General features: G+C 33.3%; 3 protein-coding genes and 5 pseudogenes across 6 annotated transcripts; 6 read left to right on the top strand and 2 right to left on the bottom strand.

Annotated features, from left to right (window-relative positions):
- Window positions 1–843: 843 nt before the first annotated feature.
- LOC120137698 lies at window positions 844–2,792 on the top strand (annotated as a pseudogene).
- A 2,383-nt stretch (window positions 2,793–5,175) lies between these two features.
- On the bottom strand, window positions 5,176–7,775 carry LOC120137970 (annotated as a pseudogene).
- Window positions 7,776–18,816: 11,041 nt separating this feature from the next.
- On the top strand, window positions 18,817–21,961 carry LOC120137793 (AP2-like ethylene-responsive transcription factor AIL6). The gene is made up of 9 exons (XM_039153454.1): window positions 18,817–18,958; window positions 19,119–19,590; window positions 19,766–19,848; window positions 20,689–20,697; window positions 20,802–20,890; window positions 21,028–21,101; window positions 21,196–21,246; window positions 21,335–21,411; window positions 21,504–21,961. Exons 1-9 carry the CDS (start codon window positions 18,817–18,819, stop codon window positions 21,959–21,961), a joined length of 1,455 nt encoding a protein of 484 aa, XP_039009385.1.
- A 1,972-nt stretch (window positions 21,962–23,933) lies between these two features.
- On the top strand, window positions 23,934–26,700 carry LOC120137732 (annotated as a pseudogene).
- Window positions 26,701–31,620: 4,920 nt separating this feature from the next.
- On the top strand, window positions 31,621–34,628 carry LOC120137855 (auxin-responsive protein IAA9-like). 3 transcript variants are annotated; one of them, XM_039153503.1, is made up of 6 exons: window positions 31,621–31,723; window positions 32,558–33,213; window positions 33,323–33,549; window positions 33,677–33,818; window positions 34,033–34,094; window positions 34,338–34,628. In XM_039153503.1, exons 2-6 carry the CDS (start codon window positions 32,594–32,596, stop codon window positions 34,373–34,375), a joined length of 1,089 nt encoding a protein of 362 aa, XP_039009434.1. In that variant the 5' UTR covers window positions 31,621–31,723; window positions 32,558–32,593; the 3' UTR covers window positions 34,376–34,628. The 3 variants fall into 3 exon arrangements, with proteins under 3 accessions (XP_039009434.1, XP_039009433.1, XP_039009435.1); XM_039153502.1 differs by having other exon boundaries at window positions 31,627–31,776; XM_039153504.1 differs by having other exon boundaries at window positions 31,627–31,776; window positions 32,565–33,213.
- A 1,035-nt stretch (window positions 34,629–35,663) lies between these two features.
- On the top strand, window positions 35,664–43,368 carry LOC120137794 (annotated as a pseudogene).
- On the top strand, window positions 41,579–50,115 carry LOC120137667 (probable 2-oxoglutarate-dependent dioxygenase At3g50210). 2 transcript variants are annotated; one of them, XM_039153367.1, is made up of 13 exons: window positions 41,579–41,583; window positions 46,263–46,330; window positions 46,689–46,804; window positions 47,230–47,348; window positions 47,449–47,512; window positions 48,150–48,217; window positions 48,589–48,647; window positions 48,739–48,904; window positions 49,015–49,034; window positions 49,119–49,165; window positions 49,545–49,625; window positions 49,714–49,803; window positions 49,889–50,115. In XM_039153367.1, the coding sequence occupies exons 2-13, from the start codon at window positions 46,297–46,299 to the stop codon at window positions 50,015–50,017; spliced, it is 993 nt and encodes a 330-aa protein (XP_039009298.1). In that variant the 5' UTR covers window positions 41,579–41,583; window positions 46,263–46,296; the 3' UTR covers window positions 50,018–50,115. The 2 variants fall into 2 exon arrangements, with proteins under 2 accessions (XP_039009298.1, XP_039009296.1); XM_039153365.1 differs by lacking the exon at window positions 41,579–41,583 and having other exon boundaries at window positions 46,195–46,330.
- A 682-nt stretch (window positions 50,116–50,797) lies between these two features.
- Window positions 50,798–52,750, bottom strand: LOC120137975 (annotated as a pseudogene).
- Window positions 52,751–55,010: the final 2,260 nt, after the last annotated feature.

Below are 55,010 nucleotides of genomic sequence, written 5' to 3' on the forward strand. Positions count from 1 at the left end.
ACACTGGGGTTTTCTTCATTTCCTTTCCCTGCACCCAAAGCCTCACCTTCATTGATTTGTGTTCAACCTCTTTATCTACAGCTGAGGTATTCTTTTTTTCAATTTGACGGCCGAAATTCTCCATTTTTTGTTTTATGTATTTTGTTGGATATTTGAATGTTTAAAAAAAAAAATCTTTTTCCAGTTTTATCTATGTATTTTGTGGATATCTGGATTTTTTTGTTTCGAGAATGTAGATTGTTGGCCTTAAAATATTTATATAGCAAAGGATGGAAAAAAGAAGATAAAATCAGGGATTTTTTTCAGAGGTGTTGAGAAAGCAAGGGATTTAGTTTGGGATATTGTGAAAAGTTCAATGCAAATTAAATAGGCGAATTTCATGCTTAAATAATTGATAATTGGAACTGAATGTTCATCTTCTTTATCATGTTCGTTCTTTTATCAATTGCTATGACATTAGGGTTCTTTAGAGTCCTGAATAGTTGAGTAGCTGATTTCAGACCTGGTGCAAAGAAGTAAACATGAATTGGGGATTATCTTCTATTTGAATTCTTATAACATCTCCAGAAATATGGCATTCCACCGCCATTGGGTAGTCAAGCTCTGGATTAATGTTCCTAATCCTATCGATGTTCCGGTTCCTTGATAAGGTAGCGCATGGACGCTAGACTTATCTTGAGATGTTGAAAGTATTTAATGTTTTACTCCTGCCTAGGGTAGTCTGTGTTGGTTCCGATATTCCATGAAAATTTTCTTTATGTTTATATTGCTAATTCTTTATGTTTGTTTATTCAAGAATTGCAATTGGTTCATTGCATTGTCTTGAACTACCGGTGACTTTGGGCATCTATGGCCGGAATTGAGCAACACGAGGCAAGTGATTGTGCTTCATCTCTGATAGATCAGCTTTATAAGGCGGTTCATGAACTTGAAGCTTTCAAGGATGATTCAGAGAACAAGTTCATTGGACAGAAATCGAACCATATTTCCACTATCCAGGCGAAGTTAAAGAAGAAATCGGAGGAGCTAGAAACTAAGGAAGGAATACGAGGTGAAGGAAGCTGAATCTCTTGCATTGATTGTTGAGAAGGAGGCAATTGTTGCTGCTAAGGAACAAGATTACTTAGACCGTGTCCAGGAGCTGAAAGATGCTGCTGTTGCTATCATTGCTGAGGCACGTGCAAATTCCAGTCAACGATTGCATATTCTCTTGATGCTGGGGAAAACGAAGACACCAAGGTAAGCAGTTCTGTTGGTGATAAAAACTCCCCTGATGAGGACTTTCCTTGTAAAACAAGTGAAATACTGAAACATGGCTGCCATTGTTAAGCCATGTCCAGAGCTGACAAACTTTAGTGAGCAAATGAATGCAAAAGGACTTCGGAATTTCATAACAGCGAATCTGAAATTTTCTTAATGACATTGTCGGGAACTTCCCCTTGCACTTGAAAGTGCAGCGAACCAGCCCGTTTGGTGCTGAATTCACTGGAGGGGTTTTACCCTCCGGATGAAACAACTCAAACGGTGGATAAGACGGAGGCCTCCCTTCAGGGCATGCGCAAGTCCTGTGTCGTCTTATTAGAAGCCATGGCTAGCTTTTTGGCCAAATTTGACCCCGACAATACTCACCTTTTGAACCCTGAAATCAAGCTGCTAGCCAAGGCAATTGCTGATGAGTGGAAACCTAAGTTGTCTAATGCAGGCAGTGGGGCTGCCATTGACAATTCATTGGAAGTTGAAGCATTTTTGCAGCTCCTTGCTGCTTTTAAGATCGCTTCGGAGTTTGAGAAAGAACAACTCTGCAAGCTTGTTTTGTAGTTGCTCACGCCGGCAGGCACCTGAGCTTGCTGTTCCCTTGGATTAACACCGAAAATGCCAGGTCGGGTATGGAGGCAGGACCATTGTTCCATACGATGAATCTGAAGTCAACACTAATGTATTTGTGTCTTCCTGATGGCTATACCACTGTTTTCTGTTGATTTGCTAAACCAAGTCTTACTATGGCAGGTCTTGTTGAGTTTTGATTAACAGCGGGAGACAAGTCGATGCAGTACGATTATTCATGCATTCCAGCTTACCGAAAGGTTTCCTCCTGTGCCCCTCCTGAAGATGTTCTTGAAAGATTTGCGGAGAAACTCACAAGGAAGGGTGGGGGCTCTCGTGGTGCTGATGGTTCACAGGTAATGTATGCTTATACCGAATGATGATCCGTTACTATGATTTATCTCTACAGTAAAATACCAACCGGTGATTTCTTCATATACAGGATGACATAAATGCACGAGAACTTGCTGCCTTGAAAGCCGTAGTAAGATGTGTTCAGGACTATGGTCTAGAATCAGATTACTCCTTGATCCCTCCAGAAAAGGTTGGCTCAACTCGAGAAAGCAAAAGCAGACTCTAAGAAAAGAGGGGGAGATTCCAGTAAATATCACCCACGGAAGAAATCAAGACCCAACAGTGGATTTCGAGGATTTCGGGGACCTCCAGGTAGGCAAGCTCCACCGGTTTACAGCCAAAGAACTGCCTTTACAGGGATGCCGGAAAGGTATCTCATGCCGGTCCAAACCCCTGCAGTTATCAAGTCCCGAACCAACCGTCCTACACCCCTCAAGCCAATGAAAGATTACTACTATACTCAAGATGACAAAATTCGGACGTCATACAATGCAGCTACATCTAACTATGGAAGCTACAGTGGCGGCGGATTGCAACCATCACAGCAGCCATTTATTTTTTTTTGTTGTTTATTAAAGTTCACCATAGATGCATGATCAGTTCATCAAAGATTTTTTCCCCCGATGTGAATTGTGATGCTAACTGATAATATTAAATTTTAAATTAACAGGTTTTTATTAGTTTCTACTATACTCATCTTTTTTTTCCGTTTAAATCTTAAATTAACAGATTTTTATTAGTTTCTAATATCTCATAAGCAACATTTCGGACCTGCAATTTTGTATCAAAAATATAACACTAAATAAAGCTGAGGAGCAAGAAAAAGGCATTTCATTTTCAATCTAAAGGAAGTTGGAATTCCTCGGCCGCTTCTGGCTCAAGTACGCGAGGCTTATTAAACACGCCGATTTCCTCGGCACCACCTTAGCGCTTCGCCCATAAAGCCTTCTCGAAAGCTTGAAAATCACTAAGGCCCCCATTGTCACCGACGGCACAAAACAACATCGGGATTTACTTAATCTTAGCTTTGCATTATGTTTGGTTCTCCCTACCCGCCAATAAATCTGATTCTGTCTTATTGATCTTTGCTTCAAGGTCCCCAATCTCCATCTTAAAATCAAAATTGTTCCTTCGACCAACCATCGCAGCTCTTTGGCAACATGTAGAAGTCTCAATTCCTCATCACCGTGAACAGATTCAACGTCTTCATCGCAGCTTTTACAAATGAGACAAAACTACTCTTATCCAACCAAAAATTGAAACACGGAAAGGCTTACGTCCCCAATTACCGTATCCTCTTCAAGTATTACTGCATTATGGTCGAAAAGAGAGTTCGCCAACAATTTCTGTACTGTCGCAGGAAACATCAGAAATCATTAGAAACTAAAAACGATCAAGCCTTACAAATGTCGCATTATCCCTGTTATTCGACCAGTAAACGATCCACCCGCCAACGGTAGATCCACTAAACCATACTGCTGTAGAAATTCCTAAAATAACCTATAACCCTGTAATTGATGGACGCTCCAATTTTCTCCTCCGAGTGAATGAACGCTTTGAAGTCTCCCCACACACCACGAAATTGAAAGATTGGCAATTGAATTTAACAGCTCACTGAGAACTCCTCTTTCCTCCCCATCAGCTGACAGACCGTAAACATCTAGAACCGCATGTCGAGTTCTTGCTGGGAATGAACCGACTAAGGCAATGAACCTTCTGCTCACAATCCTCGAGGATACTACAAAAAAATTAGGGTCCCAAAGGCACATAAGACCATCAGCTGAACCATCCGCCGGGCTAAAAACCCAATCCAGATTCCCTTAACCCCATAACGTTCTACACATCGACACGTTCACTTCAGCCATTTCGTTTCCTGAAAGAAAACATTTTTGCCTTTGACTTTGTAATTAAGGTTTTCACCGCTCTTACTCTCCCTCCTTCCAAAGCCTCTGACATCCAGTGATTAAAGATAGATTCATTGGAGACCGAGAATAAAACCTGAAAAATCTCCTCTGCTTGCCGTCATTCAGACCGCCTACTTCGACTTCCAGAGCTCTAACTTTTTCTGACATCGCCCATTTGCCACAGCTACTCACCTCCCAGACCGCATCGCTTACCTCACCTCCCAGACTGAATCGACTTCCTCTCCAATTTCATCGTCGGCCCAACCACCCTTTGGTTATGACTCGGGCAGTCCGATGTTCTAAAGATTCTCTAATATGCCTCCTCATCTCCTTTCTAATCACTGCAGGGCGAAGCGCTCCCTTCCTTACGTAACCAGCACCAAATTGAACTACCATAAATTGACGAGCGATGGTTTAAGCTATCAGATACGATCTCCCAAGACCCTAGCTTTGTCTTAGTTCAATACCAATAGCCGAAGATAAGTTTTCTCCATAAGGCCTACTTGGTTTCGAGCCCACCCAGGCAAGCAATAATTTACCCCATCTTCTTTCAGGTCCACTGTTGCCATAGAGTTGTCAGGCCTAAAGTCAAAGTATTTGATCCTCGAGCCCACTCCAATAGGGAAATTGTCCACACAATCTCTGGTACTATAACATGACCTCTAATTTAATATCCACATGCAATCCTAAATGGTTACTATAAAATTAATTTAATAATTTGATAAAATATATCATTATAACTTTTAATAACCGAAAAACAATTATTACTTCGTAAAATTAATTTAAGATCTTTTTAACCTAGGATTTGCATATGCCCAATAAGGAAAGTTGGTACACGTATTTACTTGCTGATCAATTTCTAGGATTTGCATGACCAATAAGGAAAGTTGGTCCACATATTTACTTGCTGATCAATTTAATTAATATTCAATTCGTTAAAGCAGAGAATATTTTTTTCCTTAATTTATAAATAATGCATGTTGACTAAAAATCAATTTAAAATTCATATCTAATTAAAATATCATAAAAATATGATCAAACATGCCATGCGTTTTGCTGAGGATTATATAACTTTTAAATGATGGTAAATATTTCATACACAACCCTTTCAACTTTCCTAACTCTAAGGATTATATAAACATTTAAATACAATAAATGCATCCAAATGAGTCTGGATTGATTGCTTTACAAAGGAACCCCGAGTGTACCCGTTTACTGAGTGCGCATCCTGAAACATTCGGCTGCCCTCACTTGAGAGAAGTAAGGATGGGCCTGCAGCATGAAATTAAATTGTATCACATGCCAAGCAATGGGGGTTCATTACTACGTTACTCGAACTCAGCTGTACGCATCGGACACCAGAATGATCGGATTTTTTTAAAGCCTTTTCATGTATTGGGAGAGTCCTTGAAAATCATATACCCAATTCCATTATTCGGACGAGTGTTAGCACGTATAGACCTACCATGGCTTCTTTCGCAGTTAGCCTGTCCTGATGGTCGTACCGAAGCAACTTATCAAGCAAATCGATAGCCTGAAAGTCAAAGAGCTCAAAGAATGAAAGTTACTATTAACATTTAGTTTACTGTAACGGAACTTATAGTATTCAACTTCCTAATAGTATGCTTCTAGAAGAAAAATAACCTCTGGAGAAACAAGATGCTGATTATCTGCATTAATAAATTTGGACCAAGGTTTGCAGCTGTGCCTGAGAAACAACATACCAAATACGTTGAGAAAAATCCTGCACTATGTTGCTTGACTCTTCAATTTTTTTCAAAAAACCCATATCAAGCATGTATTCGGATATAGGTATTGGGATATGACCCTCCAAGAACCCTCCAAGTATATATAAAAACTTCGAAACAATTAAGCAACCCATGCCAGACACATACCCGTACCAGACACTCACGCTGGAGACCGAGTAACATTGAACCTACATATTGGACATATTAATTCTTAATATACCTTCCAACAAGAGCATCAAGTTCAAGATCCAGCTCTAAATGGTTTGTTCAGATATGCATTTACCCGTCAGTTCCTAGCACCTGAAGTTACATTAATGACAGTCGAAAGCTTAGTAGCATCAGCATAAACTGGCAAAACTTTGTTAAGAAAGCCGTAAAGTACACCCCCTTATCCCTTATCCCTTATCAAGTAATGACTATGAAGAAGGAATAAATAATTAAATCTAAACCTGCATGGATAATGCTGCATCTACAAAGAATAGCAATAAACAGCACTAGCTGAAAAGGTGTGCAGAGTAGATCACAAAAACAAGATGGATAAATAAGTTGGACGGGTACAATACATTATCTAGATTAATACGTTACTGGTAAAGTCGATTTAACAAGACAAATGATTAGGAAAATAAATATTCAGCAACAATAACATCTGCCAATCTGCAGGAGCATATTACCTTGGCAATTTTAACTAGATCCTGGTTGTCATGGCCGTAGAAGAATGGTTCCTTCTGGAATATCTACTCAATCAAGATCGTAATTACACTATTAGGCACCCAATATAGAAGTTTCAAGTCAAAGCTTAATGCATTTAAACTAGAATAAGAATATTTCTCACCATTGCTGCGAACATACAACCAATGCTCCACAGGTCCAAGGAATAATCATAGTCCTGCAAATCTACCAGAAGCTCAGGCCCCTTATAGTACCTGAGAAGGAGGGAAATTAAACTTCTCAGAATTGAATCTATATTGTATCTGACACAGTAAACCGAAGGAAAACACTTGGAACTGTATTAAGATTCAAAAAAATGCAAATCTGTTTATTTGTGTTGTTCTTAAAAGATTATAGGTCTTTCCTCCTTTCTAAAAGGTTCTTGTATCAAAGAATAGCATAATCTAAAGGACCTGAACTCTGGAGCTTCTTCTCATCCTCGAATGGTTGAAAGTAATAGCACTTGTCTATAAAAAATATAATAACAATAATAAAGCAGCAGTACTATTCAGGCATCCAGCTAGTTCTTTAAAAATAAATAAACGTGGTACTATCTAATTTCTCACAGATTGTCTTGGTTAATGAGTTTTGTACTACATTTTGCATCGATACGAATGTAATGCAAAGCAAATTCAGATAGGAAAGCCACTTCAAGGTATAGCACAGCAAGCATACATGTAATTCAACACAAATAATTTCTTAATTTTTTAGAAAAGGACAATATCTAATGCTAGTCTGTTTCAATGTCACCATTAAATAAGCAATCTTGAAAATTAAAAAAGTATACAGGGGGAAAGTTGGTCATATGATTCATGATGTTTAATGTCTTCAAAGCATTACCTGGAACCCACACGGACACTATACTCTTTCCCAGGATGGTAAAACTCCGCAAGTCCCCAATCTATCAAGCGAAGTTTGCACAACTCATGATCTATCATGACATTGTGAGGCTTGACATCTCTATGCATTATTCCTTGCGAATGGCAGTAATCTAACGCCTACAAAGCAAAGAAATATCTCCTTATCATTCTTTAATGCAAACATGCAAGTCAAGAACCCTCCAACAAGCAATCACTAAATAATATCATGATGGAGCAAAATTCAATACATTGAAAGTTAGGATGAGGAACATAATGTTACCTTGAGAAGTTCATATATAGTAGCGAATGTCATAGTCTGTCAAAGTTGGGTAGAGAACTTTGAAATCTGTACTGTTGACATACTCAAATATCAAGCTTAATGTTTTTTGAGCGCGGATCTCTCACGATATCAAGAAGTTTAACAATATTTGGACCACCACATAGATTCTGAAGGATTTAATCTCTCTCTTTATCTGCCAATAATAGCAATAATAATAAATAAGCTTATTTCTATAATGTATAGCCAATGATCTCCAATAAAATCCCATGTTGACATATTTGGGCAAAGGTACAAGGATTATTACACTAAGTACATATATTTCTCTTTTTTAAAAGAAATTTAACATACTCATGTCAAAGACATGCTCGTATCCAACATTCACATCCAAATCCAAGTAAAATAGTCTAATTGATATTATGCCTTAAGATTTTCTCATATAAATTTACTCGAACCCTGATCAATTTGACAGATAACAAAAGTACTAACCTTCTTTTTCCTGACAGGCTTGAGGATCTTGATAATACAACGCTCATTGTTGTTGACATTTATGCCCTCAAAAACCTCACTGTATTTTCCCCTTCCAACTTTTCGAACAACGTCATAATCATCTTGATCACTAAAAGAGAAACACGAAAAAGAAAGGGGGAGGGGGGAAGGAATTTACACCAATCATGAACTGAATCAAACAACAAAAAGATTCGGATTATACGTAAAATGTTACACAAATTATCAGAGGAAACACGATTAGTAAGATTCAAAGATCTCGTTAACTTAATTCCACAAATCCTGAATAGGCATTACTCGACGAAACCTAATGTAACTTTCAACTAAGACAATCAAAGGGAAAATCCAATAATCAAGGAACTTTTCGATGAATTAATTTAAAAGTTACCCCCATTGAACTCTGAGGGACTCGTAATCCCAGTAAACAATGATATGATTGTAATCATATACTTGTTTTTTTACCCGATTTATTAAATAAATACATTATCATTATTATTCCAGCTTTCTTTATTGTGTATATAAACGAACTATATTATGATAAAGTCCAAAGATAATATGATTATTTTTAAAAACATTTAATCGAATATTATTTTGGGCTTAGACAATAATAATGTATTAAAATTAAGTATAGTTGATTGATGACAAAGTATTGTCATTTACATAGATATATTAAAATCAACACGTATGTTTTAGAGAACAACATACTTAGATTGACCTATTATGAGTATATTTCTTGAAATAGTATGTGATAGTCACAATATTACTTATAGTGATAACTAAAAATACGATCTTCGGGCTTGAGATTATCATCATCTCAACATTGTGAGTAGTATATTTTGATGAAGTCAAGCGTCTATTATAACTCATTGTATTATAAAGATTGGTTTTGGATATACCATAATCTATGTAGTGGGATGTAGTTAATCAATATATAATTGCTCCTCCTCCGTAATAGGAACAATATCATTGGTTACTTAATTGGGCGAGACTCGAAATATATGATTGTACTCAAATAAGTTGATATAAGATATCATCCTTATTCGTTTATCATAATCTACTCAAAATATAAAAAAAAATATTAGACGAATTATAAGTGTGATTATTCCATAACTTGCTTATATTCAAAATATAAAAGACAAAGAACATACATGAAAGATTAATTACATAAATGTTATATTAAATTCATAACTTTATTTAGATAGTAATGATGTATTATTATATGAATTTTAAAGTTCTAGCTACAAGTTCTTCCGTACCAAGAAAAAAAATTACATAGATCAAGATAAATAAAGAGGGGTTGGTGGGTGTGATTTTCTTTTTCAAAAAATCAAAATTTTATATATTTTAAATATTTTTAAAAAATTCTAAAATTTTATATAATTAAATATTATTTTTATATTTTATATTGATAATTTGTTTTCATCTTTTAAATTTTTTAAATTTGTCTTTTAATACAAATTATGGTTATGTCCCGGACATAGATAGTGTTGAGTAGCCAATTATAGCCATTATATATAGAATGAAAATGCCAATCAGCAGCACAAGATGTTTCAATAATTAGAAACACTGGCTTTTTATCAGTCGTGCTGTAAAGCTTTCTTCTTTACTTGATTTTGTCTCTCAGAATGTGTTACAGTCTTAGCATCCAATGATTTCGCTTCCATAATTCACTGTCTTTTTCACTGTTCTGGAAACGACACTCTTGATGCAGCCATTGGAAGAGCTTAAGCAGCGACATTAACCCTTTCCTGCCTATTTAGCTCTTGATCAAATGGATCGATCCCTTAATAGTCTTGTACTTGTCGTTTTTCTCTCCTTATGTCTTGGTTTCTGCTTGTTTCCTGGTACAGCATCAGCTAATCTAAGAAAAAATTACTACCGCAAAACTTGTCCCAATGTAGAGAACATTGTTAGAGATGCTGTCACCAAGAATTTCCGACAAACTTTCGTCACGGATCCGGCGAAGGTCCGGTTCTTCTTCCATGATTGCTTTGTGCAGGTACATTGAAAGAACTCCCTCGTGTCCATATTGGCTAAATTTGTTCAACCTTTCTTGTACTAATGTTAGCTGCATTTTCTTTTCGTTTTTTTTCTTTTTCAATAGGGTTGTGATGCCTCGGCGTCGTCCGGTGGCAACAAGGCCGAAAAGGATCACCCTGATAACCTGTCGTTAGCCGGAGACGGATTCGACACCGTGATCAAAGCCAAAGAAGCTGGGGATGTGGTCCCGCTTTGCAGAAACAAGGTCTCTTGTGCTGATATATTGGCAATGGCTACCCGAGATGCTATTGCACTGGTTTGTCCCCTTTCTTTCAATTTAGGAAGGTACATCCAAAAGGAGAGAAATCAAATTCTGTTCTTGTATTTTTATTCTCATAATCATAACATGAATTTCTTATTATTCTCATGAGCATTTTTATTCTACTATTGTAAAACATTAATTAATTTTAAATTAATCTTTGATAAATCTTTAGCGCTCCCCAACATTAAAATAGGACAAAATCTGACAATAATTCAAGTGGATAAATTATTAAGTCTAATAGGACATTCTAAAATTTATTTTGGAATTTACGACAATAGAGGTAAACTCATCACTTTAAAGTGATGAGTTTTAAGAAAATATATTTTTTATTAGAATTCGTTACATGCACTTGACAAATTTTAAAATATATATATATAATTTTTTATTAGAATTTGTTAATAGGGAGTGACAAAGTTTCAATAAAAAAAATATATTTATTGAAAATCGCCTTTTCTACGAGTTTTTAATCACCGTCACAATTATCGTAAATTGCTAATTAATTTCTGGATGTTATATAAATCCAACAATTATTCCACGAGGATTATTGAGCTAATTTTACCTTAAATTATTATCTTTAAACTTTTCCGCGACAATAAAAATACCCTTCCACTGCATCAGAATTCTTCTTTTCAGCGAAAAAATATTTTCTCTAATAATAATTTTCATTAGATTAAGTAACGATGACAAAATCTGAACCTCCCAGTAGATTTTAAATCAACTTATTTTCTCGAATGAAATACATTTTTTATTAGTTTGGGATGATTATAAGGAGAATTGTCTCGAACATGTTTTCGTACATAGCAAAACTAAAGAATAGATTTTTTATAGAACGAAAATATATTCCATCACTTGAAAAAATAATTTAATATTATACTAATAAATCATATAAAATGATTAATTAGGAGACTCAATTATAAATGTAAAATGTGAGATTAAAAAAATTAGGTGCTTCAATTATAAATATAGAAAGTAAAATTAAAAAATTGATATTGAAAAATAAGGGGCCTCAATAATTTTTTTATTAACCTAAGATAAATACAAGGCGATATTTGTTCAAAGATAACTCCCAACCATTTGACATTGAACGCTCACACCCTTGGCATTCTTAGTGCTCGAACTCTGGACATCTAAAAATAACAACAATTCATTTATCATTGAAATTACTTAGTTCGTGCTGAGGCCTAAGATATAAATGTAAAAAGTGATATTGAAAAAAAATTATGAGATTCAATTATAAAGAGACAAAAAAAAGTTAAAAAGTTAAGGATTTCAATTATAAAAATAAAAAAAAAATTGAAAATTTTGAGGCCCTTTTAAAAGTTAAGGACCTGAGCAGTTGTTGAGGGTATTTATCCTAATAGTCAGCTCTTATTATAAGGTAACATATTCTCAGATTTTTATTAATTATATAATACGCACCCTTCATATACATTTATTTTAACCTGATGACCTTCTAGAATAACAACACTTTTTTTATCACACATGTAGTTTAATGAGTTTACAAGATAATTTTTTAAATAAATATAAAGTAATTATGATAATTGTGTGTCTCGTCTTGTTTTATTTCATCATATAGAATTACCATTTTACTTTTATACGTGTAATTATTAAAGGACAAAATTATAAAAAGGTGTTATACAAACAACCTAAGTTAATTTATGTTTCGTATTTATTTACATTTAAAATTTTAAAAAATATAAATTATTAATAAGAGTTAAATAAAGGCAGGACGAAAATAAATATATTTAACATCTATAAAATAGAGTATGTGATAAAATAGAATATTCCAATTGTGTAATAGATTTGATAACATTTCACTTCACTTCATTGTTATCCCCAAAACTAAGTTTTAACATCGCCATTTGCAAACAACAATAAACTGGGGATGGGTATGGGTATGGGTATGGGTATGGGACTCGAACCTTACGGTTCCAACTCGATTGGGTCGAGTTTTTTTTTAATTCGGGTTAGGTCAGGTCTGGTTTTTCAAAGGTGGTGTTTGGATCGGTTTGGGTTTAGGGTGAAAATGCATGACCCGACCTGACCAAAAAAAATATAATTTTACCTTATATATTTAAGAATAATTACAATAATACCCATCTCTATATATATTTTTCAATTAAATCAATGTTTTTATTTAATGAAAATACTATTTTATTATTATTTCGGGTCTGTCGTTCGGGTCGTATTCAGGTTTTATGTCAGAAAGTCGGGTCGGGTGAATGATGTAAATTTTTTTGACTGGGTCGGGTTGGCCGAAACCTGACCCAATCCCAACCCTTGTCCACCTTAAATAAACCCCACCATAAGCATAAGACTAAAATCATGCATAAGATACAAATGAATCATCCCCCAACCCAAACATAAAACCACGTTCAAATTCAAATGAATATGTTGTTTAATAAAAAAAAATAGAAAATAACCTCAGTGACTAATAATGTCTTATAATATACGATTTTAATCAATTTTTTTTGATTTGACAAAATGACCAACTAAATCGTAATGCGATCGATAATTCGCAACGCGATCTCCGGTATCGTAAATCAGTTTCCAGATTCGCAACGATAGTCGAAGTTCGCGTTACGATTTATTCCAAATTCGTTGCGATAGTCCAAAATCGCAACGACTGGTGGTATTGCATTTGTTTTTTAAGAATTTTCTCTAAAAAAATATTATTCGCGCGGACGTGTCGAAAACACGTATTACCACGACCACGACCACGACCACCAGACGGACGACGGCGGCGCGCGAGAGTCTCACTTGTTCTCTATCACTCAACAAAGAAGTGGGAAAGTCAAGCCTTAAATACCATTCTCAATAGTGTTTCCAATACTATATGGGATTGAGCATTACCAACACTTGTTCTCAATACTATGTGGGATTGAGCCTTAAATAGTGATATTATTTTTGAATGTTTTGCTTAAAATTACAATAATCGCGATTGATTGTAGATTGACTTTTAATTATGATATATTTAATCGTATAATACTAATGCAATTTGTTGCTGATTCAGTTGTTTTAATGTGCATGATTGTTAATTATTTCCTGAATAATCACATTGTATTGGAAACAAGTGTGAATCCGAATAGAGAATAAGAGATTTAAGTATTTGAATCTAAGCAGATCCGTTTTTACAGCTTAGTTACAGCTATGTTGCTATCTCACCGCTGAATTTTTTTAAAGGAGAAGAGAGGTTAAAAAACATGGAAGTGAAGACATTAATGGTTATTATTATCATTATCGTATATATTGTCGGGGAAGGCTGAGGATGCACGTGCGTCGCCGAATCATCAACCAATATATCGGTATTATAAAAAGATGCCGCGCACGTGCTTTTCAGTCAATGGTCAAAAGTAGCAGTTAGGCCAGTTTTTGGAATTTATAAAAATATTAACACGAGATTAAACAAATAACACGCATGTTTAAAGAATATTATCATTAATTGAATTTTTAATTAAAAATAAGTGATCAAATTATACCTTTGGTTTGTTTTAAGTACCTAAAATATTTTGATCAAAATATTTGTTTAACATTTATTTTGTTACCATTGAAATTGTTTAAAGTTATTATGTTTTCATTCACCGTCTTCTCTAAAAAAAACTAGATTTCTTTCATTAGTGTGTCGCTCATCTATTTTCTTTTTTAGTTTTGTTAATCGGTAGCGACATCAATTTTAATATTAATTGTTGACTGTCGGTACTCTTTATTGTCTTTTTTATATATATTATATTATATTATATTTTTATTTTATTTTATTTTATTTTTTATTTTCAAAAAGTATGCATGTGTTGCATGTTTTCATCTGTTTTTATGACACAGTTTCTTATGTTTTTTTTTACATTTTTCGGTTCTTTGGCCGTTTTTTTGTTATTATTTTTTCTAATGGTTGATTTGACATCGTCACGACTGATCAAGATGATGTTTATTCTGATATCTTGTTGATCTTCCATGCTTTGGACCCTCGGATTGGATTTGGATATCCAATTTGCGTTCGTGGATAACTTTCCACATCGCTCGAGTCTGATTTACGATTTGTCGGTGCTCTTTCAATAGCTTGATCCCTTTTTGTGATTCGTTTTCCGATACGATCAGATCTGTTTGTATCTATCTTTGTTCGAATTTCTTGGTTAAAATTAATATTTCCTTGTATGATACTTATGTGATCTTAAGTTGGTAGTTTTGTTTCAATTATTATAGAAAATTTCCTAATTATTTACTTAATTTAATATTGTAATTTTAAATCTTTATTATAATTTGAGATATTTCCTATTTTAAAAAAAATTAATTTCTTCTTTTAAAAAAATTGATTGAAGTTTCATTTCATTATCATTTAGAGATGTTCGGTCAAATCATTAAAAAATTATCATCAATAATAGTTTAATACATGACATTAGTTTCTGATTAATATCAATTTTCCAAAATAAAAAGTATTAAATTTCTAAGAAAATCATAAATTTTATAATTTCTGAAACTCAAATTTCTAAATATCCTTAAACAATAGAAGATTAGACGATGAGTGGAGGTTTGGACAGTTCAGTTTTGGTTCCGGCGGTGGTGTAGCCTCACAACAACTACAAACAAACAAGCATAGTTTCATAAAAAATCGATCTCGTGCAACATGATTATCGACTAAGTGATGCGATCGTTTTATTTCAAGCGACGATGTGTAACGATAAAGGAGTGACCGATTAGTGAGAATCCAATGATAAAGAGTGACCGATATTGGTTGATTCAACGGTGACATGTGGCATTAGAGATTTAGGGTTACGGATTTTGAGTAATTTAGAGATTTTATGGATTTATAAAATTAATGATTTTAATTTTTCTAGAAAAATAAAAAGATGTGACATGGCTAACTTTGATTGGATAGCAATTTTTTTAATTGTCAAATATCTTAAATAATAACAAAATAATCGGTACACATATTTTAATAAAAAAAACTTTAAACATTTAAAATAAATAAAATTTAAAAATTAAACATTTTAGATCCATATAACCTATGAATGAAATGAATAATTGTGTATCTATCATTACAGCAAATATAGACAAGCACATGCGTAGAAGCTAATAGTAATATTATCCAATATCGATAATCATGGAATCTTATATCTCTTCCATTTTAGATGTGATTACGAAAAAATAATTTAAAATAATATGTATTTGTACGACGCTCTAATATTATATTTTTATTAATAAGTTGGTTACAATTAGTAATATATATTCTAAAGACTTTTAATTATTTGATAATGAAAGTTCAAATATTTTTATCTATGTACTCAAACTTGAGAATTTTTAAAATAATAATTATTTCTTTAACCATTAAAATAGTTTGATTCGTGTAACGTTTAGGATTATAATAATTAACAGGCCTAAGGATCACTTTTTCCCCATAGTAGATCTGAATTATCATTTTCGCCACTATAGTGTTTTTGTATAAATTTAACTCTCGAAGTTGCTTAATTGCATCAATGTTTAAAGTATTTACTATTATTTAGGGTTTATGAGTTAGTTTTAGAGGTTAAGGTTTAGGGTATTAAGTTAATGTTTAGTGTATAGAATGATGTAATTAAATAATTTTAAAGACTTAATTGATGCGAAAATATAATAATGATGAAAATGATAAATTATATTTATTATAAGGATAAAGGTGAGCTCATTAGAACAAAGACCATAAAATATTTGACCTTTCATTAAATAACTTGTGTGATATATACATACATAATTGGATCTTTATGCGTATCCAGTGGTACGTATGACGTAATATGCCGTTCAAGAGTGCATGGACCAAAGTCAGCAAAAGACGCCCCAAATATAAAGATTTGATCCCAATAACTCAAAACCAGTTGCATGCCATGTCCCCACTACATCTATCTACAACCAGTTTCACTTATAATATAATTTTTTATATTAGATGAATATTATTAAAATTTCATGATGAATATAGTTAATAAAATAATAAATAATTAAAAAGATTTCATAATGGACACTAGACCTAATATAATTGTAGATCTGCACATAATTAGGAAATTTTCCAATAATCGTTGAAATAAACTGGCAACTTAAGATCATATAAGGACATATAAGAAAAGATTAAATCTAACCAAGAAACTCGAGAAAAGATAGATACAAATAGATCTGATATCATTTACAAACGAACCACAAAAGGGGATCAAACTATTGAAAGACCACCGATAAACCGCAAATCAGACTCGAGTGACGTGAAAAACTATCCACGAATACAAATCGGGTATCCAAATCCAATCCAATGGTCCAAAGTAGAGAAGATCACAATATATCAGATAAGAGTCATCTTAATCAGTAATGGCGATGTCAAAACGACCATTAGAAAAAAATATATAAATAAAAAATGCCAAAAAAACCAAAAAAAGTCCTAAAAACATAAGAAAATGTGTCATAAATACAGATGAAAATGCACAACACAAGCAGATTTATTAAAAATAAAAAAATAAAAGAAAATAAAGATACGATATAGAAAAGAAAAAGATCAGCAACTAACGTTAAAGTTGATGCCGTAATTGATAAACAAGAACGAAAAAATAAGAAGATATGAGCGGCACATCAATAAGAGAAAAAATAAATTTGAGGACTTTTGATATTCCGAATCAATTTTAAAGTAAAAATCAACAAGAAGACAATATTTATGTATTATATCTCTAGCTTCTTTTTTGAATTAAATTTATCAGTGTTTATTTTTAAAAGAATTAAAAGTATTAAAATTTAATATATCAGTGTTAAAAACAAAGGTCAACATATTTTTCCTTCAGACGAATAATGAATGAGATTCAACTGCATAGGTAGGAAAGTTACATGCATGTAGAACAAATGTGTAAAACCGAGGGGAAAACATCAATAAAGTTCACTGTTCAATTAATAACCTTTTTACTTATTACTATTAATTTCATTAAAAAAATTATAAAAACTAGTAATCTAATGCAACAAAAAGTAAAAAAATAACAAATCATTTTAGTAGATTTAATTTTCATATAATTATGGCAGTATAATACTTATACTCAAATATTAATATGAATTCGGCAAATAGGCTAATATTATAATACTTTTAATAAGAATTTTCAATTAAAAAATGCCTAGTTGAAGTTATTTTATTTATTTTATTTTTGTTGATATAATATTTTATTTATTTTCTTTTTGTTGATAGAATATTTTATTTATTTTCTCTCTCTCTCTCTCTCTCTCTATATATATATATATTGAAAGATAGTTGACAAGGACTGAGGCTCGTATTAATCCGTGCAAAGGTACGTCTATGAATAAGAGTGATCTCTATATTATATCGCATTGTTAACGGGAACGAAGGTATTATTACATATTTATGGGCTACTTACCATTATAATAAGGGTTTGCACCGTAGAATTCTCCTTACAACCGCGGATTAAATATCTTTGTATTGTGTAATAAGACTTATGTTCGATGTCCAAATTATTATCAGATCAATGACCAATGATATATATGTGAACTATCCAATCATCCTAATTTTTAGGGGATGTCTATTGTGATTTTCTAATGCATAATATAAAAATAAATGTTTAAATTAAGTTTTGAAAAACGTTTTTGTGTTTAAAGATTTTTTTATTAAAAAAAGTAATTAGTGTTTTAATCATTATATTTTTAAGTGTTCATACGTTAACCGTCGTTATACTTTTAAGTGTCTAAAGAATTTATTTTGTACTTTAAAATTTTATAAATTAAAGTTCACCCTTAAATTTAAATTCGTCACTTGACATAAAATTCTTCTTCACTATGATACAAAATAATATTATTTTTATAATCATAAATAAAAATAATTGTATATTATAAATAATAAATCTTCAGTTAAATAATTTTTATTTGGTATTATTTAAGTAAAATTTCCTATATTTGCTCTATTTTTCAGTAGTTCTATCGTTTTAGATTAAGCCGCTGGATAACTTTTCTCTTTGTCTAGCTTCCTTTAAAAACCCCAACGCCAACTTTATTTTACCTCACTTTCCCTCTCACCAAACAGATTTTTTTCCTCCGAACTTTTATTTTCCTTCTTTAAGAAGACAATGGATTCCTCAAAGAAATCCAAGATGAGATTGCATGCATTTAACATCTTTTTCATTTACTAAGCTTCGGTATTGTCGTAGTTGTTTATCTGGATGGAAACGGTTTTAAGTAACGGTTAATATTAAAAAGAATGCATCATCACTTTTCTGTTAAAGGTTTCTGAGCTAGCTTTTGTTTGTTTCCTCGAAATATAGTTTTGGTGTCTAGTGTAAGTTCAGAAAAGAAGAGAAAATGGTTTTGAAGTTCATATATTTAAACACATGAAATGGCATCAGCAAGTAACTGGCTTTCGTTTTCACTGTCTCCAATGGAGCTGTTGAGGTCATCATCTGAGCCTCAGTTTGTGTCATGTGAAGGATCCTCTGCTGTCTCTCCCCCTTACCTGATCGACAACTTCTATGGTAATGGTATGGCAAAGCTTCCCCTTCTTTTCTTTTCTCTCTTCTGTTTGGTTGTCTAGAAAATACGAGAAAATACAAGGTTCGAGGGTTTAAGTTTCAAGTTCATTTCCTACTGGTTTTACTTAACTAAATCGCCTTATATTGAAAATCTCTTTTTTTTTTGAATGCTGGACAAATCCGAAAAACCAAGTGTTTTTTGAAGGAGATGAGAACCAAAGCGACGAAGCTCAAACGGCAGCATCAATGGCGGATGAATCCTCCATTTTCACGAGCTTCCATTACCAAGCACCGAAGCTTGAAGACTTCCTTGGCGATTCTTCGTCGATCGTTAGATTTTCCGACAGCCAAACCGAAACCCAAGGTTCGTCTTTAACCCAAATATATGAGCCTCAAGATCTCAAGCAATTTACTGGATTTCAAGCGTTCTCTACGAACTCGGGGTCGGAGGTCGATGACTCGTCGTCAATGGGTAGAACTCAGTTGGCTCGCCTCGAGTTACCTGGTCACCCGATCGAATCACGCGGGAACCATAGTGAAAATAACACTAGTAAGGCCATTGTTACGGTTGACTCAGACAGCTCAAAGAAGATCTCCGATACATTTGGTCAACGAACTTCGATTTACAGAGGCGTCACCAGGTAAAAATGTCCCATCAATCAGTCTTCTCCTTCAATTTTAAAAAGTATTTTTTGCTAAAAAATTAGCTAACAATGATTTAATTATCATCAAGTTTTAATTTGATTTAAAAATCAGAATATTACATGTTGATTTGATATGATTTAAAAAAAAAAAAAAATCGTAATGGCAATCCAGACACAGGTGGACGGGTAGATATGAAGCTCATCTATGGGATAACAGCTGCAGGAGAGAGGGTCAAGCCAGAAAAGGCCGTCAAGGTCACATTTTCTTTCTTATCTTTCTTAGCTATGATAAGGATTTAAATATCAAATAGTGACCGTTATATAACGATAATAATATTGTCGGAAACTGTTATATATATACTATATCTATAATTATAGTAGCTGTTGTATAACGACAATAATATTATCTGATATCGTTTGAAACCGTTATTGTACTATCTAATTAGCACCTACTATATCTATAATTTTAAACCTCAGACTATGATACACAATTATCAAATAATTACCCACATAAATATTAGTATATTATAAAATATTCTAAATATAAATATGAATTTATAATATTGGATATGGGTACAGTGAGAAGACTAGTGAAAAGAAGCATGCATGCAGTGGGACATTTTCATCAGTCATTTAAAGATGATTGAGACCCTGTGATGTTATATATGTGTCCCAAATGGTACTTTCAATTTGCTGCAAAATGTACGGTTTTCTCTTTTGATTTGAGCAGATATGCCGCCATTTTTGTTCACTGTCACCTTTATTTGTTCATTTTTCCTTAACATCTCGCTCAACCTGAAGCCTATCTATGTGGCTTTTTCTACAGTTGAATCGCAGTATGAATTCTGAAACAGTGATTTTGATTGATTTGGCTTTTGCTTTTTTCCTTGTGTCTCGTGGTGACTAGATTCACAATTTTTCATATCTACAAGGACTAGTAGAAGAATTTGAACTTGTTAACAGCAGAAAGTTTTTCTTTTGACCATATATTATGGATTGGGTTTATGCAGAAAATTTCGAATATTGACAATCTCTGCTTTACTTTTTGCATGCAAATCTGGGATCCTGGATGTGTTCAAACTCTTGTTTATACAGTATACTTGGGTAAGGAACTCCTAAGATTTGTAGTTACTATTAAGTTTAATTATGCAGTTTCATACTGCTGTTGTTAATTATTAGACTGAAAATTTTATATTGTAATTTATCAGGTGGTTATGATAATGAAGAAAAGGCTGCTCGGGCATACGATTTGGCCGCCGTGAAATACTGGGGTCCGACCGCCACCACCAACTTCCCGGTATCATATATGCACGGTTCTTTCTTTATCATATATCTATATATGTACGAATGTGTCTGTTACGTACAAATATAAGTATTTTACGGAAGATGAAGATTATTTGAACAACCTAATGATGGTTATTTTCCTTGGTTTAGATTGCAAATTATTCGAAGGAGTTGGAAGAGATGAAGAATGTAACCAGGCAAGAGTTTATTGCATCCATAAGGAGGTAAAGCTTTGTGTACTTCACTGGGTTTGGTTTTCTTTTTTCCAGATGGGGATGATTGGAAAGGGTTAATCTTCCGTTTGCCGATGTTTAATAGGAAGAGTAGTGGATTTTCAAGGGGTGCATCCATTTACCGAGGTGTCACGAGGTTCGCACATTTTTGTTTAGACGTAGAACTAATTGTAGGATTGTCGGATGAACGACCGAAGCATTACGTTGCTGTCTTATGTTTGCAGGCATCATCAACAAGGCCGATGGCAAGCAAGGATCGGCCGGGTTGCCGGAAACAAGGACTTGTACCTTGGGACTTTTGGTAAAGCTACCATAATTGACCTATGAATGAACTTTCCCACTTCAACTACTGTAATATTATTGACAATGTTTTATCTTCCATATGGTTCACAGCTACTGAAGAGGAGGCAGCAGAGGCATATGACATCGCGGCCATCAAATTCCGAGGTGTGAATGCGGTGACCAACTTCGAGATGAACCGATACAATGTCGAAGCCATTGCCAAGAGTTCCCTTCCCGTTGGTGGAGCAGCTAAGCGACAAAAGCATTCACTTGAATCCAACCAGAAACCGATGGTAAACCATGAGCAACAACAGCTACCACGGTGCAGCTCCAACAGCCAAGGTATAAGTTTCGCTCCGATGCAGCCAGTTTCCGACATTCCTTGTGGAATCCCTTACGAAGCTGCTGCAGCAACTACAGCATTTTATCAAGAGAATCTGTACCACCACTTTCAGTCAGCCAACTTAGGCAGCTGTGATCCCCCCGGATTGTCATCGGCAACAGCAATACCTACAACTGTAATGTTGCAGCCAGCAGCTGAGTTCTTATGGCCTCACCGGTCATATTAATGATAACCGAGGCAGTTCTAACACCGATGCAACTACTGTTAAGAAGCGAATTGTTCGAAGCTCTCTGGGGCCGACTCGATGAAATGACCATGGATCGGAATCGATCTTTATCTTTACCTCTTTTATATCTTGGCAAGAAGAGGGTTTTGTTTTGAAGGCTAAAGAACAGTAGTTGAAACATTAGAAAGCTGGATTTTGTGAAGTATCTAATCATCTTCAATTGCTAGAATGGGCAAATCCTCAATAGCTAATATTTTGCTAAATTTTCTCGAGTGATTCAAAAGTTTCGGTTAATCTATTTTTGAAATTAACAAAAGTATTTTTAATTTAAAATCTCGAATAGGTATGATTTTAAAAAATTAAAAATTTAGGAACTAAAATAGATGAAAATTGATAATTTAAAGAAGAGAAAATGAAGTGAAATTTTAAAAAAGAAAATTATTTAGGATATGATTAAGGTCATCACGTGAAAGGGTATATCAACGTGGACAAAAATATCCAAATACTAATGTAAGAAAAATGGTCAAATTGTTTTTATCCTTGTAAGAAAAGGTCAATGGTTAAGGCAACAAGAGCACATTCTTTATATATACATTGAGAAGTTTCGTGCCTTGTTTTTATCTTTTACCAATGGCCAGCGATACCTCCATTGGATCCTTCAACATCCCTAGAATCCTTCTCATTTCCGCCATTACAATCTCCATTACCATCCTCCTTTGCCTCTTCAAAACACCGCTGCCCTTCTCTCTCTACCCACAAGCACCGGTAATCGAAGTCAACAATGTTCTCGTCTCGAATTTCATGGTCTCGGATTCGAATCTGGCGGCCAATTGGCTGGCCAACGTCACGATCTATAACCCGAACATCGCGTTATCGGTCCACGTGAAGCGAATCCAAGCTTCGGTTCTTTACAAACGCGACAGCGCGTTGTCATCGAATTCTTATCTCTAATGCCAAGTTTAATGGTTTATGCCTCCTTCATATTTAAAGAAAAAGAAAATTAAAATCCCAATGTTAAAATTTAAAGTATGAGCGCTACAAATGTTAGAGATTTGAGCGTTTAATATCAAATGGTTAAGAATTATCTTTGAACATATATATTATATTATATTATATTTATCCCGTATTAATAAAAAAAGTATGAATAGTGTAATTTGAAAAAAATGTAAAATACACAAATGGTTATTGCTTTATTAAGTCCATCGACTATTAAAAGTTACAAAATGATCCTCCAACTATGGAGTGTTACTTTAAAGTTACAAAATGGTCACCTGACTATTCATTATGTTTTAAACTCATCATTTTTCTTTAAAAAAATTGACGGTATTCTGAGTTGAACGTTAACATGTTGAATGTGATATGATAAAATATGATCACGAAATCTCAAATGATTATCATATCCTAATCATCATGTTAACGTCCAACTTAGACAATCACCAATTTTTTTGATGAAAATGACGATTTTGGAATATAATGAATAGTCGGGTGATCATTTTGTAACTTTTAATAGTCGAGAGACTTAATAAAGCAACATTCTATAGTCAAAAGATCATTTTGTAACTTTTAATGGTGAAGGGACTTAATAAAATAATATCCTATAGTCGAGGGACCATTTTTGTACTTTACCCATAAAAATTATGTTATGCACACACCCAAAAAAACTAAAGTACCTAATTGCAAAAAAAAAAAAAGTCTGGTACGGAATTGCACGTCAATGCAACACTTAGGCACCAAAAGTCATATTAACCTTTCATTTGGTTTGGGTCAAAGAGTTGAAGAGGGCACCTTCTACTACCCAATCTGGTCCAAAATGACAGTACAAAATGTAGGCCCAACCAAACACAAGTTTTGAAGAACCAATCAGGCCGACAGATATTCGGAGATGTTTATATTATCCGATTCCTCCATCCAACCACTGCCATGGTTATGGAGCTAATGGAACATTGAAATTAAAAAAAAAAAACAGCTTGTTCTCCCATTGCAAAGAAGAAAGCAGAAATGAGCAGTCTTTCGAGGCTCAAACTATCAATCCCCACCAACACAAACACTTTGTCGATCACTCTCAGTGACAAATTGTTTCCCACAACCCTCGAGCTCCCTCTTATCTCTTCATTCTCTCATTACCCCTTCAAAAATAAACCCACGAAGAAAATGTCTCTCCCCTGAAAAGAACCTCCTTTTCGATCCCTGTAAGCATTAGATTGCTTCCTTTTTGTTCCTAGGCTGTTTTCTGGTTCCGGGTATTTCTTATTTTCTTGTTTTGCTGCTTTAATTGCTCTAAATGAGTTGTTTTTTTCATGTCCTTTTTGGGTATTTGTTGGTTGCTTAAAGGGAAAAAATCTTTTATTTTCAGGTCTTCGAGCTAGTAGTATAACTGATGCTGAAGTTGAAGTTGCAAAAGGTTATACAATGACCCGATTTTGTGATAGAATCATTGACTTGTTTTTGAATGAGAAACCAAGAGTAAAAGATTGGAAAAAGTACTTGATTTTGAGGGGAGAGTGGAGTAAGTATAGAGAATGCTTCTATAATCGATGTCGAGTCCGAGCCGATGACGAGATTGATCCATCTATGAAGCAGAAATTAATTTCTTTGGAGAGAAAGGTGAAGAAGGTATAAACCATGCTTTTAATCTCCCAAAGTGTTCTATTTTTATGGTAACTTGTTTGGTAAATGTGTATTATGGATGTGAATGTTTTTAAGTAATTTTGGAATTTGAACGAACCCGAAAACTAACTCTGTATGCTCTAATATATTGTTCGGTATCGAAACACTTGAGGTGCATGGCTCGATTTCGATTGATTTGGTTTTATTGATAAAGCTTTGCATATGTATTTTTGAATGTTTTATGTGATTTTGGAACTTGAACAAACCCAAAAACGAACTTGGTGTGCTCTAAGATAAGGTTCACGGCTTGATTTTGGTAAATTTGGTTTTAGTGATAAAGATGTGTATCATGATTGTGGATGTTTTATGTATTTTGGAACTCGAACAAACCCGAAAACACATCCCAAGTTAAACTACTTTTTTGTTGGGAACTTAAGAGAGAGGCTCAAATTGGTATATCGCTCTTATGTTCTGTATCGGGACACTTGAGATTCATAGCTTGAGTTCGTTTCTTCTTCTTGCTTTTTTTAATGTGACTATTAGTAGTCTACTAAGGAATGAGTGTTGCAGATCGATGATGAAATGGATAGACATTGTGAACTTCTTAAGGAGATTCAAGATAGCCCAACTGATATAAATGCAATCATTACAAGGCGGCGGAAAGACTTCACTGATGAATTTTTCCGATACCTGAATCTAGTTTCCGAAACATGTGATGGTCTGGAGTACCGAGACGGTAAACAATATGCTAATTCTTTGTGGACTTTTTTTTTTTTTTTGTGGTTGAAAACTGGATGTTCTAAGCTGATAAGAAATGGAAGTACCTTAAAAAATGAAACTTGTTTCCCTTCCTTTCAGTCGCTTGAAATTAATTTAATTCAAGAACTTTCCATTACTTCTTTTGAAACAGAGATTGCCCGACTGGCAGCAAGATGTCTATCCGCTGTCGGTGCTTATGATAAGACACTGGAGGCTATGGAGAATTTAGATTCCGCACAGGCAAAATTTGATGATATACTAAATTCGCCTTCTGTGGACGTGGCATGCGAAAAGATCAAAAGCCTTGCCAAGGGAAAGGAACTCGACTCATCATTGATTCTACTGATAAATAGTGCTTGGGCATCAGCAAAGGACTCCAGAACCATGAAAAACGAGGTATTGCAGTTTCCAGTGCATCTCGGTCTCTCGTTCTTTGATCTATTATCATGTTCCTGAGGATTAAAATTGTATAATATGTTGCGATGGCATGGAAGTCTTTAAATTTAAACCGAGATCATTGTTCGACGCATTGACCATTAGAATATAAGATTGGAGTGATAGTGGCACGTCTTAAGATGTCGTAGAGAAAAGAAACCATATTCACATGTTATGCATTGCATCCAACAATTAAAACTGATGATTAAAACCAAACATAATCGTGATATGTAGGATGTTTTGAACATGGTGGTTCTCAAGTTTAGTTTTCATTTTTGGCATTATGAGCCTCAAATCTCAATGAAGTATATGCCATTGCCAGCTACTGTTAGGTTTTTTCTATTCTTTTAGATTTTGTTTTCGACATCTAATTGCAGGTTAAAGACATCATGTATCAGTTATACAAAGCGACGAAGAGCAGTCTTAAGAGCATTGCACCGAAAGAGATAAAGTTGCTCAAGCATCTGCTAAACATCACAGATCCGGAAGAGCGATTCTCTGCGTTGGCAACAGCTTTCTCCCCAGGCAATGAACACGAAGTGAAGGATCCTCACGCTTCATACACGTAAGAAATCCTCTTCCCTTCTTTGGATTAAAGTAATCACCATCAGATTATAGTGGCATGACATATTCCGCGAGTTTTCCGATTTACAGTACGCCGAAAGAGCTGCACAAATGGATTAAGATCGTGCTGGACGCATACACACTCAATAAAGAAGAAACCGACATCAAAGAAGCAAAGAAGATGAGTCAACCTGTGGTCATACAAAGGCTGTTCATCCTCAAGGAAACGCTAGAACAAGAATACTTGGATCAAAGAACGTCGACGCCGCAAACGGAGAGTGAAATGGAATCGGAGGAGTTATAAACCATATGACCATCAAGCATCTACTGTCGTGCTTTTTTGTTAGAAATGTAGAACATAGGTTTTCATGGAGAATCTAATTTTATTTTGTGATTAATGGAGATATCACGTTATTTAAATAGTCACCGTGTATCATCATGTCAACATTATAGATCATTATGTCAGTATTGTGAATTGTCATATCAACATAGTAGCAGTCGGTGTTAAATTTATTAATGTAACATTCAATATTTGATTTTATTAGTTAAAATACCGAATTGATTTTTTTAGTTTATCGGTCATGTTGATTTAAAAAATAGGAATTATATTAGTTTTTTCGAAAAATTAGAAACAATTCAAACAATGTTGGATGGTCGCATTTAGACTTTTTAATCTCTCTTATGTTTTAGGTTTATTTTTTGTATTTTATATTGATTATTTAATTTTATAACTCTTAATATAATCTTTTAAATTCGTATCTATAATATAAATTCATGCATCCGTTCGTGAACTCAAATACCATTAATCTTAAAATAAATTCTCTCCGCATTTAACAAATCACATAAAAATTAAGATTCTATGAAGTTACAAAGTTTTATTTATTTTTATTAGGTAAAGACGTATTATATTTTTAAAATAAATATTAAATAACATGAAATCTTTAATAACTAAGCCAATGAGTGGATCTTTTCTCTTCTTATCTTTAATTATCTTCATACTTTATCATTATATATGTGTCATCAAATGTAATTTCTGTATAAATTTATTTTAATTATTGATTAATTTTATACTCTTAATAATCAAATCTAACACCAATCTATTAGAATTTCTGTACGAATATACTTCGACATATTTTATTCTTGCATTAGTTGTAAATTTAAACCAACAGACATTAAATGCAAACAAGACTAACATAATAGGGTTAAAATCGAAAGGCGAAGAAAGAGTGATGATGGGTGTGTGGCATGCACGGGACATGAACGGCGGTGAGGTCTGTGACCCTCCTCAAGGGCATGCTCTGCCCCTAATAATGCCTACCGATGTTACCCCATCTCTCCCGCATGCCACCCTAATATAAACAACACCGTTTCTTTTGCATTAATCCAATAATTTTCTTATATTAATCTTATCTTCATTATATAAAAAAAACAAGAGAAAATAACCTCAGTGACCAAAAATATCAGATAATATACGATTTTGACCAATTTTTTTTGGATTTGCGAAAATGACCAATAAAATCGCAATGCGATCTCTAATTCGCATTGCGATCTCCACTATCGCAAATTCGCGTTGCATTTCGCGTTGCGATAGTTGAAAATCGCGTTGCGATTTTCCATTTCGCGTTGCGATAGTCTACAGCCGCGTTGCGATTTTCCATTTCGCGTTGCGATAGTTTAAAATCGCGTTGCGATTTTCCATTTCGCGTTGCGATAGTCTACAGTCGCGTTGCGATTTTCCGTTTCGCGTTGCGATAGTTGAAAATCGCGTTGCGATTTTCCATTTGCGCGTTGCGATAGTTGAAAATCGCGTTGCGATTTTCCATTTCGCGTTGCGATTTTCCGTTTCGCGTTGCGATAGTCTACAGTTGTCGTTGTGATTTTCAACTATCGCAACACGAAATGAAAAATCGCAACGCGAAACGGAAAATCGCAACGCGACTGTAGACTATCGCAACGCGAAATGGAAAATCGCAACGCGATTTTCAACTATCGCAACGCGAAATGAAAAATCACTTGCGATGATGGAGATCGCGTTGCGATTTCAACTATCGCAACGCGATCTCCAACTATCGCAACGCGAAATGGAAAAACGCAACGCGATTTTCAACTATCGCAATGCGAAATGCAACGTGAATTTGCGATAGTGGAGATCGCAATGCGAATTAGAGATCGCATTGCGATTTTGTTGGTCATTTTCGTAAATCCAAAAAAAATTGATCAAAATCGTATATTATCTAAGATTTTTGGTCACTGAGGTTATTTTCTCAAAAAAACAATTGACAATATAAATTATTAAATATTTAGTAAGAGGGAGGGTTTAGGGGGAGAGAGAGAGAGAGATAGAGAGAGAAAAGAGGGGTAATGATGGAAAAGAAGAGAAAATGAATGAAAGGGAGGAATGATATAGGCTGTCTAGTGATCATCGCCCGGCAGACTGGCTTGAAAATGCCTATGGTGTATAGACATTGTCTTACAGGTTTGATGTAAAGGAGCAATGAGTGGTTGGATTTGGATAGATTTGGGTCGACAATAATCTTATTTTCGTTTAACCATCAATTATCATTCCCATTTATGTTTCAAGCCAAAATGTCGCCGTTTTATATCGCACTAAACACTACTCGTGTTTAAATAAAAGAAAATGTTATTATCTTTTGAAATTTTGAGTTTGAACAATTGTGTTTGTAAGTGTACGTACGTTTTTAATTAATAAAAAAGATTCGAAATATATATTGTCTTTATTTGAATAATTTAGTGTCTTATCTAACTGAGTTTGATGGTATAATATTTTATATGTTTTTAATTGTTATGTTTAATATATTATATATGATTTAGAATTGTTGTTTGAATTTTTTTATTTTATAATGATTTTTTAATTTATTTATATTTCAGTCTGTGTGTGGATGCGAATACTTGAAATACGATTAAGAACTTAAACTATATTTTTTATAGATTTAAATATATATATATAAAGAATAATATTCATTTTTTATTTAAATTTAAATAATAATATTTTAAAACTGAAAAATTAAATAATTTACAAATTATAAACAGATTTAAATTTAGATGATTAAAAAAAGTGCATTTTGGACACTTGACCATCCCTAGATTCCATTCAAGGTGTATTTTATGTATAAAGCTATAAAGTATATGAATGGTCCTTCAACTATATGAAATTGTTTTGTTGAAATTATGATTATTAAAAGTTATAAAATAGTCTTCTGATTATAGAATATTATTTGTTGAGTCATTCGACCATTAAAAGTTACAAAATGATCATTTGACTATTTATATCTTCTAAACTCGTCTTTTTTTCGTTAAAAAATTAACGGTCGTCTAAATTGGATATTAACCTACTAATCGAGATATGATAAAATTATATTTTAATGATATTTATTGACACCGTATTTCCTTTCAAACATTGACTCGATGACATAATGTTTCAAGTAATGACTTGACAATATAATGTAAATGAAGAGTCGATCTACAAAATATAGTTCGAAACGGTTATAGGATAATATTTTATCATATTTTAATGAGCATGTTAACGTCCAACTAAAAAAATCACAAAATTTTAATTGAAAATGACGAGTCTAGAATATACGCATAGTTGAATGATTATTTTATAGTTTTTAATAGTCAAAAAAACTCAATAAAACGATACTTTATAGTTAGAGAATCATTTTGTAACATTTAATAATAATGAGATTCGATAAAATAATGTACTATAATAAAAGATCATTCGTATACTTTAACCTTTATGTAAAATAATAGGTGGTAAACTGTATAGATAACCACCTAACTATAACCCATTTTTATTTTGACTATTATTTTTGAATTCTTATCAACGAGAATACTCAACTATTTAAATACATCAAATCATACCACTTACCGTTAAGTGGTTAACGATTGTGTTGACATGACAGTTAAAATAGTTTGTATAATTAAACATTTAGTCTTTATTATTTATGTATTTTATTAATTTTATCATAATTTTAGATTAATTTAATATTAATCCACCAATAGTATGACAACATGTGTCACGAGACAATTGAAAGACTTTTTTATATTTAATTTAAATATTTTTCTCCAACACCCGCGTTTGCTTATAAACTTACAGCAATCACTATTTATTTTATATTATAAGTAATGGCAGAAAATGAAAATAAAAGTAATAATAAAACGACTCAAGCCTAAGTTTATTAGGGATATAAGAACATCTAAATCATTAAAAATCTCTAATTTTTAAATTATAATTGAATACATTTTATATATATTTAAAATTGTAATCAATATAATATTTAAAATAAGTAAATAAATATAATATTTTTAAACTAAAATAAGTTCAATATAATATTTCTAAAATATATTTTTCCAGTAGAGAAAGTGGAGGAAAAAATATATTAAATTTAGTTTAAAAATAAATTTAATATTTTTAAACCAATATAATATTTAAAATAAAACTAAGTTTTATATTTTAAACTAAAATAATTTCAATATAATATTTAAAATAATAACAATAAGTTTAATATTTTTAAACTAAATTTAATATATTTTTACCTCCACTTTCTGGAAAAATATATTTAAAAATATTGAATTATTTTAGTTTAAAAATATTAAATTTATTTATTTATTTTAAATATTATATTGATTACAATTTTAAATATATATATATATATAATGTATTCAATTATAATTAAAAAAATAGATTTTCTTTAATGATTTAGATGTTTTTATATTCCTAATAAACTTAGGCTTGAGTCGTTTTATTATTACTTTTGTTTTCATTTTCTGTTATTATTTATAATATAACATAAATAGTGATTGCTGTAAGTTTGTAAGCAAACGTGGGTGTTGGTGTAGTGGTTGAAGTGCTGTAAGTTTATATTTAAATTAAATATAAAAAAATATTCCAAGTCTCTCATGTGACATTTCGTTTAACTGTGTAATATAATAGGATATATTTAAGGGTGAATTCGACACTTCACGACTTCAAAACCCAGATACTGAACTAGAAAGCAACAACCAATCAAAGCCAGGTTTACTAGAAATGCTACCTGGAATAGCGACACATTTACATTTATAAATTCTTTTGGGAAGAATCCAACGGTCCAGATCGCTCCATAGCCAAACCAATATCAACCGTCCGATCAGATTCCCTTCCCGCCCCAGTTGGCGCAGTATAAAAACCAACCTGGCCCCATTCTTGTGTTTATTTTCGCTTTTGCCCCTTCCTTTTTATTTTTATTTTATTGGGAGGGCTTCTTTAGTTTCTTTAATGGCTATTGTTGCTTTCTGCAGATAATGGGAGAAGGGTCTTAGGCTTATTATCTATGTTTCTCTCTCTGCTTTTATTTTACGCTGCAGTTCGTGCATTTTCGCCTGCAATTTTTGAAAGCAGTAATCCATCTTCTTCTCTTTGTCTAATATACAACTCTACCCAGTTTTACTCTGTAAGCTTTTTTTTTAATATATATATAGATGTGCATTTTTTGTCTGTTATTTTTCTTTGTATTTTTCAGCTTTGCTTGAGATCAACATTAAGATCTCCGTTTCATTTTTGCTGTGATTTTATCTACCCCTTCTGTTTGGTTGCCCGTAAAACAGAAGAAAATGGAAGGGGGAAAAGATTATTATCTTTTCATGTTTGGCTTCCTTTTCTCTTCTTCGGTCTGCTCATTATTCACCGAAAAACGGAACTGTTCTTAAACGGTTTAATGCACTAGACAGTTGACTTTTTATGATCTTATTAATTTTTTTGAAGCTAAACAAAATTTGTGGTTCACGTTTTATCCCCCCTCCTACTTTAGGATCTATTCTATTTGGTAAGATTTTTTGTGTGTAAAAATTGGACTCATTTTTTGGTGTGTAATTTAGTTATATAATGTTAGTTTGCATTAATGAAGGTTATCCACATTACTTTCAGCTTTAGAAAGTGAGGGCTTTACCCTTGAAAGCAATAAAATGACACGTTGATCAATTATGTTAAGCTGAAGTTGTTTGAAAAAAATGGGTTCAAGTGGGTTTCATGGATGATGTTATTGGGTTCTGAAACAGCTGATGCATGGGTGGATTTTCACCTGGAACTGACGATAATTATTACTTTTTGATTGTTTAGTTTAGATATCCTTGTAATAGATTTTGACTTATAATTTATGGTGGTTTTAATCTTGTGCTCTCAAAGATTATTCTCGAGGTTTACAGAAGTGATATCTATTTTGTTTTTCTATGTAGTTTAAAGTGGAAAGTTTTGAGAAGATTTGAGTTCAGATGTCTCCGCCACTGCTCGGTGTGGAGGAGGAAGGGCAGAGTAGTGTTTCTTCTCCACCTGTTGACTGTCTCCCCCCAAATGGCTTGGAGATAAAGGAGTGGAATTATCATGGATTATCGGTTTTTTCTTCGGTTGACAGCTCTAGTGTCACCGGCTTATCAGAGTATAACAAGAATAATCTGAATCTGAAGGCTACCGAACTGAGGCTTGGTCTTCCAGGATCCCAGTCCCCTGAGAGAAAAACCGAGCTTTGCTTGCTGAACTCGGGGAAACTCGACGAGAAGACATTGTTTCCTTTACTTCCTTCTAAAGATCGAATCTGCTCGTCATCACAGAAATGTGTTGCTGCCGGACACAAAAGGGGGTTCTCCGACACCATGGATGGATTATCCGAGGTAAAAGGCACCATGTACACCGAAAAAAATTGGATGTTCCATGGTGCCGGTCTGGACTCTCAATCTCCGCAACCTCTGTCACATGGAAAATACTCTGTACCTCAAGCATCCGTAAAGAAAGATGTGCCTGCAAATGCTATACAAGAACGACCTTGTGCCACTAATAAAACCAATCTTAACCGTACGGGCGTTTCTAACAACAGCAGCAGTGCACCCGCTGCTAAGTAAGTATAATTAGCTTCAGGGAGGATTCTTAATCTTTGATGAGATCAAGGGAATTATATGAATATCTTGACCTTTTTCATTGTTCTTATGACATCCCATCCTTGACAGGGCTCAGGTTGTTGGTTGGCCTCCAGTGAGATCATATAGGACTAAAACCCTGGCCACTTCATCAAAGAACAATGACGAAGTTGATGGAAAACCAGGGCCTGCTGCCCTTTTTGTCAAGGTCAGTATGGACGGAGCTCCTTATCTGAGGAAGGTTGATTTGAGAATGTATTCGACCTATCGGGAACTGTCTTCTTCTCTGGAGAAGATGTTCAGCTGTTTTACCCTTGGTAAGCTGCACTCGTTTCCTTGTAACATGGAGCTGAATCCTTCTAGATGAAAGCAATGTGCAAAAGTAAAAGAAAACTTCCAACTATTGACATAGATCTGATTACCGCATTTCTATTACGATTTCAGGTCAATGTGGGGCTCATGCTGCTCCCGGGAAGGAAATCTTGAGTGAGAGCAAGTTGAAGGATCTTTTTCATGGATCAGAATATGTGCTTACATATGAAGATAAAGATGGTGACTGGATGCTGGTCGGGGATGTTCCATGGGAGTAGGCTTCATTCACTTAAAATTACTATTTGCCTTTTATTTTCCCAAATGCTTCTTTTCCAGTAAATCCTATATCGGATAAGCAGAATGTATCCTTCTAGACTGGATTTGCTAGTACTTAAATTAATGTGGTATACAAGCGCTGCATAATTTAAACTTATAGATTGAGATTTCCTCACCTTCAACTTCTTAACTGTAGTTTGATATTGTTGCAGGATGTTCATTGAAACATGCAAGAGGTTGAAAATCATGAAGAGCACTGATGCGATCGGATTAGGTAAGTAGTTTATGTTTAGTGAACTCCTGCAGAATCTATCAAATTCATCAATATATTTGTTTGCCTGTCACACTCTGGTGGGGATCTGGGTGTATGCATATGATTTGTACTCCTATTATACAATTTCCGGGGGTCTATTGAACGAAAGCAGTGTATCCCCGGCGTTCACTTTGCCTATTGAAGCGTAACTGGATGAAATACGACGTTTTAGTGTTGTTAACCACTATTTTATGTGTCATACAGCTCCTAGAGCAATGGACAAATCCAAGAAAGACTGTTAAACATGATTGATGATTCCGACAGCCAAATTTGTAGCTGAAAGTTCCTTTTTGTGGAGGAAGCTGCGGTAACGGAGTGCTGTGTGCTGTAAGGAAGATTATTATCATAATCCAGTGTCATCTATGTTTTGATTGCACAAAGTTTGGTGCCTGTTAGAAGTTTATGATAATTGTTCAGTGTTGATCCAAAAAAAAAAGTTATTGTAGTAGGAACCCGTAATGTTTTAGATGTACCGAATTCTGTTAAATGTGTGTTTAATCCTAAAACTAGCTTTTGTTACATAGACTGTTGTTTCTGAGGTGTTGTAGCCATTGTTGACAAAATATCAAAAAGATATTTGAAGAATCGAAGGGTATGTCACAGCTAACGCTGTCACTTGTCATCATGGACAATCGTTTATTTGAAAATTTTAATTTTTTTTTATATTTTTATTAATAATAAACTTTTATCCTCTAAAATTTTATAAATTTATTCTTTCTAAAATTATATAATTTTAATTTTCTTAATATAAAATTTTGTATATCTCTACTTTATCCGTTCTGATAACGATGATTTCTTCTCTCTATAGCATGGATCGTGTACATTATCAGTTGCAATAAGCGTTTAGTACTACAAAATTCTAGTCTGTTTTACGGCATCTTACCCGTTTTATGCTTGGAGAGCAGCCTATAAATACCAACCATTTCTCAACATTTTTTATCATCTAAAAAATCATTTTCTCTCCATTGTTTTCTTCCTATTTCTCTACTATGTTCCAGTTTGTTCTTGAAAAGAGCATTATCACCTTGTCCATTTCCAAGCTTCGGACGTATGAGTTTTTAAAATATTGTGTTTATCTCAGGCGTCATTCATTGTAGCGATTATATTAATTGGGACAAATTTACTTTTAAGGTAGTGTTCATTACGATACGTTTGCTACCTAGACTTGTTTTGTTATTTTTTTAATTTTGCAGTCAGTGCTAACATCTCTATTTTGCAGTAATATTTTCAACACAAGATAATATCTATTCAAAGATAAATCTCGATCATTTAACATTGAATGTTCACACCTCTAATACTTATGGTGCCTAAACCCGAGGTCTTAAAGAATGACAATATCATTTTTAAGATACTTTGTTTTTAGACATTTCATATTGTCACGTAACCTATGACGTTGGTGCGTTGGCATGGTCATTAATACACGAGTTATTTTCATTGACTAAGAACTAAGAGTATAAGACGAGAGGTATCTGTACGTGTCAGTCTATGGTACGATGATGAAGAAAAAAAATCTAGTTGCAATTGTACAAGAAGGTGCTAATATAAGCGGGCGATGAGAAACATTTGTAAAGTTGATAAAAATAAAAATGTCCGCATTCCTCTGCTTGTTCTTCCTACTTTTATTTTCATGCAGACAATCCACTAATGCCCAGAATGCCACCACTGATCCTTCTGAAGGTACTCTCCTCTCTCTGTCTTAAAGATAAATATGCATGTAGCATATACTTATGCATAAAACCGTGCGTGGGACTAATAATTAATTATATTTTTTAAATAATCTTGGATGATTGTAAGGTAATATATGTTTAATATCTTTCTTAACCATTGATAACGTACACATACCTTACATATATAGTTGTTTAATCCCGTATCATCCAAAGAGAACAACGTTCTCTTTTACCATTGAAATCACTCATTGAATTCTAATTAATTATACTTATATATCAGCCAAAGCAACATAAAAAAACTGGTGAGTTTAATACTTATCTATCTAGGTAGAATTATAAGAACTGTAAAAACTCGAACATAAAACTTTGGTTAAGCTGAAATAATCTCGTACCGGTTGATTTCATTGTGGTTAAACATATAACATCATATTATAACTAGAAATATTTATATATAGAAAACTATCTAAACATATATAAGATTATGTTATACAATGTAAAACTCTATTAGTGAAAATAGATGGTTGAGATTGATAGTAGGAAATATAAAAATATTTACTGGAAAAAATAAATAAGGAATCAATCTCAATCATTTATTTTTACTTATTCAACGATATTAAATCGGTGTAAAATTAAAAAAAATATTCATAATAATTAAATTTATGAAAAGTAACATTTTATATCAATCAAACATCATTTCATATTGGAGATTTCTATGGGCTATCCAATGCTATTTTAACATGTTGTAAATTTTGTCAATATGTTTGAAAGCATAAATTGACAATTCTTTAATATAATCACACCATCAATTGACACTTCTTTAAAAGACTATGTCCCCACCAATCAATTGTCAAACATTTTTTTAAGACTTGTTGACTTTAACTTCTTGTAGATACACATCTTGAAACTCCTGAAGGCTGCCCATTGACTACCTTCTTCAATTAGATTAAAAAATATATACTATTATAAATTTTGCCAACCATCTTACTTAGAAATTACTAAGTTATCATTTCTAATCTAAAGTAAGTATAAGACAATATCTCTTTAAAGATAACTCTCAACTGTTTGACATTAAACATTTACACCCCTGATATTCAAAGTGCTCGAACCGAGACCTCAAAGAATCACAATAATTCATTTACCACTGAAATCACTCGATTCTTGCTTTTTATATAATCTTTTTGGACATAATTTTTATATAATCTTTAAATAAAATAGAAAAGTATCTCATCTTATTAATTATTAAACTATTTTTATATTTTTTATCAATAAATTAATTTTTCTATAAATATAATCATGAATATTATTTATATATATATATATATATTAATAATTCATAGTTAATTTTAACTCTTAATGGTATGTTGTAAATTTTATCAAGATGTTGAAACTTTTGAAAGCATAAATTAACAATTCTTTAAAAAGGTTATGTCCCAATCATATCTATTGTCAAACATTTTTTTAGACCTGTTGATTTTTAACTGTAGATTTCGTCAATACGTTGAAAGTTGAAACGCATGAAGGACTGCTTACAGTTGACTACAGAATATAGAGGATTATAAATTATAAATTTACATATGGATTTTCATTTAATCGTGATGTTTACGTTTTGAATAAATGTGTAGGAATTAAGCTATGTCGTTAAATGAATAGTTATTATTTTTAGATATTTCATATTTGAGCACCATAAATTATAGTAGGGGTGTAAATGAATCGAATTTGAATGAATAATGTTATGTTTGTGTCTATTTATTTATTTTTGAAGATTTTCTTATTCATTTATTTATTGTTTACGAACATGTTCGCTTAATGTTTGTGAACATTCTCGTTTATATGTTCACGAAAATATTCGTTTAATGTTTCTTTAGTGTTTGTTTAACGTTTGTTTAACGTTCGTTTAATGTTTGTTTAGTGTTTGTTTAGCGTTCGTTTATACATTCAATTTTTAGTTTTACCCTTAATGCTTAAACTTTTTAAAATTCATGGTTTAAATTTTAATTTTTATCATGTGTTCAATTTAGTCACTATTATTACTAATATTTAAAATGTTAAAAAGGGAAAATGTAAGCAAGTTTGTTCATGAACATAAATAAAAGAGTAGATAAACGATATTGTTCATGAACATAAACGAACCGAACACACCTGTGATTGTGTCACTAGGGATGAAATTAGATGAAACCTTAACAAATGTAAATAGTAATAACATTATTATTATTTCTTACTTTTGTATAGTTCTTAAATAAAAACAGCTTATACAAGTAATAATTATTAATTTTCCTTCACCAATTGTTAATGAATGGGGAAACAGTGAGGGCATTGAACTCAATCTTCCAACAATGGGATGCACAAGCAGCAGATTCATGGAACACAAGTGGAGAGCCATGCACTGGAACTGCTCTCACCCAAAGTGTTTCTGTGTTCGAGGATCCTCTCAATAACCCCGCTATCACATGCGACTGTTCTTTCAACAGTGCCACCGTTTGCCACATTACTCGACTGTATGATTATTCCAATAGTATGTAATACGTTTTCGTCTTCTATCGATATTTTTTTACATGTTTTAAAAACTTTTAACAGGAGGGTATATGCTCTAAATAAACAAGGAGGGATGCCAAGGGAGCTTTTGGATTTGCCTTTTCTGACATTGTTGTAAGAGATTTCAAAAATAGTTACAACATTTTGTTTTTCTTTTAGTTATGGAAAAAGGTTGGTTTTTTCAGTAACTGTGTCTGATTATAATTATTTATATTGCTGGGTGAATGCAGGAATATTGATCAAAACTACTTCTCTGGTCCCTTGCCAACATTCATTGGAAATATGTCCAGATTAGAGTCGCTGTGAGTAAACAAAGATGAGCTGATGAATGCAATTCATTTTTTGATAGACATACTGGAAAAGGAATTCATATTTGGATTATTCATTTGTATAGGTCAATCGCCCACAACAATTTCTCTGGACCCGTTCCAAAGGAGCTTGGAAACCTTCACCAGCTATCTAAGCTGTAAGAATTGAAAGAAAAAAAAAACTCAAGTTTTTTTCAAGTTTCTTCAAAATAATCATGTGGATCAATGTCATGCAGGTCTATAGGTAATAATAATTTCTCTGGAGTATTGCCCCCAGTACTTGGCAATTTAGTCAACCTTGAAGAACTGTAAGTTCTTTCTTTAGTTGTTTGTAGGGGATGTACATGATTGTGTTTACAGGTTACCCTATGAAAATATGGATTTGGCAGATATATTGACAGTTCTGGATTGGGTGGTGAGATTCCCCCAACATTTGCTAACCTTGATAAGCTGCAAAAAGTGTAAGAAAAACCCTCGTCTCCATTTCATTTCCTTTTTCTCATGGTCCTGCAATTTATCTATCTACCTTACCTTATTAACAGTAAGCTACGTTCAATTTCAGGTGGGCATCTGACAGTCCAATCACAGGCAAAATACCAGACTTTATTGGCAATAACTGGACAAATCTTATAGAGTTGTAAGTCATGAAAACATCTTGGTTAATCTTCAAGACTCAGAAGGATATAACTTTTGCCCATTTTTTTTTTATCAATCTGCCAAATGTTTATGCAGGAGATTTCAAGGGAACTCTTTTGAAGGACCAATACCATCCAGTCTTGCCAATTTAACTTCATTGACTACTTTGTAAGTAGAGATATCATGCATGTACGTATGTCTTTCTTCTACATGTATTGCTTATTACGCTCGTATATCGTGTAGGCGAATCGGAGATATATACAATGGGAGTTCTTCTCTTGATTTCATTAGAAATCTGAAGGGCTTGAATGACTTGTGAGTTATTGTTTTCTTTCTTTTTTTCCTTCTAAATTTACATGATTAACATATTAATTTTTCCTGTAGGGTTCTAAGAAATGTCATGCTCAATGGTATTTTTCCATCTTACATCACTGAATTACAATCTTTACAAAAGCTGTAAGTGTTATTAAAAGTTAACTGCTTCAATAACATGTGATATTTGCCTTGCTTCATGTTCCAAATTTCTTTCTGTTCCAGGGATTTGAGTTTCAACAACTTAACAGGCACAATTCCAACTGCTTTGTTCACTATGAATTCTCTCCAAGACTTGTAAGCAACAACAACAAAAAACAAATGAAAACCATCCCCTTCATTGCTTGAAAAATCTTTCCCTTCATTCATGGTGTTGAAATGTCAGGTTCTTGGAAGTAACAGTCTATCAGGTTCCTTCCCAGCCAAAAGAGTGACTCTCTTCGGACCATGTAACACTCATTATATCACTGTCACACCGGTTTATTTCATATTAGCCGTAGTCGTCGACGTCGTCTTCCATACTTACCGTCCACTAACAGACTTCGTTATGCAGAGATTTATCGTACAATTTTCTATCAGGGGACTTGCCTTCTTGGATAAACTCAGGCTTACAACTGTATGTATCATAAAACCGGATACTTCATTGTTGTACATATCACATTTTAAAGAAGGATCCAATTGAAAATCAATACCAATAAAAACTTGTTTCATGGAAATTTTGTGTAGAAACCTTGTGGCCAACAACTTCTCATTTAACAGCTCAAGCAAAAGGTGAGTTATTGCCCTGCAGCACCCAGTTTTCTCCTCTCCTGCACTTTCTTTGAAGTTCCTAATCAAGGAATTGTTTTGAAATTACTCAGGCTTTTACCAGGATTAGAATGCCTTCAAAGAAGCTTCCCGTGCAATCGAAATTCTCCACGATGTAGTAGCTTAAACTTTGGAACCAGTATCTGTTTTTGAGGTCTTAATTATAACGTTTAATCAAGACCAATGCTTATCATGATTTGCTAACACATTTCGATGTCGGCATTGGCAGATGCGAACTTCTCGATCAAGTGTGGCGGACGAGAGATGACGTCTAATGGGATACTGTTCGATGCTGAAAACAGCACTCTCGGCGCTGCAGCTTTTAACATGATCGCCACGCAGAAATGGGCGGTTAGCAATGTAGGCTTGTTTGCAGATAGAAAAAATCAACAGTATGTGCAAAACACCTTATCACAAATAAGGAGGACCAACACTCCAGAGCTCTATCAGACTTCAAGGCTATCCCCTGGGTCACTCAGATACTATGGCCTAGGCCTTCAGAATGGACACTATACCGTAAGATTGTTCTTTGCAGAGACAGCTTTCCCGGAGCGTGCCTCGCGGTCCTGGGAGAGCCAGGGAAGACGTGTTTTCGACGTCTATATTCAGGTAATATTTCGCTTCATTTAAATATTCATATCATTCTAAGCTATCTATAATGTTACACTTAGACATACTTACTGCTACGATATTTCGTTAATGCTTCATTAGGGAACACGTCAATTAAGGGATTTCGATATATCGAAGTGGGCTGGCGGTGTTTTAAGAGCAATAACTATGGATTTCCCTGTTAATGTAACTGAGAATCACCTTGAAGTTCACCTGTTTTGGGCTGGTAAGGGGACTTGCTGCACACCAGAGCAAGGTTATTATGGTCCATCCGTTTCGGCCATTAGCGCTACTCCAAGTAAGAGAAGTCGACACTTGTGAATCATTAAGTGATCTTCCTGTACTTATCTTCAGTTCTCTGTTTCAAACAAATCTCTTTTGTTTCTCAGACTTCACACCAAATGTCAGTGGGATACCGCCTGGAAATCCTAAAGAGAAGAACCACACAGCATTGATTGCTGGTGTTACAGTTTCTGTTGTAGCATTGGCTTTGATACTCATATTTTCAATTATATATGAAGAAAATAACAGAAGACGACGACGAGGAATGTAAGAACATCGGCTTTTATCGTAAAATATGTATCATATTTGCAGTTACAGCCTACTAATTGCCTTACTTGACTCTGCAGTGCTTCTTGGCATCAACCCTAGACCAAACATTTAGTTATTCCGAGTTAAAAGCTTCGACCAACGATTTCAGTCCTTCGAACAAGTTAGGAGAAGGGGGGTTCGGACCTGTATACAAGGTAAACTATGGTTTTAGCTTGTCATGCAACGATGATTATTACACATGTTTCTAAATTTTAGTGTGCATTAGGGTACACTTCCTGATGGCAGAGTTGTAGCTGTGAAGCAACTTTCCGTAGCAACAAAATATGGGAAAGAACAATTTTTTACTGAGATTGCTACCATATCAGCTGTGCAGCATCGCAATCTTGTCAAACTATGTGGATGTTGCATTGCAGGAAACCGACGCCTCCTCGTTTATGAGTATCTTGAGAACAAAAGTCTTGATCAGACACTCTTTGGTACGAAAACATTCGAATATGATAATGCCATGCTCTTTTTTGGTGTGGATTAATGGAACAACTGTTTGGAATCCCTTTTACTATAAATGCAGGACAAAATGACTTGCATCTTGATTGGTCAAGCCGCTTCAATATCTGCTTATCAACAGCAAGAGGGCTAGCTTATCTTCACGAAGAGTCGAGGCCGAGGTTTGTTCATAGGGATGTCAAGGCAAGCAATATTTTGCTCGATGCAGAGCTCTGTCCGAAGATATCCGATTTCGGATTGGCAAAACTTTACGATGACAAGAAAACACACATCACCACTCGTGCTGCTGGAACAATGTAAGAACTTTCAACCCTTTTGTTCACCAGTCCTGCCATACTAGCTCGAACATTACTCACCGACGCGATGTGATCATCTTGAAGCGGTTACCTGGCACCGGAGTATGCGATGCGCGGCCATCTTACGGAGAAAGTCGATGTCTTCAGCTTCGGTGTTGTTGCCTTGGAGATTATAAGTGGTAGACCAAACTGTGATAACACCTTAGAAAATGACAGAATTTATCTTCTTGAATGGGTAATCCCGAAAGATATATGTTCCCCATTTGCAGTACTATTTGTCCGATTCTGTAGGGTAATTACTAATTAGTTTGTTCCTACAATGTGTCTAGGCTTGGACCTTGTATGAAAATAACCAACTCTTGAGCCTGCTTGATCCGACATTAGTGGAGTTCGACGAAAACGAAGCTCTCCGAGTGACGAGGGTAGCGCTTTTATGCACTCAGACGTTGCCGTCGATGCGACCGTCCATGTCCTATTTTAAAAAAATAAGAGAAAAAATCTAAAAAAAGAGCGAAGAATATATCTAAAATTTATGAGCTAAAAAATTATAAGAGAACAGAAATAAATATTTTGACCAATCAAACTTATTCCACATGTTGCTTTTATATATATATAAAAAGAAAACTATTATTCAGCATTTTGGGCTTAAAAGGCGAGTCAATTTGCGGTTCTCTATTCAAGCGTGATATCAACGCTTGCTGTACGCCTCACGTGAACCACCTTCACCACCATTCACGTTCATTTCATACTAACATTTAAGGACGGATACACTAAAATCCCTTTTATTTAGAGAAAAAAAAATTGAAATTTAATTTAATATGTTAAAGAAAAATTTTAATTTTTTTTTTTGCATAACCATTACTTTAAAAAATAAATTTTAGGCATTTATTTTTTGATTTCTAGACCCGTCATTATTTAAAAAATATTTTTTAAATATGTTTATTTATGTTTTCTCAGGGTTGGATTTACCGTCGTGACTGATCAAGATGTATCTTATTTGAAATCTTGTTAATCTTCCCTATTATGGACATTCAGATTAAATTTGGATGCTTTATTTGTTTTTGTGGATAATTTCTCACGAAACTCAACTCTAATTATACAATATACTCTAGTTATGATATTAAAACTATACAACATACTTTAAATATGATATTAAGGGTCTGTTTGTTTGGATGTAATTGATTTTCTGGAAATTGAATTCTGGAAAATAAATTAATGGAATTTGAATTCTGGAAAATGAATTACATTTTTTGGAAAATGTTTTCCGTAAAATGAATTATATTTTTTTTGAAAAACATCTGGAAAACGTTTTACGATGTTTGGAAGATGTTTAAACATTTTTTTTATTAGTTGATGAGTTTTTTAAAAATTATTTATTACAAATATTAAATACAATAAATAATATTATTTATCATAATACTTAATATTAGTATTTTTAAAATATTAACATAATTTATTTATTATTTAATATTATTTTTATAATTTTATTAATAAAAATATTAATATTGGTATATTTTATTGAAATAAAAATATTATAAATTATATTAATTATTTATTAAAGTGATAGTGTTATATTATATTTTAAAAATATTAATTTGTATATTTTAAATATCTTTATTAAAATTATTAGATTATTATATTAATATTAAATATATAATATATTATTATTATTAATAATTAATAATTTAATAATATTATTTCTATGAATTAATAAATAATATAAATTTTATTAATAATTAGTATATATCATAAAATAAAAATATAATATCTATATATTATATAATATGATTATTATTATAATTAAAAATATACTATATATTAGAAGTATTAATAATATATTTTAAATATTTTAATAATTAATATTTTGATTAAAATGATATTAAAATTTTATTAATATTAAATTCATAAAATAAAATTATTTTGAGTATTTATTCTTTGAAGTGAAAAGTTCGGAAAAATGACTTACGGAAAATCAGACCGTAAGTCATTTTCCAGAAAATACAAAGGAAATTCTGTTAACCAGGAAAATGTTTTACGTTGAGCAATCAGTTTTCCTCCAATCAAACACTGGAAAACATTTTTCGGAAAACAAATTACGTGAAACAAACACGGGATTTCAGGGCAAACAAACAAACCCTAAAACTCAAAACAATATTCCTCCTACTATTTTTTTATGATCGACTCTTATCGATCTACAATAACTTTTTATTGTCTAAAACATTAGATATTACAATTATTAGGGTGCTTGTATTTTTGTCACCTAACCTTTAAAACTTGTAATACAGTCATCAAACTTTTAATTCATTTTTACTAAGGTCTCTTCCATTACCTTCTGTTAACTCGTCTCTCTCCCTCTCTGTCTTCTTCCTCCTCTTCCTCTAAAACAAGTTATTTCATCTTTTACAAACACCGAATGAGTTTCTACTTAATAATCAAAACCACATCCTCCTCTAATAACCATCGCAAAGGGAGAAATAACATTGGAAACCTTTTCAACATTAATATGAAACATCAAGAGAGGATTCAATTATTGCCAACAACATAGACTTCAAATTTTCAGTTCAATCAAGCATAAGTTACTTCAAATTATCATTCATGAACTGTTTACACAAACAAAGCATTAAATCACATATTCATTCAAATTAAATAAGTAACCACAAAGAAGAAGAAATATATTCAATTTGGAGCTCTCAAAATACTTAAAGATTCAATCTTTCTCGATTTTTCAAAACTTATCAGCAACCAAACACCCAAAAAAATTAATACCACAACACCCAAAAACAAATTTAAAAATATTCCAAAATAATCTTAAATCTCAGTAAAATGAAAGAGATCATTCTTTTGGGGTTTGAGAAGGAAATGGGCACATCAGGAAAAACTATTTATATGAAATCTCATGGGGTTTGTGGAGGAGTTAATGAAGGAGAGATAAGGAAACAAGTAAGGAAAAGAGTGAAAGAAGATGTTTTAATGGAGGAGAAGGAAGAAAGAGAGGGAGTTAACGGTAGTTAAGTGTCAAATCAGTAAAAACTAACGGAAGGTATGACAAGGATCTTATTGAAAACGAATTAAAAGTTTAATGATTGTATTGCATGTTTCAAAAGTTGGGTGATCAAAATTCAAATGCTCTAAAAGTTTGGAGACTATTATATAATTTACCCTTATTATTAATATCATTAAAAAATAAAAAATAATTTTAAAACTAAATTTTTTTTTTGAAAGTAGATCTATGATATATTCATTTGTCGAAAATATCATCAATAATGTATTGTCGAATACAAAATATTGACTGAACAAATATAATCGTGATTATCATAAATAAAATATAACGATGATCAATTAGTGATAGCTTGATAAACAAAAGCATAAACAATTGAAGCAACGACTTACATAAACAAATTACTCCAACAGTCTCGAGCACTAAACATGGAGGAGAAAAACCTGAATATGATCCAAAACGGACAAATGAAAAAACGATATCCCCTTGATGACAATCCCATCCAGCATAGATATTCGATAACCAACGGATCGTCATGAAAAAAAACAAAGAAATTAGGCGTCAGAAAAATAACAAACAATGAAATCATGTAGAATTACAGATTTAGAAAAAGATCAATAAAAAAATCTGCATCGAAAGTCTATAAATATCAGTAGCTATGATTCTCTTTATCTAGAAAAAGATTAAGAAAAAGATTACTAAAATATATTAAACTATAATTAAAAACTAGTAAAATTATATAAGAATTAAAAACTAGTTTGAGTGCCGATTCCTTTACAAAGATACAAAAAAAAACATGACAGGTTTCTCGTGTTTCATGTCATAAAATCAACTAAAATATAAATTTTAAATTCTCCATAATTATTCATGGAATCTTTATAGTCCGAGTGACATTCCTTAGTAAAAAGCATAGGTGAAGAACAAAAGAAGATCATCGACGGCATGGCCACCGACTTCAAATCCATCCCAATTATCGGTAAATTTATATTATCCCATGATTTCCCTTTCCTCGAAACTTATCTTTTTAATCTATTTGATTGATCGATAAAAGCTTTACTTTCAGAAATCTTTTGGCTTTCTCGATGTTATGATTCAAATTCAAGTTCTAAGGTTGATTGAAATTTCTGAATCATCAATTTGAATGTTGGGTCTGGGTTTCAAAAAGGGTTTGATTAATTTAAGCCAAAAGCACAACGAAATTGGGCAACGAAACAGTTGAATTTGTTCGTGGAATTAAAATATATCGATGAAGTTTGTGCTTTTAAAATTTTGGATCTTCATAAACTGTGATTATCTGTTAGATTTTTATTGCTTTTTTATAAATTGTTATGTAGATATTGCTCCTTTGTTGGCCAAATGCGATGATCCAAAAATGGCTCAAGACCCTGGTGTATGTGAAGTTGTTAAGCAATTAGATAAGGCTTGCCGTGAGGCTGGGTTCTTCTATGCGGTAAAATTCTCACTTTGGTTTTTTATTCATTTTCTTTGTTCTTCCAAAGGGAGTTTTACATATATGATGCTAAAACTTGGTTGAAACATGTTCGATTTTTTTCAAAGTTTTTCGAAATATATGGAACCCTTGGAGGGTCATATCTCTACACTCATATACGTATATGGATGTTAAACTCGGCTTCTTAAAGAAAGAAAAAAGTCGAAGCAAAATAGGTTTACATTGGTATTTCACTAATAGTTAAATGATTTAGGTTTTTTTTTTTTTTTTTGAATTGAAAAGAGCTAGATAAAAGCTAGAAACTAAGAAGGATTTAGGTTTTTTAATTGAAGTTTCTGGTATCTTACTGTCTATATATCTCAATGGTAGCCCAACTTATCACTGTATTTTTTCCCCTTCGATTTGTACACCTTCGGATTCATCAGAAGGGACATGGAATCCCTGAGACTATGGTGAAAGAGGTTAGAAATGTAACACGCAAATTCTTTGATCTTCCGTACGAAGAAAAACTCAAGATCAAGTTGACACCTGCAGCTGGATACAGGTCTGTTTGGTGAAGTGAAATCTGTGTATAAATGTTGTTTAAGATTATTGATTAGTGTATATGAATCTCGTTGACCTTGTAAGGTGACACTCGAATGCAGGGGATACCAGAGAATTGGAGAAAACATTACCAAAGGCGTGCCTGATATGCATGAAGCTATTGATGTGGGTGTTACTTGTAGATACTTTTTGTTCCTCCATTTCATTTACATTGCATTGCATTGCTATTGCAAGATGCCAGTGGGAATTTTTATGTTCTGTTTAACCTAAAATGTTTTGATTGGAATATACCTTCAATAAGTTCTCCACTGGTACCATGTTGCCAGTACCAATCGATCATTACTGAAAGGATTCTATCCGCTACTTTATATAAAAGAGAGAGTAATGGACTTTCAACTTATTTTAAAGTTTACATTTGTTCAAATCATCTTTTTTTTTTTTGAATAATTATTATTCACCATTTTCTAAAGGGATATTTTTCATCGTATTCAATTTAAAATCTCTGAAGTTTCAATCAAAGATTTAGTTAACAACACATTATTCACTCTTAGATAGTGTCGCGGATTCTTCGAACACTTGGAGAGGATCTTTGCATGAACTATCTTAGTGCAGTCCCAAAAAAGTGGTTTTACTTTTTATGATGTTATATAATGCTTTTAACTATCTCAATTATATAGTCATTTTCCTTTCTATTCGGGGATTAACTTTGACAGTTGCATTATAGGGAAGTATTCTCATAAGTAGCACGTTATGTCTGCTTCGGTATATATGACACTGATTTGTGTGGTGCTTTGGATTACAGTGCTATAAAGAATTAAAACAAGGGATATATGGAGATCTCGGCAAACCCATGGAAGGATGCAATCAATGGTATGTTTAAAGACTTGGTCGTTTCTCAATCATATACATATTACAAAATTTTTGTGCAATGCAGCCGTAAATATTATCAAATGACATTGAGATTGATGAACTTTGGAAGGACCTTCAAAGGGCCTTAGCACAATGTTAAAGATTTTTTTTCATACAAGGACTTGGAATTTGCTATGTGTTTTGCCGTTAATGATTGGCAATGCTTGATAATTAATTGATTGGATTAAGTCATTGCAAAATGGTTTATACATCCTACAATGATTATAGATTTTCCATGCATGGGAACATCTGTACCAACATTTTTGCATATAGTGGCTGATCTGAAGGTTTGGAGGTTGAGTTTCGGAATTGATATTCTTTCGTTTTGACAGGCCACATAATCCTCCAAGCTTCAAAGAACTGATGGAGGAGTATATCCGTCTCTGTACAGGCATGCTCGTGTTTTACAAATTTGTGTTCTCCTTTAATAATTTTACTTGGCTGGAAATTCATGGCAGCTTTTGGATTCTTGGTAATGACAGAACTGTCAAGAAAAATTATGCGGGGAATTGCTCTTGCATTGGGTGGATCACCAGATGAATTCGAAGGGGAAAGAGGCAGTGATGCATTTTGGGTGATGCGTCTTATTGGTTATCCGGGAGCATCAACTGCAAACGGAAAATGTAAACCTGAAACTGACATTGGATGGTAATAGAATGTGAATGCAGCTGATTTTTCCTTTTGCTTAATTACTTCCATTTTGGTATGTCCTTGTTCTCATTTGCTTCTGTCTCTGTCTTTGGGGCCAAACAATTCAGCGGTGCACACACGGACTATGGTGAAGTACCCTTTTAACTTGAGATAAGCGGTTTAAAAGATTTAATTTTAAAACAGCATCCTAAGTTGTACAATATTTCAACAGGTTTGTTAACATTGGTGAATCAAGATGAAAATATCACTGCACTTCAGGTATGATCCTCATAGTTCCTGGTTTTAAGAAATCGACAAAACTGATCAGTTCTCGCGGATTGTTTTGATTGGAAGAGAAGTGTAAACCAAACATCACGTTTAGCCGCTTCTCTCTTCTATTTTAGCTCTGGGCATTTCTTCGTTTATGATTCTGAAAATTATCACAGATATAGTTGGCAAGTTTATCTTGTATGACCAAAGCATTGCTAACTTTATTTTTCTCCATGTTCTCTTTGTTAACCAAATGTGAAACCCTTTTCTTGTCTTGGGGATAATCCTTTCTTTCTGGAGGCCTAATAGTTTATGCTGGTGTTATATTGCTGTTTTAAATCCCGTTACTTTATTTTTCAACAACAGTTTTTCTAAACAAATTATGCAGGTGAGAAACCAATCCGGTGAGTGGATCTCAGCTCCTCCGATTCCCGGAACATTTGTCTGCAACATTGGTGATATGTTGAAGGTACATTAACGCAATGCTAAAAGCGGTTTCAAATGTCTGTATTTCCATTTTGGATTATATCCTACTAAAATGTTTGGTGTAACTGCAGATACTATCTAATGGTTTATACGACTCAACTCTACACCGAGTTATCAATACATCTCCTACATACCGCGTCTGTGTAGCATATTTTTACGAGGTTAATATTTACAAGTTGCCTTCTATCTTCTGTCGTGTTTGTCCTTCCTGAATATTCTCTTTTTTTTCTGTGCTTTTCCGAACAGCCGAATTATGAGGCAGCGATGGAGCCTTTGGAAGTATGCATACAGAGGAGTGGTGGAACTCGGAAGTTCGGAAAAGCTGTTTACGGAGAACATTTAGTTAGCAAAGTAAAAACAAACTTTGTAATGTAATAGTTTTGATTTGGAATTTTCAGGCCAAACATTTCATCCTCTGATAGTACTTTTGACTTCATAATGTCTGAAATAGCAGTGATGAAGCTTGAGATGAAGCTTGAGATGAAAACTGATTGTTCAAATTTCGTTTCTGATTTGATTTGCAGGACTGAAACAGATTTAGCTATTTTTTAACTGATATTCAGCACGCATTTCTTAATCATTGACAACGCACAAACATCATATAGATGCAACTGTTCGAACTCATAACCTCTAGGAAAAACAAAATTCCCTTTTATCTATTGAATCCACATAATGGGTTTGATTAGTCTTCGAGCAGAACAGAACGAGTGTATCGGACTAGTGCACCAAAATTATGCATTTAAATGCATGTAAATGTAATATACGGTCCTCAAAAGTTGAATTATTTGCTCATTTAGGCTTCAAATCTATAACTTATTAGATACAAACTGATTTGAGTATATTTGAATCGAGTTCCAAAGTGAAGTCCTGGTTGGCAAATTTCTTTCAAAGTTTGGTTTAATGCAACAAAGCTAAACACAAAATTGGCAAAGGCTGCTTAAACTTTGAAGCCATGAAGATTCCAAAACAAATGAATTTCCTTTCTGAAATTCGCCACTCAAAAATCAATTGCATGGCATGGGGTCACAAACTAGTGATTCAACAAAATCAAGAACATAGCCATTTAACAGAGTTTTAGCAAAGGGGAGATGAATCAATACAACTATAAGCAAGCAATAATTAGAAAACACTTGGGCAATTGTTTCCCCAATGGTTTTCCAAATTCCCAAGAAAAAATTGTAAATCAAGAAGTACAAAAAGCATTTTAAAATAATGATTCATCTCGCAAATTTACAAGTTGCATTATGATCGGAGAAAAGAGTATTGTTCCAACTCTTCAAAAGATCATTCACAAGTTGCTATTGAAAATATCATCACCATTAGACCACCTCCTAAATGTGCATGCCACTATGTTCCTACTAGCAAAAAGCCCAAATTTTGACCTTAATAGTCCTAACCTGCCGTTGCTGCTCGTCGAAGCATCTCCGGTGGTTACCTGTGGGTAATCCGGCCCGGCTTCAGGAATTCCACCATTGGTGACACTAGCCTCGAAACCACCATCTATCTCACAAGCATCCATATTGATCACTAGAGATCCCCTTTGTTCGCGCAACCATTCACCGGCCTCGCAACTCACTCCTTTACATTTCCTCAACTTAATTTTCACCAAACTGGGACAACCAGAACCCAATGCTTCAATGGCGATGTCCGAAATAGGACACCCCTTGATGCAAAGTTTCTTCAAGGCCATACATTTTGCTGCAATGCATGCAATCTCTGTATTACCAATACTCCCACTTCCGCAAAGTGCTAATCTTTCGAGTTTTGAGCAATTAGAAGCAATGGCTTCCAAGCTCAAATAAGTAGCATTGACACCAATCAAAACGAGTTCTTCTAAAATTAGGACAATGTTTGGCAACAGCAGCCAAACCCTCATCTCCAATCCTATTAGTCCTCCACCCATCAACATGAAGCTTCTTTTAACAACTTACAGTGTTCAGCTACACAAACAAGCCCATAATTCGAACAATCTGGGGTTTTCACAATATGCAAACTCTCAATTCTGGTACATTTGGAAATAGCAGATAGGCCTATATCACTTACTTGAAGCCTCTCAAGGTGAATTTCCATCAACTGATCACTGTTACCGTTGCTATCATAGTTACTAGGATCTAAATTTTCCTTTTTGTATCGATTTTGATTCCCAATTAATTGAAGGATTCTGTCCCAATCACCCAAACAATGAATAATTTTCAAAGCTTTAAGGTTTTTAGCTCCAACAACAAGCGGTTCAAAGGACTGACCGTTAACGAGCTCTTTCAAGCAAATCGTTTTCAGTGAAGAAGCCGCCGCTCCCGGCCCGATAGCCTCAGCTCCATCGTTGATCCCTCTGAGCCTTTTCACCGATAACTCTTCTAAATTCGTGCAATAATCAAGGACGGCGTTCAAGCCTCTGGCGCCGAACATACAAGAACTGCAAGAAATCTTCCTCAGATTCTTAGAATTTTGAGCAAAAGCCAACATCCCTTCGTCGCTGATTTCACGACAACCGCGCAGCTTTAACCGTTCAAGGTTTCGGCAACGGATTGAGATCATCACCAAAGCGTCATCGTTTAAGCTGATAGATTTACGGCTACAACGCAGACTGAGTTTCGTTACGGAATCGAAGCGCGTGAAGAGAGAAAACAAAGAAGCGACGATCTCAGATTGGGCGTTGAGAGACAATCGGTGGCGGCTCCAACCGTCAACGCGAAGCCACCGCTTACAGACGAGCGAACAACGGTTCCGATCTCCGGGACCGAGGAATTGAAAAGCATAAGCTAAACAGTCATCGGGAATCTCAGCTGTGTAATCCCGATTCTCCACAAACTCATCGGAAAATCCATCGCTGGAAACAAAACTAGAAGTGGAAAAGCCGAATCGATCGCTGAAGGAGTTCTCCCTATCTAAAGCAGCGGAAGGAGATTGGCCCATTGCAGCGGGTGCAGTATACGCGCCACCGGTACAAACAGCACCTCGGATTAGACTCTTCTCTTTGGACCGTTTTCTCAGAGAAAAGAAGAAGAAAGATTAGGTTTGGGGAAAATGTTGATTCAGATGGGAAATTATAAGGCAGAAAAACAAAAGGGTTGAAACGTAGGGTTCATGAATTTGGCCCCGTCAAAGGGGGGATGCTTGTCCTCGTCGCAACCGCTACGGCCGACTAAACCCATTATTTTAATTACATCCCCCAATCATCTTCTTCCTTTGCGCGTGCTATTTTCTTGGTTATTATATTATTGGTCTCTATACTCTTCACGCTTTTAAAAATTTAACCCTTCTACTTTTAATTCTTGAAAGTGACTCATTAATTTAAAGTTATATGATTCAATACGATAGTTGTAACAGCTATTTTTTTATAATTTTGGTTTTAATGTTAAAAAAACAAAATATTGGTACTTGTTTGGAATACCATCCTAATGATTAGTATTTCATAAGTGTCTTATACGTGTACATGTATAGTTTCTAGATGAAATAGATGCAATTAATGGTCAAACAATGTGGTTCGAACAACTTAATTGGTGGTCCAATACGCTAGAAAAGTAAAGCTGTTATGCCTCGATTCGATTAACAGTTAAAAGCTTTTTTTTTGAAAAATAATTGGTTAAAGTATGTAAATAATACTCTGATTATAGGATATTATTTTATCGAGTCTCTTGATTATTAATAGTTAATCCCCAAGTATAGGGAGTTGCTTTGTTGAACCCTCGACTATTAAAAGTTACAAGATAGTCACTCAACTACTCGTCCTTCTTCTTTAAAAAAATAAAAGTCGTTTGATTTGAACGTTAATATGTTGACTGATATATGATAGTCGTTTGAAATTATGAGATCATATTTTATCATATATATAAGTTAGCAAGTTGAATTACAACTTGGATTGCCATCAAAATTTTAATGGAAAATGACGTGTTTGGATCATAATGAATAGCAGGGCGGTCATTTTGTAACTTTTAATCGTTGAGGAACTCAACAAAGTAACTCTCTATAATAGGAGATCATTTTGTAACTTTTAATAACTAAGAGACTCAATAAAGTATTATCTTACAGTCGGGGGATCATTTGTATACTTTACCCAAAATAATTTTAAAGTGTAAATAAGTTATTTAGCTGGATATGTATTAGATTTTTAGATAAGATTAAGTTAAAATTTTTGAAGTAATGAATAGAGTAAATTGAGGTAAGAAGAATTAGACAATATTTGATCTTAAATATGAAATAGTTTAATAAATTTAAACTTTAAATATTTAATTTTTTTTTATCAATTTTGTCTTTGATCTTTCAGAAATGCAATATTGCTTTTATGTTATAATAATATTTTAATAATAACTTGTGGATGCTTTATTATAAAATGCTGTCATCTAACCACTGTTTTAATCTAATGGACTTCGCTTGGTTTGATTACATCGTAAAAAATTAAATTATTAGAATTTTTAAATATAAATAGTTAAATTTTATTAAATTATTTCGACTTAAGAAAAAATGATAAAATGTATAAATTTTAGGGAACAAAATGTTATTATAATAAGACACATTAGATGTCCGTTTCAATTTTAATGATAGTTGTTTATAATAATATTTTAATTGAATGATTTGTTTGTAACTTTTTTTTTGTTAAATCTGAAGTAAATATAATATATATTATATATTCAAAAATTTTATACTATTTGATAATAAGTGATCATATACCGCATATGAGGTGTTCGACCTTAAAACCTTAAGAGATAATAACAAATCTCTTAACTATTAAAGTTGATTGATTCGTGTTTATTTGGAATTTTTAGATAATAACAATATTAATCTTCGTTAGCTATCAAGATTAAGGTTGTAAATGAGATGAGTCGAGTTTGAGTATTATCGAAGTCAACTCGACTTAAAAACTTTGAAATGAAAATCAACTTATTAAGAATTCGAATCGAATATTTATCAAATTTTAACTGAATCAATCTCTACGAACTTTATATTGGTATAGTCTCATTTACCGTCCTAATCAGGACAAATGCAAAGGCAAGGGACTATACTGTTCAAACAGTCGTCAAACACGTAAAGTGGGAACTCCTGTGGCCACCTGAGATTCCACGTTTTGAACTTTTGAATTTGACATCGAATGCGTCAAATACATAGAAGAGAGTCAAAAGCGTTTACCCTCAAAAATAAATATCAAATCTCTTTTTATTTGAATTATCAAATCTTAAATTATGTAAATATTTGTAAAATAGAAGAAATTATGATATGAACTATTCTCATCGCGTAGGATATAAACCCAACTAATAATATCAAAACATATCAGCAATTTTTTTTATTAATCATAACTAAATGTAATCTTAAACTTTTAATTAATTAATTATTTTTCGTATTAACATTAAATCTCCATCTCTTCTTTAACCTC

Source organism: Hibiscus syriacus, unplaced genomic scaffold (genome assembly GCF_006381635.1).
Source record: "Hibiscus syriacus cultivar Baekdansim isolate YM2019G1 unplaced genomic scaffold, ASM638163v2 tig00110676_pilon, whole genome shotgun sequence".
Classification (NCBI taxonomy): domain Eukaryota; kingdom Viridiplantae; phylum Streptophyta; class Magnoliopsida; order Malvales; family Malvaceae; genus Hibiscus; species Hibiscus syriacus.

Coding starts and splice junctions, on each gene's coding strand:
- LOC120137793 (XM_039153454.1), top strand. CDS start 18,817: ATGGCATCAGCAAGTAACTGGCTTTCGTTTTCACTGTCTCCAATGGAG. Junction 21,247..21,334: donor ATTTACCGAGGTGTCACGAG/GTTCGCACATTT, acceptor TTATGTTTGCAG/GCATCATCAACAAGGCCGAT. Junction 21,412..21,503: donor CTTGTACCTTGGGACTTTTG/GTAAAGCTACCA, acceptor TATGGTTCACAG/CTACTGAAGAGGAGGCAGCA.
- LOC120137855 (XM_039153503.1), top strand. CDS start 32,594: ATGTCTCCGCCACTGCTCGGTGTGGAGGAGGAAGGGCAGAGTAGTGTT. Junction 33,819..34,032: donor GTCGGGGATGTTCCATGGGA/GTAGGCTTCATT, acceptor ATATTGTTGCAG/GATGTTCATTGAAACATGCA. Junction 34,095..34,337: donor CACTGATGCGATCGGATTAG/GTAAGTAGTTTA, acceptor TGTGTCATACAG/CTCCTAGAGCAATGGACAAA.
- LOC120137667 (XM_039153367.1), top strand. CDS start 46,297: ATGGCCACCGACTTCAAATCCATCCCAATTATCG. Junction 48,905..49,014: donor CCTGAAACTGACATTGGATG/GTAATAGAATGT, acceptor CAAACAATTCAG/CGGTGCACACACGGACTATG. Junction 49,035..49,118: donor CGGTGCACACACGGACTATG/GTGAAGTACCCT, acceptor ATATTTCAACAG/GTTTGTTAACATTGGTGAAT.